Source organism: Cherax quadricarinatus, chromosome 26, assembly GCF_038502225.1.
Source record: "Cherax quadricarinatus isolate ZL_2023a chromosome 26, ASM3850222v1, whole genome shotgun sequence".
Lineage (NCBI taxonomy): Eukaryota > Metazoa > Arthropoda > Malacostraca > Decapoda > Parastacidae > Cherax > Cherax quadricarinatus.
This window is the reverse complement of record NC_091317.1, coordinates 5643586-5698585: the sequence shown is the minus strand read 5'-3', so window position 1 is coordinate 5698585 and position 55000 is coordinate 5643586. Positions and strand designations below refer to the sequence as shown.

Here is a 55000-nt window from a genome sequence, read left to right as displayed (position 1 = left end):
TGCTAGAGTCCTTAACTATGGAGCAGAACTCCTCTCCGTGGTGAGGACTGCCCACCTCAAGACTACATCTTCAAGGGTGATGGACTGACTACATCGTCTCTACATCTCCAATGCTACAGCCTCCTCTACATTTGACTGAAGAAGCCTACTATGTAGGCGAAACGTTTTGCAATAAAGATACCTGTTGCAAACGTCTTCGGCTGTTCCAACACCCTCCCTGGCAGGCGTCGGCTGTTCCTTGCGGAAGACAGCTATTTTAACACTCTATGTAAGACTATCATTAAAATTACTTGCTGATAAAATAATATAATCTATCTTTTTTATGCATTAGCTTATTTATCCCCCTGAGCCTCTCCGTGTGATAATAAACCAAGACGATACCCTCTGGTAATGCACCGCATAACATTTTATCGACTTTTTTTTTGTTGCCAGTTGTTGATGTTTTGACAATATCTATATAATCTCTAAGATTTCAAAACTCTGCATCTGTCAGCAGAGTTACTGTCCATTTAATCAAGTTGTCCTTCCAGAGATGTAATGTGACTCTCTTGAATGTCGCTGGGCAATAAAGATCTAACTTCTCTTTCGACTGGCCACTGCGCTATAGCAGGACTTCCCTTGGTGATCTCATATATTTCATCGTGTTTAACATGTCAACATTTGGAACTTGCACACTTTAGACATGTTGATCAGCTTCCACTTTGCCACAAATGTAATTGCATTCGTTGTGAATGGAGGCAAGGTTGAGAACTACTGTAGTGCGAAGTCTCTTGGTTGAGCATTGTGCCAGCCGTGGAGATGGGAACTGTTGGGAGAAAGTTATCAGGGTGATGTGCACTCACAGCTAAGAGACAAACTCTCTCTCTTTCTCCCTCTCTTCTTTGGAGAGTTCATACTTTATTGTAGGTACAATAGTCTTTTCTGCTGTTGTAACTGGATTAGTCCATAGACCATAGTTTCAGCTGCTATTGTTTTTCTAGGCTGAAAGAGTATCCACTTGGTGCCACTGAGGTCGTTCATTCCTCCCGTATTATGTATTCTGGTAAAATTTACTTCATTATTTCATTAAATCCGTTGAGAAGGATAGGCAAAAAGGTTGGCAAGATTTCAGAGGCCGTACGTGTGCTCGGCCCACCCAATCACAGTGGCCTAGACCCACTAAGATCAGTCCAGTGAAAGATTTAGTTTTTTTGTAACATGAACTGGTGAGGAGAGAGAAGTGTATTGATGTTTCCAATCCTGGTTTTTCTCCTTGTTATGTCAGTGACATTAACCTCGTCGATGGCGTTAGACCCAACTGGATCACCAGAGTAAAATAATTGGGATTAATTACTTATATACCTTGCGAAGCAGCTGCGATTTGTTCAGTAGTGTGTTGACTGGGTGACTGTGGCTCACATTTGAATGGGTTTAGGGAGTCTTAAATTCTCTCATCGCTATTTGGTATTTTTATGTTTTCTGGCGGAGACTCTGTATTGCTCGCCTGAGTGCCATTATCCAAAGAACAAAATGAACAGTTTCTCTGTGACTTTCTTGATGGCCAAACAAGAAAAGAAAAGTCCAATTTAATCAGAGAGTTTAGTGATACATGCAGGAGCCGCCGCTGGCACACCCCGGCTACACTACGTCTATCGAACACTTTCATGAAGCGTTTCACGAGTCACCAGTAGATTCTGTTCATCCCCATGGGCAATGGTTTCCTAATAATAGGCTCTATTTTTATTTGCAAGTTTTTATTTAATTTTTACATGAGAGCTAACGTAGTAACCTAACGTCAACTCGGCAGGAAATTTCCATTATATAAAATAACATTATTTACGTGTTTAAGAGTATATATAAGTTAACTGAGTGTTTTTCCTGAGGAGACGATTCATGAGGTGAAGCAACATCACCTTCATTATATCAGGTAGTAGAAAATATACAAGTACATGAAGTTGTTGTTTGTTGTTGCTGTTGTTGTTGCTGCTGTTGCTGTTTTTGTTGTTGTTTTGGCTTTTCACAAGTTGAAAAAAAATCTCATACAATAATTTGTGATAATTTGTTTCCGGTGGTGGCTAGGCAGTATTGTTTGTCGTAGCTCTGACACAAAATTGAACTTAATGTATGCTAACTAGTTTTCAGGAAATGTAAAGGAGAACGATATACTATCTATTCATCAATGACTCGAGAAATCGTAATAACACGCTTGTAAATAACTCAGGGAACGGAGGGTTGGAATCCCAAGCCAGTGCTAACACTAGCAGGCCAGTGCGCTAAGTTAGTGGCTTTATATGGGTTCGAATCCTCCTCTCGGTGAATTATGGGGATTGAACTCTCGCTGGCCTGGAGTTTTACAACTCACTTGCCGCGAGTTCAGTCTCCATCCGTACCGTGGTTTGGTCTCTATGAGAGTTTAGTCACAGATTCGTGTAACAACTGTAGGAATATCTTTTTCAGCTACATTAATCATCGCCTCGTAGGACCTGTCTCAGGTGAGATCTGACTGAAAGAGTGATCAGTTAGGCTGTTGGTGCTTGCTGACAGCAATCCATTGTTGGTGCTATTCGCTGACTAATCACCAAGTTTGTACGAACTTAACAAACCTTTCCTAGTAGACAGAAATTTGTTGGAACTTCTTGTAGACAGTTAAAAGAGTTTGTTGTCAATTCACCTTGTGTGTAAAGGGAGGGTCATGGTCAGTCTTGTAGGAAAGGGGTTAAAGTGTGCAAAGGGGCAAGAAAGTGGTCACCACTTTCTTAGCTGAGTAAGATATCTGCGGTGCAGTGAACCACACACTTCCTTTATCACATTGTTATCTCTCATATATTAAACAGTAAACAACAGAAGTCATGTGGGACGACTTGTCAACACTGCTATCATTATCATCATCCTTAATTTCCCAATAATAATAATAATAATAATAATAATAATAATAATAATAATAATAATAATAATAATAATAATAATAATAATAATAATAATAATAATAATAATAATAATAATAATAATAATAATAGTAATAATAATAATAATAATAATAATAATAATAATAATAATAATAATAATAGTAATAATAATAATAATAATAATAATAATAATAATAATAATAATAATAATAATAATAATAATAATAATAACTATTATCACCGTTAACCTCTGGATAAGTTAAAGTATTAAAGAAGAAGAAAAAAGGGGAAAAAGAAGAAATTAAGAGAAATTATTATATATGCACGACGTGCTAAATTCGTGTGTCATTCAACAGAGGGAGTTGAAACTCGATCCTCCGTCTGATGATGGCGAGTCAGACAACACTACTCTGGAGGTCAGACTTGACCCGAGAGAGAAAGTAAATTAAATTAAAAAATAATGCCAAAAAATAATAACAATAAAGTAAGAGAAAAAAAGATGAAAAACAGGAAAATACAAAAATAATGACAAGAATTAAAATAGGCATTGAAAATGATATACCCGTGATATACCTGTAACTGGTGTCGAGGGCTTGTCTACTCTTGCTCTTGGCCAAGTATCCTTGTTAATTTGCCTGTTCATCCAGGCTGTTGGTGAAGATTAAGACACATGTACACAGTTAGGTATGTTTATTAATGAAACGTTTCGCCTACACATGAGGTTTCTTCAGTCAAATACAGAATGAGCAGTGGTAATTAAATGAAGATAATGAGTCCATCAACCTTGGAGAAAAAGTATTTGAGGTAGTCAGTCCCTCAGTCTGGAGAAGAGTTCATCTCTATGGAGCTTGTGGGCAATTATGGGGATGAGGTTCACAGGCACATTCTTGAAATATTTCACCCACGTGATTTAAGAGGGTCACAACTAACCAACAATATATTGCATTTACTAGTATTAGTTGTACCTCAGAGCAAAGTGGGATTTTCGAGACACTAGGCTGTACCAGCCTCTCCTCTGAGACTCAAACTTTCCCATCCACAAGTCAAGTCGGGCCTTTAAAATATTATATATAAAAAATTAATACCAATAATGTTGGTAAATTATATGAGTGGACTGTATGATATTGTAAGGACTTCATTTCCAGAAATGGTTAATGGGAATATTAATACATATATATATATATATATATATATATATATATATATATATATATATATATATATATATATATATATATATATATATATATATATATATATATATATTTATATATATATATATGCACCTATATATGTGACAAAATATCATATAATTATTAAAAAGAAATTTTTATATTAATACTCATCATTTATGTTACAGGTGGATCACACCCTGTAGCAGGTGGAACACACCCTGTAACAGGTGGAACACACCCTGTAGCAGGTGGAACACACCCTGTAACAGGTGGAACACACCCTGTAGCAGGTGGAACACACCCTGTAGCAGGTGGAACACACCCTGTAGCAGGTGGAACACACCCTGTAACAGGTGGAACACACCCTGTAACAGGTGGAACACACCCTGTAACAGGTGGAACACACCCTGTAACAGGTGGAACACACCCTGTAACAGGTGGAACACACCCTGTAACAGGTGGAACACACCCTGTAACAGGTGGAACACATCCTGTAACCGGTGGAACACACCCTGTAACAGGTGGAACACACCCTGTAACAGGTGGACCACACCCTGTAACAGGTTAAACACACCCTGTAACAGGTGGAACACACTTGTACTTCCCTGTGTGAGCTGCGATGATGTAGTATCTTCCATTTTCCACTCTCACCACTTTATTCCAGTGGTTTCGTAAATTTCCTGTCCCTATTCTTCAACCGGGGACATTAATAAAGGTTCTAATTACAAATTCAGGCCGAAATACAATTATGGCCTCGATGACGCCCGATTCAATTAGACAATTGTGGCAATTAGTGTACACAGATTAATTAATTATGGCGTCTCTCGCCATATTACTCTGCGGCCATTCCACACGCCCTATCACTTGAAATTTCTCGATTATTATTATTATTATAATCAAGGGGGAAGCGCTAAACCCGGAGGATTATACAGCGCCTGGGGGGGGGGATGTGGAAGGCATTCAGGCTTAATTCGGGGAACTGGAGCACAGATCCAATTCCCTAAATCAAGAGCCCCTCACCAACATCAAGGAACCTTCCTTGAGGGGTGAAATTTCTCGAATGGTCCCAATAGCATCACAAATTTACACACATTATTATCTGTTTACATTTATTTATATGCTCTAATTTAGGAAAATTATAAAAAAAATCCACAGAGCTGATGTTGTACATATGTCTTAATCTTCAGCTTATCGGTAGTTTATACCATTTTCAACAACACAGGCTGTTGGTGTTAGCGTCTCACTGGCCTTCATAGCCATCACAGCCAAACACTTGACGGAGGCAGTGATCCAGTGTCCCTTTGAAAACATTCACATTTGTTGTGAATTTTAGGTTAAAGCTATAAAAATAATAATGATATTTGTGAGAAGTGAGAAACAAATTTGGATAGATTATTGCACCACAGGAAAAATACATCTGTATATTTCTGCGTGAGTCATATACCATCTTCAGCAGGTTACCGAGATATCTAACCCTCAGTTCTGGACCAATCTTGAGTGCACCCCCTTCCCACACCTGCTCCATTATTTTAAATTCTAAACAAATTTCTCGGGTCGGGACGTCATTTTGGTGAATCAAAATGAAAGTATGAGTGAGGCAGTGTCAACCAGTTTATGTGATAGTGACTAAATAAGACTACAGAGGAACGGACTTAGAAAAGGAATAGACTGTGGCTCATACGTTTGTGTCAGTAGTATGCTCTCCTGGACAACAGGAAGCAGTCTTCCAAGTTTCATGGTCATAGAATTATAAGCATAGACTTTGAACTAGGCACCCTACAGGGAGATGTTCTCATGCTGGAAAAAAACTCGATATTTCTATTTCATCCCTTGCTCCATCTTCCTCTCCACCCACCCCAAAAGAACTATGTTGCCTTACTGTTGCGGAGTGGTGTGGCTTATATCCGAGGCCACTCTCTTCCCTCGGTCCAATATTGAGATCTTTGGAGCCTAGTCCATGAACCCAGTATGTGTCTTTGCGATATTTTTACTTCATCTCATAGGCTAGGTATGGGAAGCATATGCAAATTATTAAATGGTATCAGTCACTATTATCTGTCCTGTGGACGGTAGCATGAGTATAAAGACAAATTACTATTTTTTAAGTTCTATATTTCACTGATTTTTTTTAGGGTTTAATGAAAATATCATCACTGTTATTGTTAGCATTACTTCCAGTAATAAAGTTTTTGTTCATTATTCTTGTAAAACAGCTCAATACTAATGTTGTAATTTATAATGATATGTACGATACCTACAGGTAAATGAATAAGACACCTGTACAACAGTTGTACATGTGTCTTATACATTTGTCGGTATTGTACACCTTTATTATAACTCAACCTGACACAGCAACACAACTGTGTCCTGGTACAGAGGACATCTACAACTTTGTTCTTCAACCACTAGTTATGTGTGAGAAGAACTGAACTTGAGAGGGACATGCTTAACATGGGCCAGTAGGCTTGCTGCACTCCTCTTAAATTCTTTAAGTTCTTACTTCCGCTAGTGGGTCTCCTAGCCTCCTGTAACGTCATCAACATTTTCCGCGCCTCGCCTCTTGTAATATCCTCTTGTTTCAGCCTCATAATTTTCAAGACTATGCAGCTGAACACTTTTCCAGGCTGAGGGACTGACCACCTAAAACTGCTTCAAGGGTGACTCTCCTTTGTATTTGAAGAAGCCTACTGAGTAGGCGAAACGTTTCGACAATAAATACACCCAACTGTTTCACATGTCTTCTCATCTAACTGTTGTAACTTGTTTAACAAACAGAACAATGGAACCTAGCCTATGACCCATTACGTACCTCTGTAATCTATTGACTACCGCCCACGTCATGAGTATGGAGTCATTACCGACCACAGGATGTGTGTAAGATGTGTAACAAATATATCAGATTAAATAAGTTTCTCACGCATTACGACAATCTGTGAACTTCCGGGTCAGTTTAGGAGGAGTTGGGATAAAATAACAGTTGTTTAATTATGAATGAGTGAAACAGAACAGGTGACACACTTTAAGCGCTCCTGTAATAAACAAACAGTTGCTGAGAAACATTTGGTACTGCTGGAAAAAAAAACTTTGTTCCATTGAATTCTTGGGTGGTTGTCAATGTATCTAATCTCTAAGGTTTACCTGTAGAGGGTTTCAGGGGTCAACGCCTCCGCGGCCCGGTCTGAGACCAGGCCTCGTGGTGGACCAGGGTCTGATTAACCAGGCTGTTACTGCTGGCCGCACGTAAACCGACGTACAAACCACAGCCCGGCTCATCAGGTACTGACTTTAGGTGCCTGTTCAGCGCCTTCTTGAAGACAGCCAGGGGTCTATTGGTAACCCCCTTTATGTATGTGGGGGAGGAGGCAGTGGAACAATCTTGGGCCCCTGACACTTATCGAGTTGTCTCTTAGTGTACTTGTGGCACCCCGCTTCTCATTGAAAGAATGCTGTATCTCCTGCCGAGTCTTTTGCTTTCATAGGGAGTGATTTTCTTGTGCAAGTTTGGTACTAATCCCTCTAGGATTTTCCAATTGTATATTATCATGTATCTTTCTCGCCTGCATTCCAGAGACTACAAATCAAGGGACTTGAACCATTCCCAGTAATTTAGGTGCTTTATCGTACTTAAGTATGCCGTGAAAATTTTCTGTACATTCTCTAGGTCAGCAATTTCTTTTGCCTTGAAGGGGCAGTTAGTGTACAGCAATATTCCAGCCTAGAGAGAACAAGCGATTTGAAGAAAATCATCATGGGCTTGACATGTCTAGTTTTGAAGGTTCTCATTATCCATCCTATTTTTTTCTATCAGATGAGGTAGATACATTGTTGTGGTTGACTGATCAACTGATACCATTTGGATTCTTTCATTAGCAAAGCCCAAACGCTGATTTTACTCTGTACGGATGGTCAAAAAATCAATAGAACAACTTTTTCCATCCTTAGATTAAGTTAATCAACTGTATGGGTTATCCTGTCTTCTATGCACAACTTCGAGTATCTAGACTCTGTCGCAAATTGTGGCTTTAATAAAATCATCTTTTCTTAATTTTCTTTATTTATTATTTTTATGTTTAAAAACACCTTCCCCTGGCGACGAGACATTACACACATAAATACATACAATTCATAATGTAAGCATAACATTATTTGTCAATAAACATTAATTTTATTAACGCTAATGTTCAGGTACAGTTGGGCGTAGTACGAACACACAGTAGTATCACCCATACAATCAACTGGAATGTGTATGCGCTGACTGTGTCATTAGTACTACAGATTATCACCATATATATGCAGGTACATTTTACCCCAGTTAGCAAGCTGCTGCTGGCTGTGATGCTAATAAAAGACAAATCATAAGTCCATAATGAGTCTAGTGTCTGAGGGTGTTTGTGATATAACAGCCCCTCGCGCTGATGCTGGAAGGTGGGGGGCAGTTGCTGCTATGTCTCTCACGATAGGCACCCTTATGATCTCGACGGGGTCTGGCTGACCCCCTACCATGAGGCCAGGGTAACCCCCCACCACGGGGTCACTGATGTAGGCCCCAGTGACTGGCACAGGTGATCTGGGAAGTGGGCTACTCCTTTCATCGCTCATGATCTGCTGCATGAAGGGACTGGTGAAGGCAAAAAGGGAGTCGCTCTGCATAATCTCAGAGTCCCTCGGCCCAGTTTCACCACTGGACATTTGTGCACCAACTTCCTTGTAAGGGAGGCTCCCCCAGGTATTAACAGTGGTCGGAGGATCCGCTTCACAACCGCTAGTGGAGGTGGAAGGCTTTTGGATCTCGGAGACCACCGAGAAGTAAGGTGGTGGAGGCGCCTCCGTCTTGACCACCTCATCATAGGTTGGAGGGTCATCTCGTGTTTCTTCCACCTCGCCACTTCTTGCAGCGCTCGCAAGCACCTGCGGAAGATGGAAAACTAAATGTTAATTAAGAGTACAAATTATTTGTTATCTATCTTAACATGGGGTTAAGAGTTAATGACCAATCTATACGATTTAAAAGGTAGGGCCAGGAGCTATGAATCGATCCCTGCAATCACAACTAGATGAGTTTAAACAAACCCACCTAGAGACAATAAAAAACCTATAAGATTGGCATTGTTTATATCAGGCTCACACTGAGCCCCTCTTCAGCAGACAGCATCGTATATATTGTGTTATTGTCTGTGGTGGCTTCGTTTGTGCTGCTAACAAGTATTTATTTCACTCAGTATAAAGACCCTTAAGAATGGGTGTAGAGACTCAGTTAACATCCATGTATCAGAAACTGTTATAAACTGCATTACTGTGTGCATAATGATTTTCTGACAAACAGAATATATTTTATGTGATTATTTTTTAATGGGGTAGACGACAGAAGGCTTCAATGAACTGGTTATCATAAGACTAATCCAAATCAGGAAAATCGTCTCCATTTCTCCCGAGAAATAAAATCTTCTTTCCTGACTCAACATAATCTATGACACTCAGATCCAAGATATTAAACACATAAGTGATATAGATATAACATCATCTTGATAATACAGATATACATAAATGATAAGATATTCACTACTTATGGTAAGTGATCTGGTATTCTAGCAAGATCCATGCGAGTTCTCGTGGGGACTTTTAAATACGCTGATTATTCTTTAAGTTCATTTGTCTCCAGTTGAACATTACTCCTTTCTTGAGTAACAAGATAAAGTTCCTCTGCACATAGCTGCGAACTTGATAAAAAAAGATTTTGACATTGAGCTGGCATTATTATTATTATTATTATTAAAGATTCGCCGGTATTCTCCCGGCCCGGGCCTTTTCCAAGTGGTGGCCCGGTTTTGGCTCCCTCTTTAGGGAGTGTCTGAGACCTAAGTCTCCCATGGGAGGAGGCACAAGTACCTCCTCATCTTTGGGACCAACTGTCCCCAGGCCTAGCCACAAGCTAGGCCTCTCTGGTCTTCCATCCCCGCCCCAAGGGAGCTAATGGGAATGACAGTCTTGTGAGCTGCAAGCTCGGGCTCAGGCACCTACCCTACCCTAGAAGGGCTGGGCATGGTGTCGATCTGAGCTGGCAGCTGTGGGCTCACTCTTAGATAAGATAAAAATATGCTAAAATTCGGGTTGTGTTTTATTATGTTATTCACATTATGTTATCCCAACCTTTAGTCTGTGTGTCTGCCTGCAGCCATAGGTTATTTGATCAACTACTCCCACATTCTTAAATAAAAGATTATGACATACGGTAGATGATGTTTTCGAGAAGTTGGTAATTATATGATCAAGTTGGCTCGTTGTTGCGATTCTGGATGCAGACATTTTAAGCTTCTGTTACTGAGTTCTACTCATGATCAATCTGACTGATTTTATAGATATCATGTATTTTATACTTCTTTTTTTTCACTAAAAGTGGGTACATCAGTAATGCGTTGCTACTCTGTATGAAAGTTGCGTTGTGGGAGCAGACGCTTGCTGTGTTTTCCCTCTCATATACCAGAGTTGGTAAACTTCAGTTAACCTATAATTTTCCTAAAAATAGAACATATATAATAATTACATATTAAAATGTAATGCTATTTGGACCGTTCGAGAAATTTTAAGTGACGGGGGTTGTGGAACAGCCGGAGAGTGACGTGGACAGGAAGACGCCATATTACCTGGAGTTTACCTGGAGAGAGTTCCGGGGGTCAACGCCCCCGCGGCCCGGTCTGTGACCAGAAGATTTAATTAATGATCAGGCGTCATCCAAGTTTAAGTGGGGGAGGGCTAAAAAACTTTATTTTTCTAATTATCAAATTTCAATGAAATTTTCATTTGAGACATGCACACCGTGTTTGTAGTGACTTTTGCCTCAAGAGATAGAGAAAAATATAATAATGCACCATTTTATAGGGTATAATACAAAAATCCTCAAAAATTGGTAAGAGATACAGTGTTCTAGTTAACATCAGATAAAAGATAAAGGTTTAAATAGGAGCACTCCAATAAACTTTCGAGCGAGATGTCAATAGATTGCATAATATAATATGTTGAAGTTTCTTTTATTTTTTTTAAGGATTTTTGGGGAAAAAATCAATATAAAAAAACAGTAAAATATATTGCAAATGTATCGTTGTTTCGTTCTAAAACAATGCTAGCCCGATAATGTGTGATAAGATGATGGCATTCTGTCAAATAGTTTTTGCAATATGATTTTTGAAAGGTCAATAACTTATTCCTGAGAAAAGAGAAATTTCACTTTGTGTCAAACTCTACGGTCACGGCGCGCCAGTCTTCGGCGCACCTATACACCCCCAACTCTGGAATCGACTGAGCAGCTCTCACTCTGAGCACTAATATAGAGTGGACAAAGAAGACGCCATGTAGCATATGTGGAAAGAAACAATCATCAAAATCGCAAATTTTGGAGTAAAAAAAATGAAAAAAACATGAATTGGCATCATTTCCTCTTGATGACAGCAAGAACAAAAAAAAAAAATAAATTTTTTGAAAAAGATACTTAGAAATACTATAGAAACAAGCTGATTGCATCAACATGTTGCCAGAATTATGCACTATTTTTCGGTAAGAAAACATTTTTTCCAAAAATTTTAATACTTTTCCTAAGCCTCCCCCCACTTAACTGGTGTATATCAGACTCAATCTGTAAATTAGAAATTGTTGACACGTTCCTGCTGAAAAATTGGGAAAAATAGTATGGAAAACCATTACAATTTGGCAACATGGACGGAAAAATAGAGGACACCAATTCTCTTAGGAGCACACCTTAGCTAAGTGATGCTTACCCATAATACACAGTAGTTTTTGCATTGGCTATAGTAAATTCTCGCTATACTGGTAGCATTAGGGTGTGTTTCCAAAAAATAATAATTATGATCCAGTAACTAAATGGTGAGTGCTCATTATATAATATACATATATATATTTTTGTAAATACTGCATACTCAACAGATTTTACCCCCCCCCCCCCTCCTTCTTTCTTTTCAAGTCGCAAACTATCATACAGTTCACTCAATATCTTTTAATTTACCAACATTATTGGTATTAAATTTATGTTGTAATATTTAATAGGCCCGACTTTGTGGATGAGAAAGAGTGTGTGTGGGTCTCGTAGAGACATGATGCAGCCTAGTGTCTCTAAAATCCCACCTGGCTCTGAGGTACAACTAACATGGGTAAGTACAATCAATTGTTGCTTAGTTGTGTCTGGTGGCCTGGTGGTTAACGCTCTCGCTTCACACGGTGAGGGCCTGGGTTCGATTCCCAGCCAGAGTAGAAACATTGGACGTGTTTCTTTCCACCTGTTGTCTATGTTCCCCATCAGTAAAATGGGTACCTGGGTGTTAGTCGACTGGTGTGGGTCGTATCCTGGGACACTGACCTAAGGAGGCCTGGTCACAGACCGGGCCGCGGGGGCGTTGACCCCCGGAACTCTCTCCAGATAAACTCCAGATAATTTCCCACAGCAGAGTTGAAGTTACAATAATTTGAGTATTACCATTTAATGGTGATATCTAGTCTGGGAGGAGATGAAAAAGAGGTTTGAGTTATTCTGGACTTTGTCCTTGTATGTGGTTATATTTGCTACACAGTGATACCTTGACTTACGAGTTTAATTAGTTCCATGACCGAGCTCGTAACTCAATTTGCTTGTAAATCAAATCAATTTTTCTCATTGAAATTAATTGAAATACCATTAATCCGTTCCAGCCCCCCAAATAACTACCCCAGGGGCAGGAGAAAATACTTCAGTATAATGCTAATATCAACTGTATGACTTATTATCTATCAGAATTGATCTAATATGACATAATAAACACTATAAGTAACAAAGAAACATGAAATGTACTCTAGAATATATAAAATAGTCCATAATATGGCGAGTGTCCATGACCAGTCTGAGCACATAAAATCATTACTGCTCCTTCCTATAGCGTGTTCTTTGGTCCTGGGTAAGAGAAAACGAAGTTTTTGTGAGGCTAACAGCACTAGATCACTAGTGCAGTGATACATAAACATCTCGGAAGTTACTGACTTATTTCATGAAGCCCACCATTTATTATTGAAGTAAATGCAATAATATTGACAGGAATCATAAAAAAATGATTGTATGACAAGTGGCTTGTGGAATATTGGAAATATTATAAATATTTTGGGATTTGTGTGGGAGTAAAGGGCAGGATATTTTGCAAATGTCAAAAACGTAGCAACTTTTTTTTTTTTTGCAGAATAAAGATAATTACACAATTACCTCCAGTGAGAACATCGCACTAGCATTGTTTTATAAGTATCAGGTCCCAAAACCACCTTTTGTTGTGCCATTTAGGCCGGGGTTCTTGCCAAATGTCATTTTTCAGTAAATATATTTGTTTCAGTACATTTTTTTTTTTTTTGGCTCGTAACTCGGATTTTGGATGGTAACTCAAAGCATAAAATCGACCGAGCGACGGCTCGTAACTCGGAAAACTTGTAAGTTGGGGCACTCCTAAGTCAAAGTACTACTGTACTACTTTCATTCCATCATGTTTGAGTGTTGACTTATCAACACGCTTTCTTCATGTTTGAGTTTTAAAATCAATATCTAGCCACCATGTCTTGCTTTAATGTAAGTTGCTCAGTTAATTTTTCCTCCAATAAAGTTGTATATTAATATTATATGTTCCTTCTGCTACCTTCTCAACTACGAGATGTTGTTTTGGTAATTGTGTCTCTGGGTATACATATTTATTACATTATAAAAAATCATAATTCATGCAGGAATGTATTAAATATCCTCACCTTTTTCGTACTTTATAAATCCTAAACTTTATTCATTCTGTAATTTAGGATAATTCTATTCAAACTGTATTTTTACCTGACTTCCATTATCATCATCTGGAAGAACCAGGACTCTGATAGGTTCAGTCTCTAAGTTAGTAACAAATATACTATTATACATTTCGGTGACCCGGTGGTCTGGTGGCTAAAGCTCCCGCTTCACACACGGAGGGCCCGGGTTCGATTCCCGGCGGGTGGAAACATTTGACACGTTTCCTTACACCTGTTGTCCTGTTCACCTAGCAGCAAATAGGTACCTGGGTGTTAGTCGACTGGTGTGGGTCGCATCCTGGGGGACAAGATTAAGGACCCCAATGGAAATAAGTTAGACAGTCCTCGATGACGCACTGACTTTCTTGGGTTATCCTGGGTGGCTAACCCTCCGGGGTTAAAAATCCGAACGAAATCTTATCTTATCTTATCTTATCTTAACTTACTGTCTCGTTCCCGAAATCTGTGTATACCACATTGTAAGTTACACTGACTTACCATGAAACATCAATTAAAATAGCCCTGAAACCGATGAATGAAATTGGGAATATCTCGTTATATGATTTTAGAAATTAACGCTTGGCGTTAAAGTTAAGTTTTGTTGAAGCAATAGAAGCCTCACTATCGCTATACATTTCATTTCCCCGATATTGAGCACTAAATTGATGACCAACTGGGAAAGGTTACGAGTCTTAGTTAATGTAGCACGGTACACCACGTTATATATGAAACATTTTTATGAAACTGGGATGGTGACTAGGACAGCCGACCACGGGACAGCTGACCACGGGACAGCTGACCACGGGATAGCGAGGGACACGGACCGGTACTAGCAGGAGTCACCTCCTATTTATTCTCTTCTTATCATAACCTGTTGTTTTAGATTTCATTAGTCTGTGCTGTTTTGTAAAGGTGCCTTAATATCACTCCAAATTATCATCGAGTTTCTTATGATAAAGGTATAAGTTATACATACACTCTGTTAGGGCCTTAAAACTTTCAATAATGACATTAATTAGTATTACAATAAAAATATAAGGTTGGTATTTTTTTCTTATCCACATATTGTCGACTACCACCTAGGAGTCCACCTACAGCTAGATGAACAGTGACAGTAGGTGGGAAGGAGGAGACTAACACCCAGTAATCCACCTACAACTAGGTGAACAGTGACAGTATGTGGGAGGGAGGAGACTAACACCCAGTAATCCACCTACAACTAGGTGAACAGTGACAGTATGTGGGAGGGAGGAGACTAACACCCAGTAATCCACCTACTGCGAGGTGAACAGAAGCAGCAGGTGTAAGGAGACTAACACCCGGTACCTATATATTGCTAGGTGAATAGAGGCAGTAAGTGTAAGGAAACTTAGTCATTCGTCTAGGGAATCAAACCTGAGTCCTCTCTACCTCTGAGCCAGAGATAACCTTGATATATACACCGAACAACGTGATGAAGTTACATTATGTCGGCAGATATTTCTCTTATCCACACAAAAATAAATAAGCAACAAACTGGTTTGGCCAAATGCATTTCATAGAGAAATATGAGTGTGTTGAAGGAATAATACTGAGGCTGTTTTCAGTGTGACGGCAGAATGTTTCACTAGAAAATAATACAAGTGGCTGGCTTGTGTTCCTTGGCACACTCTCCACTCACGTGATTGGTGCACGAAAAAAAGATATATTTTTTATTAGAAATCATTTGTATATAGAAACAAAATAAAGAAAATATGGGATTTTGAAGCATTTATTTTCCACATCTGGTGATACGTGATTGTGCTGCCTGGTGATAACTGATTGTGCTGCCTGGTGATACCTGATTGTGCTGAGTGGTGATACCTGAATGTGCTACCTGGTGATAGCTGATTGTGCCGAGTGGTAATACCAAAATATGCTGCCTGGTAATACATGATTGTGCTGTCTGGTGATACATGATTGTGGTGCCTAGTGATACTGAATGTGCTGATTGGTGATGCCTAATTGTACTGTCTAGTGATACCTGATTGTGTTGCCTGGTGATACCTGATTGTACTGCCTGGTGATACCTGATTGTGCTGAGTGGTGATACCTGAATGTGCTGCCTGGTGATACTTGATTGTCCTGCCTGGTGATGCCTGATTGTGTTGCCTGGTGATACCTGATTGTGCTGCCTGGTGATACCTGATTGTGCTGAGTGGTGTTACCTGATTGTGCTGCCTGGTGATACCTGATTGTGTTGCCTGGTGATACCTGATTGTACTGCCTGGTGATACCTGATTGTGCTGAGTGGTGATACCTGAATGTGCTGATTGGTGATGCCTAATTGTACTGCCTAGTGATACCTGATTGTGTTGCCTGGTGATACCTGATTGACCTGTCTGGTGATATCTGATTGTGGTGCCTGGTGATACCCGATTGTGCTGCCTGGTGATACTTGATTGTCCTGCCTGGTGATGCCTGATTGTGTTGCCTGGTGATACCTGATTGTGCTGAGTGGTGATACCTGAATGTGTTGCCTGTTGATATCTTATTGTCCTACCTGGTGATACCTGTTTCTGCTGCCTGGCGATACCTGATTGTCCTGTGTGGTGATACCTGATTGTGCTGGTTGGTGATACATGATTGTGTTGCTAGGTGATACCTGATTGATCTACCTGGTGATACCTGCTTGTGCTGCCTGGTGATACCTGATTGTGCTGCCTGGTGTTACCTGATTGTGCTGCCTGGTGTTACCTGCTTGTGCTGCTTGGTGATACCTGATTGTCCTGTCTGGTGATACCTGATTGTCCTATCTGGTGATACCTGATTGTCCTGCCTGGTGATACCTGATTGTCCTGTCCGGTGATACCTGATTGTGCTGCCTGGTGATACAAGATTATCCTGTGTGGTGATGCCTGATTGTGCTGCCTGATGGTACCTCGTTGTCCTGCCTGGTAATATCTATTGTGCTGCCTGGTGATTCCTGATTGTGCTGACTGGTGATACCTGATTGTGCTGCTTGGTGATACCTGATTGTGCGGCTTGGTGATACCTGATTGTCTTGTCTGGTGATACCTGATTGTCTTGCCTGGTGATACCTGATGAAGCTGTTTGGTGATACCTGATTGTGCTGCCTGATGATACCTGATTGTCCTGCTTGGTGATACCTGATTGTCCTGCCTGGTGATACCTGATTGTCCTGCTTAGTGATACCTGATTGTCCTGCCTGGTGATAAATGATTGTCCTGCTTGGTGATACCTGATTGTCCTGCCTGGTGATACCTGATTGTGCTGCCTGATGATACCCGATTGTCCTGCTTGGTGATACCTGATTGTCCTGCTTGGTGGTACCCGATTGTGCTGCTTGGTGATATCTGATTGTCCTGCCTGGTGATACCTGATTGTCCTGCTTGGTGGTACCTGATTGTCCTGCTTGGTGATACCTGATTGTCCTCCCTGGTGATACCTGATTGTACTGCTTGGTGGTATCTGATTGTCCTGCTTGGTGGTACCTGATTGTCCTGCTTGGTGATACCTGATTGTCCTGCTTGGTAGTACCCGATTGTGCTGCTTGGTGATATCTGATTGTCCTGCCTGGTGATACCTGATTGTCCTGCTTGGTGGTACCTGATTGTCCTGCTTGGTGATACCTGATTGTCCTCCCTGGTGATACCTGATTGTCCTGCTTGGTGGTACCTAATTGTCCTGCTTGGTGATACCTGATTGTCCTCCCTGGTGATACCTGATTGTCCTGCTTGGTGATACCTGATTGTCCTGCCTGGTGATACCTGATTGTCCTGCCTGGTGATACCTGATTGTCCTGCCTGGTGATACCTGATTGTCCTGCTTGGTGATACCTGATTAACCTGCCTGGTGATACCTGATTGTCCTGCCTGGTGATACCTGATTGTCCTGCCTGGTGATACCTGATTGTCCTGCTTGGTGATACCTGATTGTCCTGCCTGGTGATACCTGATTGTCCTGCCTGGTGATACCTGATTGTCCTGCTTGGTGATACCTGATTGTCCTGCTTGGTGATACCTGATTGTCCTGCCTGGTGATACCTAATTGTCCTGCCTGGTGATACCTGATTGTCCTGCTTGGTGATACCTGATTGTCCTGCTTGGTGATACCTGATTGTCCTGCTTGGTGATACCTGATTGTCCTGCCTGGTGATACCTGATTGTCCTGCCTGGTGATACCTGATTGTGCTGCCTGATGATACCCGATTGTCCTGCTTGGTGATACCTGATTGTCCTGCCTGGTGATACCTGATAATTGTCTTACAGTCAGGTAAAGTCTGGATAACTCGGGTCTTCACTTTCCTTCTCCCAGTCTATGTAACCTGTTTATTATGACCTATGAAATATTTTTTAATAATAAAATATAAAATTAATTTTAAAGTGCCAATTCGGTGTATTTTTATTATTTTAAAGCTCTTTATTACCCTGTTGACAGAGTTAGTAAATTATTTTGCCAGTTTATAAAGAAAATCTTACTATGAAAGCTTCCCATTGCCTCTTAAACGGCAAAATCTTTATTTTTCTGATTATTTCTTTGGATGTGTAACGTGGAAGGTTTAATAGAGGAAGGTACACTAGCGGCTCTGATATCTAGTGTTCGGATGGAACTTTACCAGTACCATCTAAATCACCGCACACTCAAACCATTCAGTGCGAGACAGTCAACGGTCGCTGTACCTGGGGCACCACAGGTACAGCAAGACTGCCTTCACACCTGTGATACTAAGACACTACCGCAGCGCACAGTTGCGGTTGCTTCTTGCAGCTACCCTACCAAAGGTACCACATCATTAATGAACGAATTATAGCAATAACCTCTGTCTAGGGATTTTGTTTTGACGAGAAAATAACAAAAAAAAAATCAACCCTTGTTCCCATAATAGACACTGCCTCAAAATATGCCCAGGTGCCAGGCACCATCAGGCTGCGGTGCCAGGTTCCACCAGGCTCCGGTGCCAAGCCTGGGATGAAATCTTGCTGGGGTATTGTAGAGTGAGGGTTCACTCCTCGCTGATAACACTACCACAAACTTTCCCGTCGGGTTTTCTTACTTTGCTTTACATACTAATAAAACAGAATACAGACTGAAGCTTGACATTAATTTGAACAATAACACCAGCTCAAGCGATTATTATTATTATTATTATTATTATTATTATTATTATTATTATTATTATTATTATTATTATTATTTTTATTATTATTGTTATTATTGTTATTATTATTATTATTATAATTATTATTATTATTATTATTATTATTATTATTATTATTATTATTATTATTATTATGAGAGAGGGGGAGACCTCCTCATGCATGGTGATGAAGATAACTCGCCAAGAGACAGCCACATCTCCAGCTCTAACAGTGAGAGACGACGACAGCAGCAGCAGCAGCAGCAGCAGCAGCAGCAGCAGCAGCAGCAGCAGCAGCAGCAGCAGCAGCAGCAACAACAGCAGCAGCAGCAGCAGCAGCAGCAGCAGCAGCAGCAGCAGCAGCAGCAGCAGCAGCAGCAGCAGCAACAGCAGCAGCAGCAGCAGCAGCAGCAGCAACAGCAGCAGCAGCAGCAGCAGCAGCAGCAGCAGCAGCAGCAGCAGCAGCAACAGCAGCAGCAGCAGCAGCAGCAGCAGCAGCAGCAGCAATAACAACAGCAGCAGCAGCAGCAGCAGCAGCAACAGCAGCAGCAGCAGCAGAAGGATATTCAACAATGCCTCTAGTATCCTTGAACTTGATTACTCTCACCTGAGACGACTGTTATCACCCTCTCAGTGCTTCTTATAAAGATAACTTATGATAACTGGAGGCGCTTATCAACCATCACGGGTTTTCCGTTTTATAAAATGCATATTATTATTATTATTATTATTATTATTATTATTATTATTATTATTATTATTATTATAATTATTATTATTATTATTATTATTATTATTATTATTATTATTATTATTATAATTATTATTATTATTATTATTATTATTATTATTATTATTATTATTATTATTATTATTATTATAATAATAATAATAATAATTATTATTATTATTATTATTATTATTATTATTATTATTATTATTATTATTATTATTATTATTATTATTATTATTATTATAATATCAATGGGGAGTGGTAAACCCGTAGAGGAGTGCCTGAAGAATGGAATTGAGTCAGGTTTGATCTGAGGAAGGGGATCATAAGTCCGCTCTATAGTATAAACGCCTAAAAATTGTTGCATATGTTGTTACAAATTATTATAAGACGGTGACGGCTACTGAGGACAAGTAGAGGATTGAAACCAGAGACGACTGGTGTTTTCTCTCTGCTGATCTTATACATGACTCGCTTCGTGGAGATTTTGGCTATGTGACCGAGTCCTTCCACCGGCTCACCGGCAGGTCTCATGCAAAGCTATGCAAGAGACAGAATTACAGCGTAGAAATTGACAGTATATTTCGATCTCCATCTTAGATCTGATGAAGAAGATCTCAGACTGAGGTCATAATGTAGTCTGTTTCTAGACTGAGGTTGTGTGTCCATGTGGGTTCCTAGCTTCCTTGACCAGTGTCTACTACACATGTGGGTTCTTGGCTTCCTCGACCAGTGTCTACTACACATGTGGGTTCCTGGCTTCGTCGATCAGTGTCCACTACACATGTGGGTTCCTGGCTTCCTTGACCAGTGTCCATTATACATGTGGGTTCCTGGCTTCCTCGACCAGTGTCCACTACACATGTGGGTTCCTGGCTTCCTTGACCAGTGTCCATTATACATGTGGGTTCCTGGCTTCCTCGACCAGTGTCTACTACACATGTGGGTTCCTAGCTTCCTTGACCAGTGTCCATTATACATGTGGGTTCCTGGCTTCCTCGACCAGTGTCCACTACACATGTGGGTTCCTGGCTTCCTCGACCAGTGTCCACTACACATGTGGGTTCCTGGCTTCGTCGACCAGTGTCCACTACACATGTGGGTTCCTGGCTTCGTCGACCAGTGTCCACTACACATGTGGGTTCCTGCCTTCCTCGACCAGTGTCTACTACACATGTGGGTTCCTGGCTTCGTCGACCAGTGTCCACTACACATGTGGGTTCCTGGCTTCGTCGACCAGTGTCCACTACACATGTGGGTTCCTGCCTTCCTCGACCAGTGTCTACTACACATGTGGGTTCCTGGCTTCGTCGACCAGTGTCCACTACACATGTGGGTTCCTGCCTTCCTCGACCAGTGTCTACTACACATGTGGGTTCCTGGCTTCGTCGACCAGTGTCCACTACACATGTGGGTTCCTGGCTTCCTCGACCAGTGTCTACTACACATGTGGGTTCCTGGCTTCGTCGACCAGTGTCTACTACACATGTGGGTTCCTGGCTTCCTCGGCCAGTGTCCACTACACATGTGGGTTCCTGGCTTCCTCGACCAGTGTCTACTACACATGTGGGTTCCTGGCTTCGTCGACCAGTGTCCACTACACATGTGGGTTCCTGGCTTCGTCGACCAGTGTCTACTACACATGTGGGTTCCTGCCTTCCACGACCAGTGTCTACTACACATGTGGGTTCCTGTCTTCGTCGACCAGTGTCCACTACACATGTGGGTTCCTGGCTTCGTCGACCAGTGTCCACTACACATGTGGGTTCCTGGCTTCCTCGACCAGTGTCTACTACACATGTGGGTTCCTGGCTTCGTCGACCAGTGTCCACTACACATGTGGGTTCCTGGCTTCGTCGACCAGTGTCCACTACACATGTGGGTTCCTGCCTTCCTCGACCAGTGTCCACTACACATGTGGGTTCCTGGCTTCGTCGACCAGTGTCCACTACACATGTGGGTTCCTGCCTTCCTCGACCAGTGTCTACTACACATGTGGGTTCCTGGCTTCGTCGACCAGTGTCCACTACACATGTGGGTTCCTGCCTTCCTCGACCAGTGTCTACTACACATGTGGGTTCCTGGCTTCCTCGACCAGTGTCCACTACACATGTGGGTTCCTGCCTTCCTCGACCAGTGTCTACTACACATGTGGGTTCCTGTCTTCGTCGACCAGTGTCCACTACACATGTGGGTTCCTGTCTTCGTCGACCAGTGTCCACTACACATGTGGGTTCCTGGCTTCGTCGACCAGTGTCCACTACACATGTGGGTTCCTGGCTTCGTCGACCAGTGTCCACTACACATGTCGGTTCCTGGCTTCGCCGACCAGTGTCCACTACACATGTGGGTTCCTGGCTTCCTCGACCAGTGTCTACTACACATGTGGGTTCCTGGCTTCGTCGACCAGTGTCTACTACACATGTGGGTTCCTGCCTTCCTCGACCAGTGTCTACTACACATGTGGGTTCCTGCCTTCCTCGACCAGTGTCTACTACACATGTGGGTTCCTGCCTTCCTCGACCAGTGTCTACTACACATGTGGGTTCCTGGCTTCGTCAACCAGTGTCCACTACATTTTGATGCTACATGATCATGTTATATAGTAAGTAGTAAACATGTCTGTAGAGTCTCTTAAGAAGACGACGAAAGATTTTCTTTAGAAACGGAGTAAATTATTATATGAACAGAGAGAAGATATATTTAGCACCTGGCGAGATAATGATGTAAATCTGCTGAGGACACTCCGGTCAGTTATGTAACTTGAGAGGAAACACATTATTCTTTTCTACTAAACAAAAGTAGTGAAAATGTTGATTTTCGTTTCAGAAATCAATAAACAGGAAACATCTAGGGAAGAGTTAATGTGACGTTACCAGTTATATTGTTACCTGTGTTGCCTCTCCGTCTATTTACAGATACATCAGTGCCTTCGACTGTAAGTTCTCAGTTTACAATCGAAGGCACAGGTGGTTCTATTCCCGGGCTGGGCGAGAACTATGAGCAAGCACTTGTTCACCTAGCAGAAATCAGGTACCTGGGTGTTAGTCAGGTGTTGTGGCTCTCATCCTGGGAAACAGTTCGCCTTAAAGAGTACTGGACTTCACCCGCCACATAACTACTCTTAACATGTTAATTAAACTATGTAAACCCTACAAACACCATAATAAAACATTAAGATCAACATTATTCCTATTATTATCACCACCAGCACTACCACCATTATCTTTATCACCATCCTTGTAATTAGCATCATCACAATAATATATTGGTGTGTGTATGTGTCTGTGTGTGTGTGTGTGTGTGTGTGTGTGTGTGTGTGTGTGTGTGTGTGTGTGTGTGTGTGTGTGTGTGTGTGTGTGTGTGTGTGTGTGTGTGTGTGTGTGTGTGTAAATTTTCTTGCTTCATTTTATTAGTGGGTACACAAAAATACATAAATAGTTATTATTACTGTTATAATTTAGTAATGGATTCTCGGAGACTCTCTGTGAGTCACATGTCTGACAGAACTCACCACTGGATTGAGCAGAGGTCACTAGTGTGGGGGAGGGGGAGCAACTCCAGTGGTGTCCAGACTAAGGAAACACTTTCAGAATCAGTGGTAACGTCAGCCATGGCAACATCACCATCTTTGACAAGTCTGGCAGCTATCACTCAACTTGCAAGAATAAATGTGGTCCGCAACAGTGATAAAAGCTTTTGCTGATCACGTTGTCGTGATACTTCCTGATGACAGCACCATCACATTGATGTCCCTTCTCCTTCATACAGAATTTATCACTGATGTGCTGGCAGCATCCATGGCGGGGGACTGAGGTGGTATGTGGACTGGGAGAGTGACTCTGTGGAGCAGACACGACACTCGGAGGTGAACCAGGTGCAACAAAGGTCGACACAGTTTCGTCTCAGCTCGACGTAGAGCAAAATAGATCGGAACGGATGCAGTACAGTTGCAATACAGGTGGAGCAAGTCTCAGCACCTCAGTAACTTGCGGGACCTAGCGGACACGAGGAAAGTTTTTAGTAAGATATACAAAGCGAGAAGAAGAGTTTTTATGAGGCCGGAATATAGTCATTCTGGAGTTAGAATGTTGCAACTCATTCAAGGTTATGTTAGAAAACATCCTGACATTTTGTATAAGTTCAACATCTGGACTTAGAATGTTCACAATTGATGCATCTAAAGATGAAATGTGTTGCAGAGAAACACTGAATTGACACGTGCAGTGCACTTTGTGGCTGTATTGAACGAAACACTAAACAAAAAAAAAATCACATTATCCTAAAAGCAACATTATATTTAAGGAAGAACTGTGTAGGTCAGTAACTACTGACCTCGTGGCCACAGGGCACAATGTTACCTCCTGACACCGACAATTCTTCCATAAGCTGCTGCAGTCATAAGAGTGTTACATTTTATACTATATTTACAGGAATGTAAGGAAATCTGAATAAATATTACCTTGTACCCATAACACTGATAGTCTTTTAGAAAGTGATTTGGAACAAGAGTGCAGTCTATCATGAACTAGGACATCGTCAAAGTTTGGTTGAGATTGTTTTAATATAAATAACGCAGTTGTAAGATTGTAGCCTGAATCAGTCGTATTAAAGACTAATTCGTAAATCGCTTGTACGACGAAAGAAAACGGGAAAGTTGTTTATCGTACGATACAGACATGACTGTCATCGTTACTGTCACATAATATCATTCTTAGCAATCAATATTTCCGATTAGAGGGGGACGTACAAAGAATTATAACTGGTAAAGGGCAAATGTCTGCTGGTCAAGGAGATGGAAGAAAGGAAAAGTGAGAGAAACCTCTCGATGAGATAAAATTACCACAGCCTCGATGTTATGAAACAAATGAAGTCTGCTGGATCAGATTTAAGAAGCTACGACCTTGATATTGAGCCTAAACACCTTTGCAAGAGGACCTTTAATAAAAGATGATAAGGGAGTATCTGGAGATGGTCCGAGTGACTCACTTCACACAGGGTTCAACAAATGACCTAAAATATACATGACTGATATGGTTGAGCAGCAGCTCCTGGCTCTGCTTCTTAATCTACTTATGGTTTGCGTTTTAAGATCCTGGCCTCTTAGCTTCCATCGTACCTAGCACTGAAACAATGTATGGAGAGTGCACATACTGCTGCCTTATCCAGTTCATTCCTCTTGTTTATTTCTCTAAGAGATAAAACAGCTGTTTTACCTCCTTGTTGATAATTTGAAAGTTTAGCTGTTCTGCTCCCTGCTTCTGTTGCTCGTGTTTTAAGCCATCTGTCCTTATCCATTATATTATTACTATTATTACAATCACGTACAGTAATATGGAAAATATTTCCTCAATAAAATATCCTAATGCTACATATGTGTCTCATCCACATTGCTGCTACTTTTTCTATGTCTTGTGTGTGGGATTCGACCAAAAGCCTTATTGAAATCCGTGTAAATATCGCATTTTTTGCTACCTTGGTACATTGCCTTATATATCTTACCTTGAGAAGGTTAGTAAATTTGTAAGACAAGAACAGCCCCTTGTTAAAACTTATTAATCAAATTATGTTCATGAAAATGGCTCCCTATTATATCTGCTATTATTATTGATTCCTAAAGTTTTCTTATAATCGAGGTCAGGCTTATTTGGCGGAAATTTGATGGTATGAACTTATGTCCTCATTCGAAGATAGGAATTACATTAGTCGTCTTCCACGTATCCGACACGACACTTTCTGGCACTTTCCAAGTACTGTTGTAAACAGTTCGTCGGGATCCGGGGACATTGCTTAAATTGGTCAACGTGTTTGATAATCACGGCCTTAGTAACAGTGATGTTACGTGGCTGAAAATCACGGCCTTAGTAACAGTGATGTTACTTAATTTATTTTCTTCAGACCTCTTATGATTGTTAATTACTGCAATGTCATTTGCCTCGTACTTGTAAACAAGGTTATGTGACAAGACCTGGGAGTCATGGTAAGCAGAAATATGAAGCCATGACAACGGTGCCTAACCATGTGTAATAAGGCTAACAGACTGATTAGATTACGTACAAATAACGGGAGTATTATTATTATTATTATTATTATTATTATTATTATTATTATTATTATTATTATTATTATTATTATTATTATTATTATATTTAAAGCGAAGCACTAAACCCGTAGGTGGTCATACAGTGCCTGGGAAATCGGATGTAATCAGATTCGATTAAAGTCTAATTCCCTGGATCAAGTGTCTCACGAGCATCAGCAAAGTCATCCTAGAGGGTCGAGAGCACAAAGGTTATACAACAGTTCTATTCATCATCAGAAGAACCTCACTATAAACTCTACAGAATGGATTTAAATGCATGGGAGTATATATAGAGAGTAACGTCAAATTTATCCACTGAATTAGGAATTTTATGTACGAGGACAGATTGAGAACATTGAACTTACACTTTCTTGAAAGACGTAGAATGAATGGCGATGTGACTGAACTATACCTAACCTAACCTAACCTAACCTAACCTAACCTAACCTAACCTAACCTAACCTAAAAAGATTTAAAAAGGGTGCTAAGATTATCTTATCAAGAAAGAATGTGAAACAAACGATTCCATCTGGATAAACTTCGATTTATGAAGGAAACAGGAAAGCACTGTTTTAGCACTGAAGCTGTAAGTTAGTTTCACAATATTCCAAGTGGAGTCAATCGACTTTTCCCTCTGGCGCCGCATGGTCAACCTGCTCTGACTGATTAAAAGTCTCTACAGTCCAGGTTTTCTCCAGTGTCCCAGACAACTGTTTCTCCCTGGGTAACTAACTTTACAAGCAACATATGGGTATATGGTCATAAGAACATGAGAATGGAGGAACACTACGGAAGGCCTACTGGCCCATACAAGGCAGGTCCTTATCAAAACCACCCCTATCCTAGGATACCCAAGAATATACTCCCGTACCCACGACACCAATCAAACCCAGACCCATCCACACATATTTGTTCAATCTCTTTTTAAAGCTGCCCAAGGTCCTAGCCTCGATCACCCTACTCGGAAGATTGTTCCACGCGTCCACAACTCTGTTCGAAAACCAGTAGTTACCTATGTCCTTTCTAAATCCAAATTTATCCAACTTAAATCCATTATTCCTGGTTCTTACCTGGTTCGACACCCCTCAGTACTTTATTAATATCATCTTTGTTTATGCCCGTCATCCACTTATACACCTCGATGATATCTCCCCTCATTCTACGTCTCTCCAGAAAGTGGAGATTCAAGGCTCTAAGTCTATCTTCATACGGGAGATTCCTTATACAGTAAATCATTTTAGTCATCCTTCTCTGTATGTTCTCCAATGAGTCTATATCTATACTGTTGTAAGGAGACTAAAACTGAGTGGAATAATCCAAATGAGGCCTCAGTAGTGATGTGATAAATGGTTTTGAAAACCGCAGTTTGAAGATTGAGACACCTATGCAACATATGGGAATCTTTATTGAGGAAACGTTTCGCCACACAGTGGCTTCATCAGTCCAATACAAAACAGAAATGGGTTAGGAGAGGATGAGTGTGAGGCAATCAGTCCCTCAGCCTGGAGGGACTGATTACCTCAAACTCCTCCTCTCCTAACCCATTTCTACTTTATATTGAACCGATGAAGCCAGTGTGTAGGGAAACGTTTCCTTAATAAAGATTCCCATGTGTTGCATAAGTGTCTCAATCCTCACTAGTGATGTATAGAGCTGTAAAATAACTTTTGGACTTCTGTTACTTATACTTCTTGAAATAAATCCTAGTAATCTGTTAGCCTTATTGGGCACACTTAGGCACTATTTTCTTGGCTTTAGATTTCTGCTTACTATGACTCCCAAGTCTTTTTCACATTCTGTATGATCAAGCTCTACTTCACCTGGTTTATAACTTCGAGGGTTATTTTCATTACCAAGGACTAGTACTTTACACATGTCCACAGTGAACTTCATCTACTATTTTTCATACCAAGACATTAATTTGTTCAAATCCTCCTGGAGTTCATTGGTATCCTCTTCAGAATGAACCATACAACCTATTTTTGAATCATCAGCAAATTTGCTCATGTCACTTGTAATTCCTTCATCAAGGTCATTAACGTAGATTGTGAACAACAGAGGGCCTACAAATGATCATTGTGGAACGCCACTAGTGACTAATCCCCATTCATATTTGACCCCATTAATGGAAACTCTCTGCTTTCTATTGGTTAACCATGCCTCTATCCATACTAGAACTTTTCCTCCTATACCATGAGCTGCCACTTTTCTTATTAAGAGACTTTTGTGACGTACTCTATCGAAGGCTTTACTGAAATCCAAATTAACAATATCATATTCTTTATCACTGTTTACTGCCTCAAATGTTTTATTGAAGAACGTCAGTAAATTTGCCAGGCAGGAACGACCTCTCGTGAACCCATACTGAAGTTCATTAATCAAATTATGCTCTTCAACATAACTTCTAATAATATCAGCTATAATTGATTCTAATAATTTGCCTACTATAGACGTCAGGCTGATTGGACGGTAATTTGATGGAATGGACTTATCCCCTGATTTGAATATAGGAACCACATTAGCTACATTAGATAGAAGTATCGGTAAGAAGGGGGTAGCGCTCTGTGTCCGAGATCGTCTAAATTGTTGCATAAAAACGGGTATAAAGCCTGTAATAACACATACAGAGTCTGTCTGGATAGAATTTTCAAAAGGGTATGAGAAATTGATTTTAGGCGTGATATACCGTCCCCCAAACTTAGATAGGGACCAAGGGAGACTCCTTTGAGAGGAAACTGTTAAGACCACAAGGCACGATAACGTAGTAATTCTAGGGGACTTTAACTTTAGTCAGATTGATTGGAATTTTTTGACTGGGAATTTAGAATCTGTGATAAAAGGTTTAAAACCGACAAGTTGAAGATTGAAACACTTATGCAACATATGGGAATCTTGATGAAAGTTAAGACACATGTGCAACATCTGGTTATCTTTATTGGAGACGTTTCGCCATCCAGTGGCTTTATGAATACAGATTCTAGGACATAATTAGAAGACAGTAGAACTATATACAAAAGATGAGGTAATCAGTCCCTCAGCCTTGGAGTTGGTGTTGAGAGCACGGTGGTGGTAGAGATTCTGGAGCAAAGGCAAGGAGACTGGCGTTTATATAGGCGTCAGTGGATAGGGACGTGTAGCAGACGAGGGCATAGTCACTGGTAGGCGGGATTCCCCAGTGGAAGTAGGTCCTTCCCAAAGGAATGGGTTGTTGTAGCCGTGAAGAAGGTCTTGTAGACGTCCTCTGAACCAAGATTCCATGATGTTGCGGTGTCTGACAAGCACCACCACGGTGCTCTCAACACCAACTCCAAGGCTGAGGGACTGATTACCTCATCTCTTGTACATAGTTCTACTGTCTTCTAATTATGTCCTAGAATCTGTATTGATAAAGCCAGTGGATGGCGAAAAGTCTACAATAAACATAACCAGATGTTGCAAATGTGTCTTTACTTTCATTTTGTCAGTATTTTATACCTTTCAGGCACATATGGGAATCGTTATTGAAGAAACGTTTCACCACACAGTGGCTTCATCAGTCCAATACAAAGAAGAAAGGTGTAAGGAGAGGAGGAGTTTGCAGTAATCAGTCCTTCAGCCTGGGGTCGATGTCTTCAGTCCATCAATCTTGTAGAAAGTACAGCAAGGGGCCGTAGATGTGGCTTATATACTGTAGTCAGGTGAGGCGAAGGAGGAGGAGGCGGAGTCATAGTGGAACCATCCACTAGTCTAAGTAGGTCTTCCTTACACCTTTCTGCTTTGTATTGGACTGATGAAGCCACTGTGTGGCGAAACGTTTCTTCAGTAAAGATTCCCATATGCTGCATAAGTATCTCAATTTTCAGCTTGTCGGTTTTAAACCATTCATCACATCCGTCAGACACTGCAACATCATGGGATCTTGATACAAAGAATTCTTCAACACTTGTCCAACCTTTGGACGAAGACCTACTTCGACTAGTGGATGGTACCACTATGACCCTGCCTCCTCCTGCTTCGCCTCACCTGAATACAGTATATAAGCCACTTCTACTGCCCTATGTTGTACTTTCTACAAGATTGATGGACTGAACATGTCGACTCCAGGCTGAGGGACTGATTACCTCAAACTCCTCATCTCCTTACACCTTTCTGCTTTGCATTGGACTGATGAAGCCACTGTGTGGCGAAACGTTTCTTCAAAAACGATTCCCATATGTTGCATAAGTGTCTCAATCTTCAATTTAGAATTTAACGACTTTTTAAAAGTAGTTCAGGATTGTTTTTTGAAGCAGTTTTGACAGAACCTACAAGGGAAAATAACCTGCTTGACTTGGTTCTGGCAAACAAGGAAACTCTTGTTAATAATTTAGAAATTACAGAGGAACTCAGCGCAAGTGACCACAAATTAATTAGTAACTTTAGCACTGAATGGAAGTATGATAGTAGGAACAACTCAGTAACGGTCCCAGATTTTCGCTTAGCAGATTACAATGGGTTTAGAGAACATTTATCATCTGTTGAGTGGAGTAACGAAGAAAGCTATCATGCTGCCCAAAGAACGTTTATCCCATATAAAGAAATTAGATGGAATAGAAATGACCCAAAATGGATGAATAATAGGTTCAAATATCTTTTAGGGCTGAAGAAAGAAATTTATAGGCATATCAACAAACTAAAAAACAAGACAGGAGATTTAAATACTTTACCACCCATTATATACAAAAAAGTGTCACAGGTGCTATCACCAATCATTGCAACACTCTTAAACAAATCCATTGAATCCTCTACCTTTCCTACAGTTCTCAAAATAGCAAGGGTCACCCCGATCCATAAAGGAGGAGGCCACACAGACTTGAATAACTATGGGCCAATATCCAACTTACACCCTCTCCCTAAAATCTTTGAAAAATTAATCCATAAGCGTATCTATTCCTACCTCATCTCCCAAAACATACTCAACCCCTGTCAATTTGGGTTCAGGCCTAATAAAAATACTAATGATGCTATTATCCACATGCTAGAACATATTTATACAGCAATAGAGAAAAAAGAAGTCCCACTGGGGATCTTCATTGACTTACGTAAAGCTTTTGATACAGTTGACCATGACTTGCTCCACGTAAAATTGTCACACTATGGTATAAGAGGGCACTCCCTCAACTACCTCAAGTCTTACCTCAGCAACAGAAGCCAGTATGTGTATGCAAATGGGGCAAGCTCTTCCGCACAACCAATTACAGTTGGTGTCCCACAGGGAAGTGTCCTAGGGCCTCTTCTCTTTCTCATATACATAAATGACCTACCAAATGCATCGCAACTACTCAAACCCACACTATTTGCAGATGACACTACATACGTCTTCTCTCACCCGAGCCCAGTCATGCTAGCCAATACTGTAAATACCGAATTACAGAAAATATCTACCTGGATGAGGACCAACAAACTTACTCTAAACATTGACAAAACCTACTACATTCAGTTTGGTAACAGAGCTACAGATGTGTCTCTTAACACAATGATAAATGGATCACCTATCACAAAACTCACAGAGGGAAAATTCTTAGGAATCCACCTTGATAATAGACTCAAATTTCAAACACATATACAACAAATTTCCAAAAAAATTTCCAAGACCGTAGTCATACTATCGAAGATACGGTACAATGTTCCACAGTCAGCCCTCCTGGCCCTATATCACTCACTTATTTACCCCTATCTCACCTATGGAATTTGTGCATGGGGCTCAACAACAATAAACCATCTCAGACCACTAATCACCCAACAAAAGGCCGCAGTCAGAATGATAGCAAATTCCCACTACAGGCAGCACACTCCACCAATATTCAAAACTCTAAACCTACTCACAATACAAAACATCCATACTTATTACTGCACACCTACTGCATACATAGAACACTTAACTCTGACATAAACCCTCCCCTCAAACATCTCCTTACCAACCTCAACAGAACACATGACCATAACACAAGGCACAGAGCACTCTTTGATGTTCCTCGTGTCCATCTCACGCTATGCAAAAACTCAATGCACATAAAAGGCCCTAAAATCTGGAATTCATTACCTGTGAATATAAAAGAAACACTGTCTGTTTATAAATTCAAGTCTCTTCTCAAAAATCACTTACTCACCCACAACTAAATAAATACTGAATAATTGTATCTCATAAATTGTATCTCATAGATGTATCTCATTATTGTATCTCATAAATGTCAACCTGTGACCCAATCAAACTTTATTACTATTTAACTTCATTACCTAACATAATACTCCATTCTACTGATTACACAGCAACACAGTAAATGACCATATGACCTGTCTTTGTAATACTCATTTGTACTAAATTGTTATCTGTTTTACAATAATTTTTGTACCACTGAAAGTATCATTGCTTAGTTAATCTTAAGTTATTTTTAAGCTGCCCATAATGCTCTGCATACAAGGGACTTTGGCATGCTGCACTTTAAAAATTGTATTCCTTGTACTTCTCTGTATCATGTTCAAATAAATAAATAAATAAATAAATAAAAGAGGTAAGGGTCATCTTATGAATCAATATATTGGCATTAAGAGGGACGTTAAAAAGGGAATAAGAAAAGCTAAAAGGGACTGCAAAATTAAAGTTGCTAGGGATTCAAGAACTAGTCCAAAAGGTTTTTTCCAGGTTTACAAAACAAAAGTTAGAGATAAGATAGGTCCCCTTAAAATAACTCTGGGCATCTCACTGACAAGGAGAATGAAATGTGCTCGATTTTTAAAAATTATTTTCTCTCGGTTTTCACACAGGATGATACTAACAATATCCCAGTAATTTACTTTTATAATGGGCCTCAAGAAGATAAATTATGTAACATCACAGTCACTAGTGAGATGGTTGTGAAGCAGATAGACAGACTGAAGCAAAATAAGTCACCGGGTCCTGATGAGCTTTTTTCAAGGGTTCTTAAGGAATGCGAAATGGAACTCTGTGAACCATTAACTAATATTTTTAATTTATCTCTTCAAACAGGTGTAATGTCTGATATGTGGAAGATGGCTAATGTAATTCCTATTTTTAAAGCAGGGGACAAGTCGTTACCATGAAATTACCGCCCAGTAAGCCTGACCTCAGTTGTAGGCAAATTACTGGAGTCACTTATAGCTGATATTATAAGAAGCCATCTGGATAAGCATAATTTGATTAATGATACTCAGTATGGATTCACGAAGGGTCGTTCCTGTCTAATTAATTTGTTAACCTTCTTCAGTAAAGCTTTTGAGGCTGTTGATCATGATAAAGAATTTGATAGTTTATTTAGATTTTAGTAAGGGTTTTGATAGAGTACCGCATCAGAGACTGTTAAAGAAAGTGGCAGCTCATGACACTGGGGAAAAGTGCTGTCAAGGATCAAGTCATGGCTCACCAATAGGAAGCAGAGAATGTGCATAAATGGGGTTTAATCCGAGTGGGGATCTGTAACAAGTGGCGTTCCACAGGGATCAGTCTTGGGCCCATTGTTGTTTATAATATATATCAATGACCTTTATGAGGGAATTACTAGACACTACACCTGTTTGAAGACATAAATTAAAAATATTAGTTAATGGTTCACAGAGTTCCATTTTGCATTCCTTAGGAACCCTTGAAAAAAGCTCATCAGGACCCGACGATTTATTTTGTTTCAGTCGATCTATTTGTTTCACAACCATTTCACTAGTGACTGTGATGTTACATAATTTATCTTCTTGAGGCCCACTATAAAAATTAATTACTGGGAGATTGTTAGTGTCTTCCTTTGTAAAAACCGAGAGAAAATAATTATTAAAAATTGAGCACATTTCATTCTCCCTGTCAGTAGGATGCCCAAAGTTATTTTTAAGGGGACCTATCTTATCTCTAACTTTTGTTCTATAAATCTGGAAAAAACCTTTTGGGTTAGTTTTCGAATCCCTAGCAACTTTAATTTCGTAGTCCTGTTTAGCTTTTCTTATTCCCTTTTTAACGTTCCTCTTAATGTCAATATATTGATTCATAAGATGATCCTCACCTCTTTCGATGTGCCTATAAATTCCTTTCTTTTGCCCTGAAAGATATTTGAGCCTATTGCTCATCCATTTGGGGTCATTTCTATTCGATCTAATTTCTTTATACGGGATAAACGTCCTTCGGGCAGCATGTATAGTGTTTAGAAAGCTGTCATATTGATAGCTCTCTTCGTTACCCTTCTCAACAGATGATGAATGTTCTCTAAGTCCATTGTAATCTGCTAAGCGAAAATCTGGAACCATTACTCGACTGAAGTTAAAATTACTGAGATGTTCCTACTATTATACTTCCATTCAATGCTAAAAGTAATTGATTTGTGGTCACTTGTGCTGAGTTCCTCTGTAATTTCTAAATTATTAACGAGGGTTTCCTTGTTTGCCAGAACCAAGTCAAGCAGGTCATTTCCCCTTGTAGGTTCTGTCACAAACTGCTTCAAAAAACAATCCTGAACTACTAAAAAGTCGTTAGATTCTAAATTCCCAGTAAAAAAAATCCAGTCAATCTGACTGAAGTTAAAATCCCCCAGAATTTCTACGTTTTCGTGCCTTGTGGAATGATTTTTATTATTATTTTTTTAGCTAACACGTGTAATTTTACCTTATTCCTAGTAATGGCCTTCGTATTGTAGATAGTCTTAATGACCCTCATGTAGCAGTCTTAATGACCCTCGTGCAGTAGATAGTCTTAATGACCCTCATGTAGCAGTCTTAATGACCCTCGTGCAGTAGATAGTCTTAATGACCCTCGTGTAGCAGTCTTAATGACCCTCGTGCAGTAGATAGTCTTAATGACCCTCATGTAGCAGTCTTAATGACCCTCGTGCAGTAGATAGTCTTAATGACCCTCATGTAGCAGTCTTAATGACCCTCGTGCAGTAGATAGTCTTAATGACCCTCATGTAGCAGTCTTAATGACCCTCGTGCAGTAGATAGTCTTAATGACCCTCGTGTAGCAGTCTTAATGACCCTCGTGCAGTAGATAGTCTTAATGACCCTCGTGTAGCAGTCTTAATGACCCTCGTGCAGTAGATAGTCTTAATGACCCTCGTGTAGCAGTCTTAATGACCCTCGTGCAGTAGATAGTCTTAATGACCCTCGTGTAGCAGTCTTAATGACCCTCGTGCAGTAGATAGTCTTAATGACCCTCATGTAGCAGTCTTAATGACCCTCGTGCAGTAGATAGTCTTAATGACCCTCGTGTAGCAGTCTTAATGACCCTCGTGCAGTAGATAGTCTTAATGACCCTCGTGTAGCAGTCTTAATGACCCTCGTGCAGTAGATAGTCTTAATGACCCTCATGTAGCAGTCTTAATGACCCTCGTGCAGTAGATAGTCTTAATGACCCTCATGTAGCAGTCTTAATGACCCTCGTGCAGTAGATAGTCTTAATGACCCTCGTGCAGTAGATAGTCTTAATGACCCTCGTGCAGTAGATAGTCTTAATGACCCTCGTGCAGTAGATAGTCTTAATAAGATGTTATCTCCTTTATAGAATAATAATAAAATATTATCACATTTATATTATAATGATAAGGTAAAAGGACCCCAGTGGAAATAAGTCACTCTGTCTAAATTTTTTTGGGTTATCCCAGGTTCTCTACACATATGCTGCTATGTATGATAATCTATGTAACTGTATTTGTGTATACCTGAATGAACTTACTTAACAATTTCCTCCCAAAGTAGTCTCCCTTGGTCCCTATCTAAGTATGGGAGACGGTATTTCACGCCTAAAATCAATTTCTCATACCCCTCTGAAAATTCTATCCAGACAGACTCTGTATGTGGTATTTCAGACTTTATACCTGTTTTATGCAACAATTTAAACGATCTCGGACAAAGAGTGCCACCCCACCCCCCGTTACCAATACTTCTGTCTACTTGAAACAATTTAAAACCCTGAATGTGACATTCAGCAGATATGTCCCGATTTTTCATATTAAACCACGTCTCAGTTATGGCAAAAACATCAATGTTACCAGCACTTGCAACTGATCTCAATTCGTCCATCTTATTTCTCGCACTACGAGTATTAGTATAATATATGTTTAGAAAAACCACCCTTCTCTTTTCTCTTCCTGCTGATTTCTGTTCCTTCACTATACCCGTTATTGTCCTTGTCACCTAGTAACCCTGGGTTTCCAATATTCACCAATAACTCTGCCTCATTCTGCCTATTACTGGTTTCCCTAAAACTCACACTATCGCTACACTGAGAATTCATTGATTTTCCACAAAAACCCATACCACTATCTATTTCTAGTTTAAAGACATAACAGCTCCCTCCACTGCATTGGCCAATGCTCCCAACCCAAACCTAGATAAGTGAACCCCATTCCTGGCATACATGTCATTTCTATCATAGAAGAGGTTCTAGTTGTCAACGAAAGTTACTGAATTTTCCTTACAGTGTTTGTCCAGCTAGCAATTGACACCAGTTGCCCTGGACAACCATTCATTTCCAACTCCTCTCCTGGGCAAAATGCCACATATCACAGGGTTTCCACCCTTCCTCCTAATTATCTCTATTGCTGTTCTATACCTGCTATCAGGTCTTCACTCCTACGTCTGCCAACATAGTTGCCTCCCGCACTGAGGCAGATAATAGGATTGCTCCCATTACCTTTCATGATATCATCTAGATGGCTAACAATATCCCCAATCCCAGCCCCAGGAAAACATACCCTCTGCCTCCTCTTCCTGTCCCTAAGACAAAAAGCCCTATCCATAAATTTAACCTGACTGTCCCCAACTAAAACAATGTTCTTACCTTCATGACTCACGAAATCGTAATGACACGATTGCAAACAAACCATATCACGGATGGGGATAGAACCCGCGATCAGAGAGTCTCAAAACTCCAGACCGAGTGGCTAACGCCACGGTCTGGAGTTTTGAGACTCTCTGATCGCGGGTTCTATCCCCACCTGTGGTATGGTTTTTCTTACCTTCACTGGCGGAGTTCGTCATGACGGTTTCGATGGTCTTCGTTGGAGTTTCAAGGGATGTCGACTCACTCTCGTCCGCCAATGCTTCCGTGGTGCTCGTAGCGACGTTCCCAGTAGACAACTCACATTTGTCAGGTAGCACCGAAAATGGGTTGAAAGTTTCCACAGTAGTCTTCTGGCTCGTCGTTGTTTTAGCCACCCCAACAGTCTTCCTGATCTTCAGCTTCGTTCCATGTTGCCTGGCCACTGACCAGGTTCCCTTCTTGACCTGAGGACTTACAACAGGAGGATTACTACGAATCCTCTTGTTTTCCTCCGTCAATCGCTGTGACATTCCCAGTAGACAACTCACATTCGTCAGGTAGCACCGAAAATGGGTTGGAAGTTTCCACAGTAGTCTTCTGGCTCTTCGTTGTTTCAGTCACTCCAACAGTCTTCCTGACCTGAGGACGTACAACAGGAGGATTACTACGAATCCTCTTGTTTTCCTCTATCAATCGCTGTATCTCGCGCTTAGCAACCCTAAGTTCCTCTTTTAGCTGCTGGTCGAGTTGCTCAAGAGCGGACATCATGGTTCAGATTCACAGAGAGCACACAGACAAGTCTTCAAAGAGCTAAGTACAGGTCATCACTGCTAAGTACAGGTCACCTGTACTTAGAGTATCCTGGATGAGGTATTTCGATGACAGCCTCATCATCGTACCCAACACACATGATCCTTGCAAATCAGACGATCTCAAAGTTTGTGAACCTTCAAGTCAGCTGACCTTAGAATATATAAAAACAGCACTCCGTTTACTCGCCGTTCATGTACATAAAACCACTACTAGTAACTGCCTTCCATTTAGAAGATCATAATCCCAACAACCAGAATGATCTCATATATATTTTTTATCTCACTATTCCTCTAGATCCAATGGAGATGTTCTGTTGGGATCTTTCTCATAGTTTGTAAAACTGACAAGTTGATGACTGAGACATTTGTGCAACACTTGGATATATTTACTGTGGAAACGTTTCGCCAGCCAATGGCTTCCTTAGTCCAATACGGAGAATAATTGAGGTAAGTAGTCCCTCCGCCTGAAGATGTGTTCAGTCCATCAATCTTGATATAAATGATAACAGTGCATACTGAGAATCACGGTGTGACTAGAAAAAGCTTGGGGCTGGCTATTATGTCTTCTAATTTCCTATTCCTAGACTTCTGAAAATCCAGAGGCCCTCCCCTACCCCATATGGGGGGACGGGAAAGGTGGCACACAGACCGTTGTTTAACATTAAGAGTGAGGCTACGGCTGGTGTCAACCCGCACTGCGTTACTCTGAAGAAAAGCTTCCTCTCACTCCTTCAGTTGCTGCCTTGCAACTTCGCATAGTTCCTGATGATGCACTGAGATATGTGAATGTACTTGACCTAAAGATTTCCACACCCTGTAACTTGTCTTGCATTGTTAAGATCGTCTGTCTGCGACTGTTGGCAGAAATATATATATATGTATATATATATATATATATATATATATATATATATATATATATATATATATATATATATATATATATATATATATATATATATATATATATATATATATATATATATATATATATATATATATATTATATATATATATATATATATATATATATATATATGTGAACAATGTAAGCCCCAATACTGACCCCTGTGGAAGACCATTAATAATGGGTCTTCACATTAATTTCTCCACATTTATCAAACTATTTATGGTCTATCAGTCAATCTTGCCTCGGTCTAGGAGATAATTTCTTCACTTATTCCGTGAGTTGCTAATTTCTTCAAAAGGCTTTTGTGTGGTAGTCTATGAAGGGCCTTACTGAAACCCATATCCACGAGATTTTATTCTATATTTTGATCTACCGCTTTAAATACTTAATAAAAACGTTAGTAAGTTTGCAGACAGAAATGAACCTTCCTAAAACCGTGTTGAGATTCATTAAGTCATATTTTTCAATATGGCCTCACTTTGTCCGCAATTATTGATTCCATCAGTTATCCTACAATTAAAGTTTGGCTAATTGGTCTATGAATATAATTTGAAGGTTACGGCCTATTTGAGGACCATGTTACTAGTGACTTGTAAAACTATTGACTTCTGGGAAGTCATTTGTGTCTTCTTGTGTAAAAGCCGAAAGGAAATAAGTGTTAAAATGGTACACATTTCTTCGTCCCTAACTGTAAGCTGACCCGAGTTACATTTATATGGACCTGTCTTTTCCTTAATCCTGTTCTTGTATACCTGAAATACTTTGGGTTGGTTTTTGATTCCCTCGCAACCTTAAGTTTATAATGTCTTTCAGCCTTTCTTATTCCTTTTTTGATTTCCATCTTAAAATGAATATATTGATCTATAAAGTTACTCTCCTCTTTTGATTCGCTTGTAAATGCCTCTTCTTTCTCCCCCCCCCAAAAAAAATATGTTTATGCCTATTATGTTTGATCTAGTTTCTCTATTAAAAATATATGTTCACTGAGCAACAACATTTTTGTTCCCTGTACTCCCCATACCTCTCTCTTCTACCAGTTTAAAGTCTTATGCAACTCAGCAAAGGCCCAGTATAATAATCTTTATTTTTACAAGTACATAATACAACTTGTATAGCCTTAGCTTACATCAGTGATATATTATAGAAAAAGCTCCTGGTTTGCAGAGTATTTCGGGCAGTTTAAGTTAATATTGTCCCCTTGATACAACTCTCACCAGTCGGCTAACATCAGAGTACCTACTTACTGCTAGGTAAACAGGGACAGCAGGTGTCTTAAGGATATTTCCGATATTTCCACCCATACCGGGGATTGAACCATGGACCTCAATGTGTGAGCTGAGTGTGCTACTAACCGAGTTACGGAACACCCTCGTCTAAATCGCTAAGGCTGCCACCACTGCTCAAGAGAGATGCACCCGATCCCTTTGCATACATATATTTGCCAAATAATTTTCCCCAGTTGTCAGTGAACATGACTGCACGATCTTTGCAACACCTGTCAGCAATTTACACCAACTACCCTAAATATCCATTCATTAGCCCACTTCAATTCTAGGCAGAATGTCTTACACGATCCGCAACCCACAATATGACCTAATTAAACGTATAGCTGCCCTGTACTTGGTTAATAATTCTTGCCTCCTGCATTTCTCAATATCATTTCCACGAGCAGTGAAGCAGTTAATGGAGTTGTTTCTGTTACCTGACATAATATTATTTAACCTGCAATAAGTCGCTAACGCCACCACCAATAAACAATAAAAAGTCCAATAATAATTTACATAATATCATATTGTCTTGATCAACTTGTCGGTTTCAATACCTAACTCCCAAATAAATACTACTATTAATAATAATAATAATAATAATAATAATAATAATAATAATAATAATAATAATGATAAGAATAATAAATAAATAAATACATAATTTAGAATTTAGAATAATAACAATAATGTATAAACCGAGATTTATCTCAGTGAATAAACGATTGAGAGTTTAATCTACACTCCTGGTATTAACCCCTCAAAGAATGTTCCTTGACGTTGGTGAAGGGCTCTTGATCTAGGGAATTGGGTCTCTGCTCCAGTTCCCTGAATTAAGCCTGAATACCTTCCACATCATCCCCACAGGCGCTGCATAATCCTACGTGTTTAGCGCTCCCCCTTGATTATAATAATAATCTTGGTATTAATTTATTCTTGAGTGGCGGTGAAGATGTTACATGCAGCGTTGATGACCCTCGTGTAGCTCACAACTTTTAAACCAGATTAACTAATAATAATAATTTTACTATTATTACACAAAGCTTAACTAATAAGCATCTAGTTCAGTCCTCTGTAGGCACCGATACTTCACTTGTTTGCTAGCTCCTGTCCTCAAGCATATAGATAGAGAAGTGTGTACTGTACATCTTAGAGTACATACATTGCGAGTTTATCTCCCTACTTTAGGGACTAATATTGTCTTGATAAAGAGGTTACGTGCAGATATAATGAATTTCTTGCTTTATTTATTACGCTGGTGAGATTGATAACTTCCTTTATGACACTGACGATGTTCTTTTATGCCGATAAACATCATAGCTAAAATATACAAGAAATACTTCACTACTGGTGTACCTTGTTTAGTTACCATAACACTGGGGCCCAGCCCCAGGAGCCATGTAGCTTGCTTAGCTACCATAACACTGGAGCCCAACCCCTGGAGCCATGTAACTTGCTTAGCTACCATAACACTGGAGCCCAGCCCCTGGAGCCATGTAACTTGCTTAGCTACCATAACACTGGAGCCCAGCCCCGGGAGCCACGTAACTTACTTAGCTACAATAACACTGGAGCCCAGCCCCTGGACCAATGTAACCTGCTTAGCTACCATAACACTGGAGCCCAGCCCCTGGACCAATGTAACCTGCTTAGCTACCATAACACTGAAGCCCAGCCCCTGGACCAATGTAACCTGCTTAGCTACCATAACACTGGAGCCCAGCCCTTGGACAAATGTAACCTGCTTACCTACCATAACACTGGAGCCCAGCCCCTGGAGCCATGCAACTTCCTTAGCTACCATAACACTGGAGCCCAGCCCTTGGACCCATGTAACCCGCTTAGCTACCATAACACTGGAGCCCAGCCCCTGGAGCCAGGCAACTTCCTTAGCTACCATAACACTGGAGCCCAGCCCTTGGACCCATGTAACCTGCTTAGCTACCATAACACTGGAGCCCAGCCCATGAAGCCATGCAACTTCCTTAGCTACCATAAAACTGGAGCCCAGTTCCTGGACCAATGTAACCTGCTTAGCTACCATAACACTTGAGTCCAGTCCCAGGACCCATGTAACCTGCTTAGCTGCCATAACAATGGAGCCCAGTCCCTGGGCCCATGTACGATGCTTAGCTACCATAACAATGAAGCCCAGTCGATGGACCCATGTACCCTGCTAACTACTATAACACTGGAGCACAGTCCCTGGACCCAGGCATCCTCCTCAACATACAGGGTTATGAACTATTCCACACTGATAGGGGCAACAGGAAGGGTGGTGGTGTGGCGATGTATGTCAGAGAAAATTTAAATTGTTGTCTTAGACATGATATAAGATTAGAAACATCGAACACAGAATCGGTTTGGCTTCAGTTTCTCGAGAGTCGTGACAAATTAATTTTGAGTGTGATTTATAGGCCCCCAAACCTTGATAGGGAGTGCAGTAAGCTTTTATGGGACGAAATTCATAAGGCATCTAGATATGAAAATGTTGTGATAATGGGAGATTTTAACTTTAGACAAATTTATTGGAACAATGTAACAGGAAATCTTGAGTCTAGTGACTTTCTTGATACGGTTCAGGATTGCTTTTTAGAACAGGTTGTGGCAGAACCAACTAGAGGAAACAATCTGCTTGACTTGGTTCTTGCCAACAAAGATTCACTAATTAATAATCTTGAGGTTAATGATGAGCTTGGGGAAAGTGATCACAAATCACTTAGTTTCAATATATCATGGAATTACCCAGATAACTGCTATCAAATCTCTGTCCCAGATTTTCGCTTGGCCGACTTCATGGGACAGAAAAATTACTTGGGTGGGCTAAATTGGGATGTCCTAACTATGGGTCAGGTAGGTGATCTTGGTTGCCAATATGACGTTTTTCAGAGCATAGTTCTAGCTGCCCAGACAACTTTTGTTCCGAGTAGGGAAATTAGATCTAACAAAAATGATCCCAAATGGATGAACAATAGATTAAAACATCTCATTGGTCAAAAGAGAGGCATATATAGGCGTATCAAAAGAGGGGATGGGCAGTTAAGAAATCAATATATTCAATTAAAGAGAGAAATAAAGACAGGAATAAGAAAAGCAAAAAGAGATTATGAGGCTAAGGTCGCAAGGGATTCAAAGACTAACCCAAAAGGGTTCTTTCAGGTATACAGAAGTAAGATTAGGGACAAGATTGGCCCACTTAAGAGTAACTCTGGTCAGATCACTGACAGTGATAAGGATATGTGTGAAATTCTAAATACCTACTTCCTCTCAGTTTTCACCCAGGAAAATACTAGCGATATTCCTGAAATAATAGATTATGTAGAACAGGATGATATTAAACTATGCACGATTGCGGTAACTAGTGACATGGTCCTCAGACAAATAGAGAAACTAAAACCTAACAAATCCCCAGGCCCTGATGAACTGTTTGCAAGGATGTTAAAGGAATGTAAAGAGGAACTTAGCATACCTTTGGCTAATCTTTTTAACATATCACTACAAACTGGCCTAGTGCCTGATAAGTGGAAAATGGCAAATGTAATACCTATTTACAAGGCAGGTGACAGGTCCTTGGTTTCGAATTATAGACCAATAAGCCTTACCTCCATAGTGGGAAAATTTATGGAATCAATAATTGCCGAAGCAATTCGTAGCCATCTTGACGGGCACAGATTGATTAATGATTCTCAACACGGTTTTACAAAGAGGCGTTCCTGTCTAACGAATTTACTAACTTTTTTCACTAAGGTGTTTGAGGAGGTAGATCATGGTAATGAATATGATATTGTGTATATGGACTTCAGTAAGGCTTTCGATAGAGTTCCACACCAGAGGCTATTGAGGAAACTTAGGGCACACGGAATAGGAGGAGAAATTTTTTCCTGGGTAGAGGCATGGCTGACAAATAGACAGCAGAGAGTTTGCATAAATGGGGAGAAATCAAAATGGGGGCACGTCACAAGCGGTGTTCCTCAGGGGTCAGTGTTGGGCCCGTTGTTGTTCACAATTTACATAAACGACATAGATGAGGGAATAAATAGCGACATAAGCAAATTTGCTGATGACACCAAAATAGGCCGTCCAATTCATTCTAATGAGGACATTAGAGCACTCCAGGATGATTTGAATAGACTGACGCAATGGTCGGAGAAGTGGCAGATTCAGTTTAATATTGACAAATGCAAAGTTCTAAATGTTGGACAGTTAAATAACCATGCCACATATAAACTAAATAATGTAGATCTTAATACTACCGATTGTGAAAAGGATTTAGGAGTTCTGGTTAGCAGTAATCTAAAACCAAGACAACAGTGCATTAGTGTTCGCAATAATGCTAACAGAATTCTTGGCTTCATATCTGGCAGTATAAATAATAGAAGTCCTCAGGTTGTTCTTCAACTCTATATATCCTTGGTTAGGCCTCATTTAGACTGCTGCTTAGTTCTGGTCACCGTATTACAGAATGGATAAAAATGCTCTGGAAAACGTACAAAGGAGGATGACAAAGATGATCCCATATATCAGAAATCTTCCCTATGAGGATAGACCGAAGGCCCTGAATCTGTACTCTCTCTCGAAAGGGGTAGAATTAGGGGGGATATGATCGAGGTGTATAAATGGAAAACAGGAATAAATAAAGGGGATGTAAATAGTGTGCTGAAAATTTCCAGCCAGCGGTGAGGGCCTGGGTTCGATTCCCAGCCAGAGTAGAAACATTGGACGTGTTTCTTTCCACCTGTTGTCTATGTTCCCCATCAGTAAAATGGGTACCTGGGTGTTAGTCGACTGGTGTGGGTAGCATCCTGGGACACTGACCTAAGGAGGCCTGGTCACAGACCGGGCCGCGGGGGCGTTGACCCCCGGAACTCTCTCCAGGTAAACTCTCCAGGTAAGACAGGACTCGCAGCAAAGGTTTCAAGTTGGAAAAAATCAGAATCAGGAAGGATATAGGAAAGTACTGGTTTGGTAATAGAGTTGTGGATGAGTGGAACAAGCTCCCGAGTACAGTTATTGAGGCTAAAACGTTGTGTAGTTTTAAAAATAGGTTAGATAAATACATGAGTGGGTGTGGGTGGGTGTAAGTTGGACCTGACTAGCTTGTGCTGCTGGGTCTGGTACAGTGCTCCATCCTCGAGTGGTGATGACCAGACTGGGTGGGTCATTTTGATAATCCGGGGGGTGGGTCATTGGTCTAATCCGGGGGGGGGGGAGAATGGACCTGCTCCGCAGGGGCCAGTAGGCCTGCTGCAGTGTTCCTTCTTTCTTATGTTCTTATGTTACCATAACAATAGAGCCCAGTCCCTGGACCCATGTAACTTGCTTAGCTACGATAACAATGGAGCCCAGTCCCTGTAACCATGTAACCTGCTTAGCTACCATAACAATGGAACCCAGTCTCTGGACCCCTGAACCGTACTTAGTTACCATAACATTGGAGCCCAGTCCCTAGACCCATGTAACCTGCTTAGCTACCATAACTCTGGATCCCAGTCCCTGGACTTACGTACCCTGCTTAGCTACCATAACAATGGAGCCCAATCCGTGGACCCATGTGTCCTGCATAGCTACCTTAACAATGGAGCCCAGTCCCAGGACACATGTACCCTGCTTAGGTACCATAACAATGGAGCCCAGTTCCTGGACCCATGAAACCTACTTAGCTACCCAAACACTGAAGATCAGTTCCTGGACCCAAGTAACCTTCTTAGCTACCATAACAGGACCCATGTAATCTGCTTACCTGCCAGTCCCAGGCCCATGTAATCTGCTTACCTACCATAACAATGGAGCACAGACCGTGGACCCATATAACTTGCTTAGCTACAACAACACTGAAGCCCAGTCCCTGGACCCATGTAACCATCGTAGCTACCATAACACTGGAGCCCATTCCCTGGACCCATGTAACGGGCTTAGCTAGCATAACAATGGAGCCCAGTCCGTGGACCCATGTAACCTGGTTACCTACAATAACACTGGAGCCCAGTCCCTGGATCCAAGTAACCTGCTTAGCTACCATAACACTGGGGCTCAGTCCGTGAACCGATGTAATCTGCTTAGCTACCATAACATTGGAGCCCAGTCCCTGGACCCATTTAACCTGCTTAACTACCATAACACTGGAGCCCAGTCCCTGGACCCAGGTACTATGTTTAGCTACCATAATAATGGAGCCAAGTCTTTGGACCCATGTAACCTGCTTAGTTACCATAACACTGGAGCCCAGTTCCTGGACCCATGTAACCTGCTTAGTTACCATAACAATGGAGCCCAGTCTTTGGACCAATGTAACCAGCATAGTTACAACAACAATGGAGCCCAGTCCCTGGACCCATGTAACCTGCTTAGTTACCATAACAATGGAGCCCAGTCCCTGTATCCATGTAATCTGCTTAGCTACCATAACAATGGAGCCCAGTCCCTGGATCCATGTACCCTGCTTAGCTACCATAACAATGAAGTGCAGTCCCTGGATCCATGTACCCTGCTTAGCTACCATAACAATGGAGCCCAGTCCCTGGATCCATGTACCCTGCTTAGCTACCATAACAATGGAGCCCAGTCCCTGGATCCATGTACCCTGCTTAGCTACCATAACAATGAAGTGCAGTCCCTGGATCCATGTACCCTGCTTAGCTACCATAACAATGGAGCCCAGTCCCTGGATCCATGTACCCTGCTTAGCTACCATAACAATGGAGCGCAGTCCCTGGATCCATGTACCCTGCTTAGCTACCATAACAATGGAGCCCAGTCCCTGGATCCATGTACCCTGCTTAGCTACCATAACAATGGAGCGCAGTCCCTGGGCCCATGTACCGTGCTTAGCTACCATAACAATGGAGCCCAGTCCCTAGACCCATGTACCCTACTTAGTTACCATAACAATAGAGCCTAGTCCCTGGACCCATGTACCCTGCTTAGCTACCATAACAGTTGAGCCGAGTCCCTGGATCCATGTATCCTGCTTAGCTACCATAACAATGGAGCCCAGTCCCTGGACCCATATACCCTGCTTAGCTACCACAACAGTTGAGCCGAGTCCCTGGATCCTTGTATCCTGCTTAGCTACCATAACAATGGAGCCCAGTCCCTGGACCCCTATACCCTCCTTAGCTACCATAATAAAGGAGCCCAGTCCCTGGACCCGAGTACCCTGGTTAGCTACCATAAAAATGGAGCCCAGTTCCTTGACCCATGTAACCTGCTTAGCTACCATAACACTGAAGCACAGACCATGGACCCATGTAACCTGCTTAGGTACCATTACACTGGAGCCCATCCCTTTGACCCATGTAACCTGCTTAGCTACCATTACGCTGGAGCCCAGTCCTTGGACCCATGTAACCTGCTTAGCTACCATAACACTAAAGCCCATTCCTGAACCCATGCAACGTACATAGTTACCATAACAATGTAGCCCAGTCCGTGGACCCATGTAACCTGCTTAGCTACCATCACACTGGAACCCAGTCCCTGAACCCATGCAACGTACATAGTTACCATAACAATGTAGCCCAGTCCGTGGACCCATGTATCCTGCTTACCTACCATAACACTGGAGCCCAGTCCTTGAACCCATGCAACGTACATAGTTACCATAACACTGGAGCCCAGTCCCTGGACCTATGTAATCTGCTTAGCTACCATAACACTGGAGCCCAGACCCTGGACCCATTTAACCTGCTTACCTACCATAAAACTGGAGCCCAGTCCCTGGACCCATGTGACCTGCCTAGTTACCATAACAATGGAGCCTAGTCCCTGTACTCATGTACCCTACTTAGCTACCATAACAATGGAGCCCAGTCCCTGGATCTATGTACCCAGCATATCTACCATAACAATGGAGCCCAGTCCCTGGACCCATGTACCCTGCTTAGCTACCATAACAATGGAGCCCAGTCCCTGGACCCATGTAACCTGCTTAGCTACCATAACAGTGGAGCCCAGTCCCTGGATCCATGAAACCTGCTTAGGTATTAGAACACTGGAGCCCAGTACCTGAACCGATGTAACCTGCTTAGCTACCATAACACTGGAGCCCAGTCCTTGGACCCATGTAACCCGCTTAGGTACCATAACACTGGAGACCAGTCCTTGGACCTCTGTAACCTGCTTAGGTACCATAACACAGGAGCCTAGTCCCTGAACCCATGTAACGTACATAGTTACCATAACAATGTAGCCCAGTCCGTGGACCCATGTACCCTGCTTAGCTACCATAACACTTGGGCCCAGTCCCTGGACCCATGTAACCTACTTAGGTACCATAACAGTGATCCAGTCCCTAGACCCATGGAACCTGCTTAGTTACCATAACACGGCGGCCCCTCTCCCTGGACCCATGTAACCTGCTTAGTTACCATAACAATGGAGCCCAGTCCCTGGACCCATGTACCCTGCTTAGCTACCATAACACTTGGGCCTAGTCCCTGGATCCATGTAACCTACTTAGGTACCATAACAGTGATCCAGTCCCTAGACCCATGGAACCTGCTTAGTTACCATAACACGGGGGCCCCTCTCCCTGGACCCATGTAACCTGCTTAGTTACCATAACAATGGAGCCCAGTCCCTGGACCCATGTACCCTGCTTAGCTACCATAACACTTGGGCCCAGTCCCTGGACCCAAGTAACCAACTTGGCTACCAAAACACTGGGGCCCGGTCCCTAGACCCATTTAACCTGCTTAGCTACCTTAACACTGGGGCCCGGTCCCTGGACCCATGTACCCTGCTTAGCTACCATAACACCTGGGCCCAGTCCCTGGATCCATGTAACCTGCTTGGCTACCAAAACACTGGGGCCCAGTCCCTGGACTCATGTAACCTGCTTAGTTTCCGTAACACTGGAGCCCAGCCCCTGGACCCATGTAGCCTGCTTAGCTACCATAACACTTGGGCCCAGTCCCTGGGCTCGTGTAACCTGCTTAGCTACCATAACACTAGTATCCAGATCTTGGACACATGTATCCTGCTTAGCTGGTTCAGAAAGACACGTAAGGAAACACTATGACATATTTATCAGAGAAGGTCTCGGTCCTGGGACCGAAACCTTTTCTAATAAATATATGATAGTGTTTACTTACGTGTCTTTCTAAACCAAGTTGTCGGTATTTTTTACCAAGGTTTATACCAACCTGCTTAGGTACCATAACACTGGAGCCCAGTCCCTGGACTCATGTACCCTGCTTAGCTACTACAACACTGTAGCCCAGTCCCTGAGCCCATGTAACCTACTTAGGTACCATTACAGGAACCCAGTCCATGGTCCCATGTAACCTGCTTACCTCTCATAACACTGGGGCCCAGTCCCTGGACCCATGTAACTTAGCTGTCATAACACAAAATATTAGACGCACATATTGGGTCTAGGACCCATTATGTGCCTCTCAATATTTCTACCACCTCCCACTCTGAGTGTATGGTGTATCCTAAAGCAATTAAAGTGACTAAATCTATCTCACAAGCTTATCTTTTTCTAAATAATATACATTCCTCTTATAGACTTGACTGACACAGTCTTGTTGACTAAGTACATAACGTTTCTGCTCTGATATTAAAACACACTTTACTGTTTCAGTAGCTTTTTCGTGGCTTCACAAGCAGTTTTATTGGTCAGGGTCCGGGCCGCGATAAAAGGACACGGGTTCGAGCCTCCACCACTCCTTGAGCTGAATGAACCACACAGGTTTAGCGCTTCACGCAAATACAATACATTGTCAATTGATTTAATCTTTAGAATACACGTGACTTTGACTCGACCTTTGGTGTCTCCTGACCTCTGCCGTGATCTCACTGCTGACATTCTCCTGTTTTCTTTGTCACTCTCTATCTCATTATAATCCAGGACTGAAGCCTCGTTTAGTTTTCATTCAGAATACGACATTTTTGGTAGTTCTTTCACTTAATAATTATTAAGCCCCTAGAGCACCTCCGATCAGTATCATGAATGTGAGCACAGGTTGAGTTACGTTCCCTAGACACCAAAACCAAACTCTGATAAGAATCGAGCACTGCCTTAGGCCTACTGGCGGCTCGTGCAAGGCAGCTCCTGTTCACACCCAAGCATTGTTTCACGTGTATTTCAAGCAAGCAAAATAAACAATGGGAGCTTGTTCCATTTTTCCACAGTTTAATAATATAAGAATACAGAAGCACTGCAGCAGGTCTACTGGCCCATGCTAGGACGCAGCCTCCACACAATTTATCTAATTCACTCTCTTAGTTATTTCTAAAGCTACACAAAGTGCTAGTTTCAGTGAACAAACTGGTAGTGATCGAGACTATAGAACTGAACATTTCTCAAAACTGAGAGAAGACTAGCTGAAAATTGTCTTCAATACTGAAGGACTGACCACCTCATGTTTACCTCTCCACTGCTGCTGTCCTCGACATTTTAGTAACCTCTGTATTCGACTTAAGACGCCTGCAGAGCCAACGAAACGCATTGGAGATAAAAATCCCAGCTGTTGCACGTGTCTTCTTCATTAACTTGTCGGTACTATACCAGAAGACCTACTGGTCCATGTAGTTGTAGTAGTGTAGTAGATAGTGACTTGTCAGAAGACAACGAATTTAATCGTTTTGAGGATTTATATTAATATTTCAAAGATGACAAAGCTGCCTTTGTTTTGTGTAATTGTATCTGAAATGGAGAGTAATGATGCTTCAAGGCATTATTGTCTGTGGGCGTCTGGCTCATTAATCACTAAGTGGAAGTTGTTCCATTTCATCAAGTGGCTGATGGTTTTCCTATGTTGTGCACATACGTGTTCTGCACATCTAATCACACACGTCTACGACGCAGATGTGATAACTTGAACAACACCACCAGCCACTTGGAATGGAATGATGCCCTCTAAGTGACTGAAATACCAAACACTCAGACAATAATGCATTAAAGCATCATTAATCTTTGAGATACAATTACACAGGATAAGGGCAGCTTGCCATCTCTGAAACATTAGCACGAATCCTCCTTAAAACTATAAACTCCATCGTTACCCGTCAAGTCATGTCTACTACCACTAACACTAGTCAGGATCATTAGTAAATACCGTGTTCCTGTATTGTTTGTATAAGCTTGATAAGGCTCCCGGAGAGCGAAACGAAGTAGCAATAAATGTCTCATCATTTGTTTTGTGTCATCTTACCTAACGCGTTTTGTAACACAGGAGAAGAGATCTGTGCTACATAATATAAATGAGATCATATTAAGGATATAGTGTTGTAACTCAGGACACTTACATTACTTATTCCTCTTGATACGAAGCCAAGTCTACTACTGCCTTTATTTACGAACTCAAATGCGCTATTACCTCGGCTTATGTGACCAACAACACTACTGTCATGACCAGAGAGAGTTTGAAGTGCATCAGTCACCACTGCAGCACTGTAGAATTCCCTAATGTTCAACCTCTAGTTAGGTCTCGACTGACACTAGTGACTGGTCCTTTTCTCTACTGCCGGTTCATTATTATAACAGCCTTCACCATTATTGTTATAACAGCCTTCATATGCAGCTCCTGGAGTGAATCATCAGCGCTTCGGGTTACACTACTTTCCAAATAGGTGAGATTTCCAAAATTTATATTCACTACTAGTTTTATGAGACAATGTATTTGCGAATCACACATTAAAATTCAGAAATAAATATAAATACACACACACAATGTGTATACAGTGGAACCACAATAAAACTTGATCTATGGTAAAATATAACATTTCGACCATCGTCAAGGATGGAAAATGGGAAGGACAAGGTACATTACTAGTTATATTCACACATTATATGAGTTTATGACATGTAAATGACGAGGGTGGTCAGGGCTGGAGGGGCGGCCCTGGAGGTAGGTAAGAGTACCAGTACCCAGGGCAACAGAGGCGGACACATGGCTGTGGTTGATGGCGGAGATGATCTTGGCGGTGGGTGGGTGACTGCCGGGGTAGTAACTACACCAACACACTTGCTTCTTCCTTCATCAGCCTACATCACAGATGAGCCATCCTCCATCACACTCCACAGCGTCCCCTGCCCTCCTCCATCTTCTCCGTCTGTGGAAACATTTAAAAAAGTTAACGTAAAGGGATTACGAAACAACGAAATGTCCTCTACCTGTTGACGGTTGGTTAAGATGCTCTTTGTTCTGAAGTACCAGTATATGGCCTGAGTCCCACAGAAGAACACCACAGACAAGAGAATGACAGCGTTCCAGTTCTGTCGCAAGATGAAGACAGCAATAAGTGCGAGGTCGGCCAGCAGCAGCAAGGGAGACAACACAGCTGCTACCACAGGAGGTCTCACTGTCTCCCTCCATGATACTACATTCTCCTGATCCATCGTAAAACTTTACAGTATCCGCAGCCTTCCCTGGAACAACTTGGACTACCTTTACCTGTATTTTATATAATTTATTGTATAACTGAGATACAGGTAGGGTATAGGTCATTCCAGTGAGCAGAGTGGGCAAGGTACTGCTTTCTCTGTGCTGCATGGACCTCTACTGAGGCCTGTGACTGAGGTGCACCACTTTGAGAGACCAGCGCATGCGTACGCCTCCTCTGACCCGCCATGCTGTCATCACGTCACAGCACCTCTCATGCGTACACCTGATGTCACAGCATCATGCAAACGCACGCACGCACTGACCCGCCGTGCTCTCACGATGTCAAAAACAACGCATGCACCCCACCCGTCATGCTCTTTTTTGTGACATCACAGCGAAGCGCATGCACGCACCAGCTCTGACCCACTGTACTGTCTTGTGACATCACAGCACTGTGCATGTGCAATCACATGCACTTACCTGCAGCATGCTGCTGTGACGTCACAGCCCCTACCTAGCAAACAGCTCACTCTGGCAGCTCACTGATAACAACACAGTGATAAGTATTTGACTCACCTGTACTTGACTGGGCGGCTGTGATATTCACACACACTATGTTGGAGTATAAAACAAATTCCAGTCACACAATAGAGCGAGAAACTAATATGAAGGACCTGGGAGTAATAATGTCAGGGGATCTCACTTTCAAAGATCACAATAATGTATCTATCACATCTACTAGAAAAATGAAAGGATAAATAATGAGAACTTCAAAACTAGGGATTCCAAGCCCATGATGACTCTCTTCAAATCGCTTGTTCTATCTAGGCTGGCATATTGCGGCACACTAACAGTGCCTTTCAAGGCAGGTCAAACTGCTGACCTGGAGAGTATACATAGAACATTCATGGTAAAACACCTTAATTACTGGGAACGGTTGAAGTTCCTTGATTTGTACTCCCTGGAACGAAGGTGAGAAAGATACATGATAGTATATACATGGAAAATTCTAGAGGGATTAGTACCAAATCTGCACACAAGAATCACTCCCTGTGAAAGAAAAAGACTCAGCAGGTGGTGCAACATTCCCCTAGTGAAAAGCAGGAGCACCACGACCACGCTTAGAGACAACACAATAAGTGTCAGGGGCCCAAGACTGTTCAACTGCCTCCCATCATTCATAAGGGGAATTACCAATAGACCCCTGCCTATCTTCAAGAAGGCACTGGACAGGCATCTAAAGTCAGTACCTGATCAGTCAGGCTGTGGTTCGTATGTCAGTCTACGTGTGGCCTGCAGTAACAGCCTGGTTGATCAGGCCCAGATCCACCGCGATGCTTGGTCACAGACCAGGCCACGGGGGCGTTGACCCCGAGACCCTCTCCAGGCATAGACATGCACAAGAAAGGAGAACGTCCAAGATTTTGGAGAAGAAAAAATAAAAGGGTAGCTGAACTGCTCCAGACACCACAAACATCTCAATGAAAGTAAGAAAGTTTACACCTGGAAGCTGCCAGTGTTGAGTCTCAACACTGGTGCCAGTGTTGAGTCTCAACACTGGTGCCAGTGTTGAGTCTCAACACTGGTACAAGTGTTGAGTCTCAACACTTGTACCAGTGTTGGGTCTCAACACTGGTGTTAAAATTAATAAATGATTACATATACACATTTAGGTATCAGAAGGAAAATTTATAATGATAACACTCACCAATTTGTCTGGAGATTATTGTGTATCATACTCAAAAACCCCCCTGTCTACATTTATGAAAATAATACTGGCCAGAATTATGACATAAATTAGTGGTGACGTGTACTTAGCTCAGTGGTGACGTGTACTTAGCTCAGTAGTGACGTGTACTTAGCTCAGTGGTGACGTGTACTTAGCTGTGGTGATGTGTACTTAGCCCAGTGGTGACGTGTACTTAGCAGTGGTGACGTGTACTTAGTTCAGTGGTGACGTGTACTTAGCTCAGTGGTGACGTGTACTTAGCTCTGTGAAGACCTGTTTGTGTGCTCTCTGTGAATCTGAACCAGGATGCCCTCTCTTGAGCACTTTACCAGCAGCTGAGAGAAGAGCTCAGAGTTGCTAAGATGGAGATACGGCGATTAACGGAGGAGAAGAGGATTCGTAGTAATCCTTCTGTTGTGAGTCCTCAGGTTAAGAGGGGAGCTTGGTCAGTGGCCGGGCAACATGGAACCAAGCTGAAGATCAAGAAAACGGTTGGAGAGGCAGAAACAACGAGAAACCAGAAGACTACTGTGGAAACTTCCAACCCATTCTCGGTGCTACCTGACGAATGTGAGTGTTCTACTGGGAATGCCACAACGAGCACCAAAGAAGCATTGGCAGACGTGAGTAAGACATCCCTAGAAACCCCAACCTAGACCATTGAGAACGTCTTGACGAATTCTACAAGTGGTGTAATGCTACCTAGCGAATGTGAGTCGACTGCTAGGAGCATCACGACGGACGACGCCAAGGAAGGTAAAAACATTGTTGTTGTTGGGGATAGCCAGATTAGGTACATGGATAGGGCATTCTGCTTGAAGGATAGGAGTAGGAGGCAGAGAGTGTGTTTTCCTGGGGCTGGGATGAAAGATATTGTTAGCCATCTGGATGACATCATGAGAGGTAATGGGAGCAATCCTATTATCTGTCTCAGTGCTGGAGGCAACGATGTTGGCAGACGTAGGAGTGAGGACCTGATTAGCAGGTATAGGTCAGCAATAGAGATAATTATGAGGAAGGGTGGGAAACCTGTCATATGTGGCATTTTGCCAAGGAGAGGAGTTGGAAATGAATGGTTGTCCAGAGCAATTGGTGTCAATTGCTGGCTGGACAAATACTGTAAGGAAAATGCGGTAACATTCATTGACAACTGGGACCTCTTCTATGGCAGAAATGACATGTATGCCAGGGATGGGGTTCACTTATCTAGGTGTGGGGTGGGAGCACTGGCCAACGCAGTGGAGGGAGCTGTTAGGTCTTTAAACTAGGAATAGTTAGTGGTATGGGTTTTTGCGGGAAAACTGTGAAGTCTCAGGGTAGTAATATGAGTACTAGGAGAACTAGTAATAGGCAAAATGTGGTGGATTTTGGAAAGCCAGTGGCACTAATTGA

At 41.6% G+C, this 55000-nt stretch overlaps 1 protein-coding gene across 3 annotated transcripts; it reads right to left on the bottom strand.

The window, feature by feature from the left end:
- Window positions 1–8096: 8096 nt before the first annotated feature.
- Window positions 8097–52305, bottom strand: LOC128691615 (uncharacterized). Of its 3 annotated transcripts, XR_011392435.1 has the most exons (3): window positions 51669–51808; window positions 23219–23702; window positions 8832–8968 (listed from the first exon to the last, which is right to left on the bottom strand). XR_011392435.1 is itself a non-coding variant. In XM_070088761.1 (2 exons), the coding sequence occupies exons 1-2, from the start codon at window positions 51891–51893 to the stop codon at window positions 8414–8416; spliced, it is 780 nt and encodes a 259-aa protein (XP_069944862.1). In that variant the 5' UTR covers window positions 51894–52305; the 3' UTR covers window positions 8097–8413. The 3 variants fall into 3 exon arrangements, 1 of the variants encoding a protein (XP_069944862.1); XM_070088761.1 differs by lacking the exon at window positions 23219–23702 and having other exon boundaries at window positions 8097–8968; window positions 51669–52305; XR_011392434.1 differs by lacking the exon at window positions 8832–8968 and having other exon boundaries at window positions 23143–23702.
- Between the last annotated feature and the right edge of the window lie 2695 nt (window positions 52306–55000).

Coding starts and splice junctions, on each gene's coding strand:
- LOC128691615 (XM_070088761.1), bottom strand. CDS start 51,893: ATGGATCAGGAGAATGTAGTATCATGGAGGGAGACAGTGAGACCTCCT. Junction 8,969..51,668: donor TCTTAACCAACCGTCAACAG/GTAGAGGACATT, acceptor CATCTTCCGCAG/GTGCTTGCGAGCGCTGCAAG.